Source organism: Haliotis cracherodii, unplaced genomic scaffold (assembly GCF_022045235.1).
Source record: "Haliotis cracherodii isolate W230 unplaced genomic scaffold, xgHalCrac1.p SCAF_1, whole genome shotgun sequence".
In the NCBI taxonomy this organism is placed as follows: domain Eukaryota; kingdom Metazoa; phylum Mollusca; class Gastropoda; order Lepetellida; family Haliotidae; genus Haliotis; species Haliotis cracherodii.
This window is the reverse complement of record NW_027266264.1, coordinates 1,523,493-1,595,581: the sequence shown is the minus strand read 5'-3', so window position 1 is coordinate 1,595,581 and position 72,089 is coordinate 1,523,493. Positions and strand designations below refer to the sequence as shown.

Sequence of the window (72,089 nt, the reverse complement as noted above, 5' to 3'; positions counted from 1 at the left end):
CATATAAACAAGGATTTGAACTAAATTTGATCGTCTTTGACACTGAGGTTTATCCCCACTTTGCCAGCAAACTGCAGAAGATTAACAGTGAGTGAGTGAGCATCGTTTCTATGTTTATACAAGAAAAGATGTCATGCCAAAAACGCTCACAGTAGTTAGTGAGTAAACTCACGACCTGTCATGACCTGGTTGAGTGACTTCCTCCAATCAACATGAAAGGATTACCCACAGAGAAAGAAAGGATTAAAGTCACCCATCTTCTCCTAACGTAGTACTCCAAATTCTAAATGCCTCTCAAAGAAGGATTAAAATCCTAAAGATATCCTATCTACGTGGTATAGGTACTCACAACCTCTAATAATAAACTGTTACGTTTGGTATCCCCAGCAATACTCACCATGGTCATTGGGCAAATGTAAAAATCACAAACCCTAACGAGATTCTGTCAACATGGTCACACCCGGTGATTGTGAAGATCTCAAATTCTATCAACTGTCAGACAGCATGGCTGTTCATATTCATTTACAACATCCTCTTATAATTAGTATAAAAGTGTCCCACACAAAACCTTCTTTTATTTATTCTTTCAAAATACAACACAGAAAGTGGGGTGTGGGGAAATGGGACATATTCCTACGTGAAATAATGAGACATTAGTAGTGGTGACGGCTATATCATAACTGTACTGTCTAAAGCATAAATTTGGCGAACGAAAAATGTTATATTTGCAATCAAATGGAATGACTCGTGTGGGCAAATGAATATGTTCGCAATCCACAAACAATCATTTTATTAATGGCGAACATTTACCAACCCGCGACAATCGTGTCAACACGGGGGTTCCCCTAGCAATAAACTCGCATCTAAATTCACTACTGTTCTACTGTCGGCTAGCCACAATGGCTAGACTGGACCCTAGTGGAATGGTTCATGCCATAAAAAGTCTAGCAACCGAACACTAATTAAGATGGGCCGACCTTGTATTTACGGTCTGGTGGGCACAGCTCAATGGCCGCTCATTAACTCAAATTTCACATCTCACTGTTTTGTTATCTCACTATTCATTTGATAAATTTGTCAACTTCAACTGGAACCCGGTCCCGTGTTACACGCGTGGCACACGCGTGTGCAACGGGTTGCACACGCGACGCACACCCGTTGCACACCCGTGTCCAACGGGTGCTCACCCCGTGTGCAACCCGTTGAGCACCCGTGTCACATGCGTGTTACACGCGTTCTCAACGCGTGTTAGGGGAATGAACTTTTAGGCAGTAGTGTATGTCTGGTGTAAAGTTGTCGTGTATTGCAGTAGATGATGTGTGTCTGGTGGTAGGTGGTCGTGTGTTGCAGTAGATGATGTATGTCTGATAGTAGATGGTCGTGTATTGCAGTAGATGATGTATGTCTGATGGTAGGTGGTCGTGTGTTGCAGTAGATGATGTATGTCTGATGGTAGGTGGTCGTGTATTGCAGTAGATGATGTATGTCTGGTGTAAAGTTGTCGTGTATTGCAGTAGATGATGTGTGTCTGGTGGTAGGTGGTCGTGTATTGCAGTAGATGATGTACGTCTGAATGGTAGGTTGTCGTGTATTGCAGTAGATGATGTATGCCCTATAGGAGGTGGTCGTGTATTATAGAAGATGCTGCATGCCCTTTTGGAGGTGGTCATGTATTGCAGTAGATGATGTATGTCTGATGGTAGGTTGTCTTGTTTTGCAGTAGATGATGTATGTCTGATGGAAGATGGTTGTGTATTGCAGAAGGGGGTACATGTCCACTGGTAGATGGTAGATGACCGTCACTGTGGTCAGCACTCTCACGGACATATCGTAATGCATGCACAAGGCAGGTCGGTGATCTAATCTAACCAATCATTGCTGGAAGAACACTAAATGCTTCATTCAAAAACATACATTGGTTGACAGAGCTCATTCATATTCCGTCGGGTAGCCTAGTGGTTAAAGCGTTCGCTCGTTACGCTGAAGACCCGGGTTCGGTTCCCGTCATGGGTACAATGTGTGAAGCCCATTGCTGGTGTTCCCCGCCGTGATATTGCTGGAATATTGCTAAAAGCGGCGTAAAATTCAAACTCACTCATTCATATTCCATGACACATTCTCTATCTTGGAAAACATACATTCCCGGGGAATGCCTAAGAATAACTTCTCTTGTTAAAATAATGTTGTTTCACACACACAAAATAAAACATTATTCAAATCATTTATATTCACGTTTCATTATTCTACAAAGCAAGATGAACATGGTACAGACACTCAAAATGTCATGGCACATTTGTTCACATAAAGTACACAAGAAATAGTTCCGATATAAGTAGAACGTGGTATTTGTGTTTGTAACTGTTAGGTCGACTGTTGTAAAAATTGTCAGTTATGTTTTTTTAACTCAACGAGAACCATTAGCAACATGAAATAGAAGGAAGACAAAGCGTGCTCGCCATAACGAAAGTCATATTGTTGAATATAATGCATGGAAACGTCACAACTGTGTATTTGGGGGCATTGTTCAAACAGTTGGCAGGGTTCTACAGTGTCCGCACTGGCGCTGAGTTAAAGAGTGCGTGAGTATAGTTATAGTACGCAAGACAGCTTGATGAAACCGAAAGTGGTGCAGATTCTCGACGTTTTCCACTTTGGGGAAACCGACAGCACGGGTATGGTGATATCTGGGATTGAAACCAAAGATCATTGATACAAACTCCGCACAGGGAATATCAGCGCTTTCGGCAAAGGGTGATAAAACACAACCCTAACTGTTGGTAGTGTGAAGAATCATTTTAAAATACATGTTATAAATGAATAAATATCATCAAGTTAATAATCTGTCTCGCGGTTTCAACGACACAGACTCCATTGGGCACAAAAAGCAAAAGAGCGGTGAAATAATATGCATGTACCACAGACAACGAGTGATGTTGGCGGTGTTCGCGAAAAGGGTAGGCATGTCTTGCCCTACCGGTAGAACCCGCCACTCAAACAATTTTGAAAATAGATATGTGTGTTGTCTTACACCGCACGGCAGTATTCCTGCCAAGTAACATACAAGTTACATACAAATATCAATCTGCACGTGAACGTTCTGTGTTATAACGGCGCACAGGGTTGACACACAACAATCCCTGTTGCCGCTTGTATTCCTGCAATACATAATCGATGATATGTACATGCCGATAAACATTATAACGAAGATCTTACAAACACATATTTACATGTGACCATAATAACACCTATATATGTTAACAACAATGGAGATAGCGTTAAGACCGGCTTAACAGTAAGTATGTACAACGTGACGTTTCACGCATCGTATCACGTCCAGAAATGTTCGGTTCACGTCCAGAAATGTTCGGTTAACATTACCGTCTTTATTCTAATATGCGAATTTGTTCTTGGATGTGGCGTTCACCACGTCAAAAGTTTTCCACAATAAATAATCTTTCCACTGCACGACAATTATAACATCTTCCGAAACTGGTTGTGACGTTGCAATGCCAACCATGGACAATGTTCATATGTCCATATGTCTGTGTGTTCATGTGTCCATACGTCCGGATTTAGCATGTGGCCCTCAGTGTACGACGACTCCGAGGTGGGTTATAGCACTTCTTGATGTACTCATTTTGTACAAATGTTCCAGGTTCATCACAATCATGCAAATAAAAACTGAATCGGCAAAGGGGGCGTTCCAGGAGGTCACACACAGCGTAACATTTGTTTATGATTTGTCTAGGTCACGCACAGCGTAACATTTCATAACGACTCGTCAAGGTCACGCAGGTGAAGTACGATATTTGTGGATGGACGTTGTCTTCAAGGCCTGGCTCTCCCTATGTTCAAACACTCGCAGTGGGAGGGTATCTTGATGGGGACGAAGCTGACGGGGGCGCTGGTGAGGGGCTTCGTGTTGTTGTAGACGAGGATCCAGTGGGCGCGGAGGATCTGCACACACTCCCCCTGCTGACACGTCGTGCCACGCCTACAATGCAGAAAGGTGAAGGTCACGCCATAGTAGTAATGAAATAGGTTTGAGTGTTCCATCTCGTACAGATTCCCGCTTAAAATGCTGCCTGATTCATTCTTTTCAAAACTACTCAGGCATAGATACACACTTCAAACCCAGATTGAGTGAGTGAGTTTGTATTTTTAGCAACATTCCCGCAATATCACACCGGGAGACTCCAGAATGGGATTCATTGTGGGATTCATGTGGGTACTCGATCCCGGCCCTTTGTGGTTACGAACAGTAATCACATGCCCTGTTACCTCAATTAAACCACGAAATATGACTTCCATCTTTAGGGTATAGTTATGCTGCCAAACCGTATATCTAGGGCATTGGTGGTAACACAGAAGTATATTTGAGGGCGTTGACACGGTTGGCAGCGGTACAGAAGAAAACTGTTTCATAACGCGTTGCCTGCTGTTTCATATTCTCGGGATGTGTCTATGTCTGCTAGTTTGTTTTTTGTTGTTGTTTTTTTTGTTTGTTTTTGGTGTGTTTTTTTGTTTTTTGCGGGGGTTTTTTACATCATTTATTCATGTTGATTGTCCACGATTTTACATGTCCCTGTACATTGCCACGTGGACTGGCATATCAGGGTTTACATTTTTATATTTGGGTTTGAGTTGCTTAAACCAATAATACTCATCTAAATATTCAGTACACATGTATTTTTTTCTGCAAGATTAACATTGTTATACTGTAGTACTTTGTATTGTATTTCTAGTTCTCTTTTAAATATTCTAAAAAGGCAATCGGTTTCAGTTACTTTACATCTGTACACAATATACTTTGCTTGCAGTAGTAAATAATTCATCAAAGTACACTCCTCTGTGCCTCCTTCTATACCATACAAAACAATATCTTTGTAATTATCATAAATCTGATTATGTACATTAACCTTCGCCCACTTAAAGAATTCTATCCAAAAGGGTAGTACATTTAAACAGTAAAACATATAATGTCTAACAGTATCTATACTACCACAATGTTCACATACATTACTTTCTTTAATGTTAATTCTATTTAAATACTGATTACAAGGAATGATTGAGTGTAGAATTTTGAATTGCAGTTGCTTATACCTGTTTCCAATTCTCATGTCCTTTAAAATTTTCCATTTAAAAACATCTTCATTAGCAACTTGGAACACATTATAGATTGTATTATACCCAAATTTACTTTTACAAGGTGTGTCAGCAAGTCTGATTCCTTTAACTTCAGGATGTGGACCCGCGTTTTGGAAACTAAACATGTTCTGCCCTATTGCCTTCCTAATAGCATTGATATACCTACTATATTTTCTTGGTGTTATGTCAATTCCATATTTCCTAGCAATTGTTTCGCGTTGAAAGAAATCCCCATTCTTTTTAAGTAATTGCCTTATATAAATAATGCCCGCATCTTTCCATTTCGCATCAAATATACTTTTTCGATTGATTAAGATATTTTTGTTATTCCAAATTATTTCATTATAGATGTCATCTTCTCTTTTTGCAAGAAAGGTCTTCCACAAGGATAAAATTTCTTTATAGAATAATGGGATTTTTAATTTTAATTTGGACACTTGGAAGTTACAGTTAAGTAAGAATTCAAGCGAACCAATGCTTTTAAAATAATGTGCAATAGGAACTGTCCAGATCTTTTTAGAGAAATACCTTGGCCAAACTAGTTTTAACGCTGCGTTAAAGGTACCAAAATCTAGAGCGTTAATGCCACCTTCCTCTTGTTTTTGGATTAACCGATTTCTTGATACTTTTTCTGACTTGCTGTTCCAAATAAAGGTAAACAGTTCTCTATTGATTATTTTGATTATTTTTGGTGAAAAGGAAACACAACTTGCTTGATGGACTAACCTAGAAATTCCTTCAGATTTGCTTAAAAGACAACGTCCATATATTGTTAAATTTCTACTTTTCCAGATGTTAAAACGTCTTTTAATATTTTCTAAAGGTCTTTCAATATTTTCCTCGTGACACACCGTATCATTTACATCTATCATTATGCCAAGAAATTTATATCTAGAAATTTTCTTTTTTCCAAAAGGAGGAATAAAATTGTCTTTTCTAAGTGACATTACGACTGAATTATCTAAATTCAGTTTTAAGCCGCTGTAGGCACTTTGAATTAAATAAAATTTCACGGTTTTCTTAACCGATTTTTTATCTCGCAGAATGGGAGATTTGCTTAAATGACAACGTCCATATATTGTTAAATTTCTACTTTTCCAGATGTTAAAACGTCTTTTAATATTTTCTAAAGGTCTTTCAATATTTTCCTCGTGACACACCGTATTATTTACATCTATCATTATGCCAAGAAATTTATATCTAGTAATTTTCTTTTTGCCAAAAGGAGGAATACAATTGTCTTTTCTAAGTGACATTACGACTGATTTATCTAAATTCAGTTTTAAGCCGCTGTAGGCACTTTGAATTAAATAAAATTTCACGGTTTTCTTGACCGATTTTTTATCTCGCAGAATGGGAGCCGAATCATCTGCATAATATATTCCTTTTATTTCTTTTTCTCCAAATTTTAGGCCGTTAATGTTTTGATCTTTTCGAAAATTTGTATTTATTAACTCTGCACAGATAAAAAAAATATAAGGACTTAGGGGACATCCCTGTCTGGTACCCCTGAGGTTTCCAAACCAACCTGTTGTCTGACCACCATTTAATACACATGATGAAATATCAGTATAACACAAATTCACTAAATTAATAAATTCATCTGGAAAACAAAATTTCTTTATCTATGAAATTAAATTCGACCGAATCAAAGGCTTTTTCAATATCCAAAAATAAAATATAACCTTCTTCTTCATAAATTGCGATAATGTCAAGTAATAACCTTATGTTTTCATGAATACTTCGCCCTTTTATAAAACCAGTTTGAGATCTATGAATAATCCCTTCTAGTATAGTCTTAATTCTGTTTGCCAGAACTTTGGCAAAAATCTTGTAGTCAACATTAAGTAATGTAATTGGGCGTCAATTCTTTAATAGCTTTAAATCCTTTCCAGGTTTTTCAATTAATGTAATAATGCCTCTTCTTTGTGATATGCTTAATTTATTTTCATCAATAGAACAATCTAGTGATGCTTTGAATAATGTTTTCAATTCTGGCCAAAAACATTTGAAAAATTAACTTGTTAAACCATCACATCCTGGAGTCTTGTTTGGTTTCATCTGTTTCAAGGCAGTAAACAATTCATCTTCATCAATATCTGCCATAAATCTATTTCTATCCAAATCATCAATCTGAGGAACATTCTGATTATAATATGTCAAAATTTCTTCGCATGTCTTATAAGTCTTGTTTGAATGTAATGTTGAATAATAATTTTTTATTTCTGTAAGTATTTCTTCTTTATTTTCAATCCTTTGACTATTTGAATCAACTAATTGTTTAATATCGTTTTTGTTTTGTCTCTCTCTTTCCAAATTATAAAAATATTTATTGCTTCTTTCTCCCTTTTCTGCCCATTTAGCTCGGGATCTTATAAAGGCACCCGCCGCTTTTCGTTCATAAATACACACTAATTCTAGCTTACAATTTTCATATTCTTGTAGGAGATTGTTATCATTAACATCTAATAACTGATTATCTAGTATTGCTAATTTCTTTATTATCTCTCTTTCTCTTTGGTTTTGACGTTGTTGCTTATTCTTAGCATAATCAATAGTTAGTGTCATAATATTGAACTTGATCCAATCCCACTGCATACTTTGTTCTACAGTTTCTGGTTTGACATTTTGCAAAAAGTCTTTTATTTAATCTACAAATACCTTATCCTCTAGAAGTAAATTATTAAATTTCCAAAAATGTGGTTTCATTATGTCTGCTAGTTCATATTCAGGGGATGTGTCTATGTCTGTTGGTTCATATTCCCGGGATGTGTCTATGTCTGCTAGTTCATATTCACGGGATGTGTCTATGTCTGCTTGTTCATATTCACGGGATGTGTTTATGTCTGTTGGTTCATATTCACGGGATGTGTCTATGTCTGTTGGTTCATATTCCCGGGTTGTGTCTATGTCTGCTGGTTCATATTCCCGGGATGTGTCTATGTCTGCTGGTTCATATTTACGGAATGTGTCTATGTCTGCTAGTTCATATTCCCAGGATGTGTCTGTGTCTGTTGGTTCATATTCCCGGGATGTGTCTATGTCTGCTGGTTCATATTCCCGGGATGTGTCTATGTCTGCTAGTTCATATTCACGGGTTGTGTCTATGTATGCTGGTTCATATTCCCGGGATGTGTATATGTATGCTGGTTCATATTCCCGGGATGTGTCTATGTCTGCTGGTTCATATTCCCGGGATGTGTCTATGTATGCTGGTTCATATTCCCGGAATGTATCTATGTCTGCTGGTTCATATTCCCGGGATGTGTCTATGTTTGCTGGTTCATATTCCCAGGATGTGTCTATGTCTGCTAGTTCGTATTCCCAGGATGTGTCTGTGTCTGCTAGTTCATCTTTACGGGATGTGTCTATGTCTGCTAGTTCATATTCCCGGGATGTGTCTATGTCTGCTAGTTCATATTCACGGGATGTGTCTATGTCTGCTAGTTCATATTCACGTGATGTGTCTATGTCTGCTAGTTCATATTCACGTGATGTGTCTATGTCTGCTAGTTCATATTCCCGGGATGTGTCTATGTTTGCTGGTTCATATTCCCGGGATGTGTCTATGTCTGCTAGTTCGTATTCAAGGGTTGTGTCTATGTCTGCTAGTTGATATTCAGGGTTTGTCTCTATGTCTGCTAGTTCATATTCCATTCATATCATCGGTACAATGACTGTTTATCCATTGTACAACGTTTAATCATGTCAAGCTGTTAACTGTGTCTGTGACAGGTCTAAACTTGTTCATGCATTTATTTATGAACCCCAAAAGTAAACGTTTGTACATGTCTACAACGCAGTATTATTATTCCTTCAAGTGTTTAATTATGGAACATGAGCTGTCGCCACTGGCCACACAGACAATTAGCTTCCAGTATAACAGATGAGACATGGATGAACACACACGGGGTCCACTCCGACCGGCACTGCACACTTTGCACTGGATTATCAAATTCACAACAATTTGAGGATGTTTTGCCAATTCCTAAACTAATTTTGCACTACAAATTGCCTTCAGTACGAGATGTATCTTGATTCATATATGCTATAGATATTGTGTATATCAAACGCTATTATTCCGTTAGATGACCATGGGTGCCAAGGGATGGTGGTATCATTTCGTGTTCGTGTAAGTGTTTTGTAAGTGTAATAGATGAAATCGCTACTCTTTCCGGTATGGTGATTGCTAATGGAGAGATAACATGTCTTGAAATGTACCGTAATTCCTTTATTGTCTGAAGGCATGGCTTTGACAGAAGAGCACACACACATGCAATAAGGGCTGGGCTACTTATAAGAGGCGGAGGTCTCTGGTGTGGCCCGTGTCTAAAGGTAGATGTAAGCCAGCCAGTCCAGTGCGGTAACATATCAAAAGTACAATGAACACTGTGAAAGAAGGTTTGATTCTGGGGATGTTGTGCTCCTACACCATGCTTCCTTGAGGTAGGTCAACATAAGAAATAGGATCAAATGGATCCAGGTGCGGTTGTTTTCGTTAATGGCTAATCCTCTTATCAAATGTCGACTGGTTGACTCTGAGTGTAAAGTGTAAAGTGCCAATCAGACAAGTTGGAAGGCTTTGAGCCAAAAGGGGCTAAAATGCACTTTGGCTCTTTTTGCACATAGTTGCATAAATAACATATATGTGTTCTTGTCTACATGTAGAAATAATATTGTATGTTTTCACTGATAGGTTGCTGTTATATAGCTACTGAATATTCTGCAAAAGGGCCAAAGTCAAGTTCCAAAAGGGCCAAAGTCACTTTGCTAGATTTAGGCTCTTTTAGCTCTCATTTCCGTGTGTGGTTGAGGCTGGTTGTTCAAGAGATTTTGAGGGTTAGAAATTATTAGTTTTTTTCAACTATTTCAACAAAGTTGGCATTTGTTTAAATCATTTAAAATACCTTCAATAGTATGTATTTGTACTTTCAGGAGTAGTTGCTCAATCGCACATGTTAAATCCCATGCAAATGTCTGACATTGGTCCTTTCCGCCCTTCCATAAATTAAAAACGTAAGTTTATTTCCTTTTTTGAATGTTTTTATAACAACATTGATAAGTCGGCTGTCAGAATGTGTTAAGTTTAGGAATTTATCGGTAAATAAGAACTGCTCATTAGCATGCATATGGTTATGGTTTTCATGACTTTTCTCCAAACTGACTCCACCTAACACTGGGCGAATGTCTCGAAGCTCTTCCGTTACGTCATCATATAAACATGTACGTGACCATCGAACTGCTTCATGTAGAGATATGGGAGAAGACACCAACTGTACCAGTGTGTCAGTGTGACATTCAATGTTTATCTTCTAGCTGCCAGAGACCCTAAGCCATCTTAGAAATATCCGTGTACTTATTGTTTAAATCTTTCGTGTTTCTTTGAAATGTCTTTGTCCGTTGCAATTCCCTATCTTGTACTATATGTTCCCGTGGTTTCTAAGCTGAACAATTGACTTGCATTTGATTGTGTTTGTGACGAGTGCACATGGGGGGAAACAATACACTCACCTTTTCGCCAATACCCGGTATCATCACTATTTGATAGTGATTTATCAACACATGCCGTTATAGAGTCGGAATCTTACAATCAACTTTTTCTAATGATTTATGAAATATTTTTATCGGTTTTATTGAAAATGTTATGCAGTACACAAAAATAAATTCAATGTCTTTATTAATGTCTTTTCGTTCCAAAGTACTCTCAAGTATATGCTCTTCAAAAAAAGAAACCCAATACGGATATTTTGTACCAGAAGAGCAAGAGGTGAAAAATGAAAAGGTTTAATGTGTTTATAGTGTCAGTGACAAATTTCCCGGACCAAAATGATCACAACAAGGACATGCAAACCATTAGTCGGGTACGATTCGGAAAGACGCACCCAGTGCATAAACAATTGAGCTGGAGCTTCACGTACTGCACGTGCAGCAGCACTATGAACGGTATTCAAGTGCAAGGTTTTTGATTACCTGGCATCTGCGTCAATCGAACACTGGCAGTTCAACAAGATGCCAGACGTACAAAGAAACAACGTCATAGGCCGCTTGCAGGCAGGGGAATCCCGAGCAACTTTCGAGGGGATGGAAAGTCGGGGAGAACGTTACGCCGGAAACTGCGTACAGGAAGTGAACAGGTCCTACCAGACTACCTCCCAATTTCAGCCAACGGCAACGGTGTATTCCAGCAATACAACGCTCGACCGCATAGAGCACGGGTCACAAGAGCCTGTCTGCACATGAACAACGTTGATGTTCTCCCCTGGAACTCCAGATCCCCGGATTTGAACCCGACAGATGGGATGAATTGGATAGACGGCTACGCCGACGTCAACCACAAACCCAGACGTTGTAGCAGTTGGCTTTTGCGTTGCAGGCCGAGGGGGCTACCATTCCCCAGGATGTGATTTGCATACACGTCTCTTCCATGGGCAGGAGATGTCAGGCCGCTCTCGATTCCAACGGGGAACATACGCGTTACTGATGGTAGCTGACCTTCACCTTGGACTTTTCCTATGTACCGATAACTGAATTGACTCTCCACAACATTTTGTACTGTTCTACGTATTAAATGTATTTTCCTACCTCACACAAATCTGGCTTTGCGTTTCTTTTTTTCAAGAGTATATATTTCGAAAAAGTTATTATCTTGCAGGCCACTAAACGCCCCACAGGTGACAAAATAATAATAAAGACAATGTTCACACCAAATAGACTATCACGTGACTCACTGGCATCTTCCAACGGGGATAAACTGGTACTCTTGCTTCAGATGCACCACCGTGTACTTCCGCCCCCCGAACTCCGTGTTGTTGGGGGCCCAGTGGCCAAACTCACTGAAAACACCATCAGTATTTACCATCAGTATTTACCATCAGTATTTACCATCAGTACACCGGGGAGACTAAAATTTGGGCTTTCTCCCGAACCCTTATAAATCTATTCACATTGATTGCATTTCTTTATCTGTATCATCATCAAGTGACGCTGATATTCTAAGGGACGCAACTCTGAACAATGAGATATCGGAATAGCATTGACAGCACACCCTTGACGGCAGTCTTAGCACGTTAAGCCCCTCGGCGTAGAAATACTCCATCTCTTACACAATAATGAATGTACATATAGATATCAAATATCAACATACAAAATTGACAGCGTTCAGGCATTTAACGTTTGAGACCAGTCCTGCCTGTCTCCTTCTCGTAATAACGATGACGCTCGAGGGTCAGTTGGAAAACATAGGGTACAGATGAAGTCGAGCCATGCGTATTATGTAGGTTAAAGTATTTAGAAGTTGGGAGAACATGATTACATTTTTATGGAGAGCAACTTCTTGTTTTTCTTTGTACGACATTATTCACCCGATGAAGGATCAAGAAGGAGCTCTGGAACGTTGTGCAAAGAATAAATAGAAGTTGCTATCCATAAAAAAAGTGTCATATATTTATGGAAGATATATCTTGTGGAAATCAATGCGAGATATGTGGGGTACAGATGAATCAAATGGAGATAAATACGACATGTGTAGTAATATTTTTAATTCATCAATGAACCCACCAGCACTATTAAATGTTTCGTATAAATATTTGTAGAAAATGGTTCAAATATCTTACGCTCAATGTTTGTTAAAAGCACATGACACGAAGGTAGTAAACATGCATCAAACAGAAACCGTTATGTGAGATTAATCACAATTCAGTCACTACATACAGACACATTAACGAACATGGTATGTTTTAGCAGAGATATCAGCATCACAAATACAGAGATACCAACTTCACGAATACACACAACCGTATACATTACTAAGCATTCATATTCACAGCAGAGAAACCCATTTTAGCAAATTAAAATGATAATTATAATCTTAATTATATTCTATGGTAGGCGATCAGTCATGTCGATGTTATAAAGCGTCCCTTAACCATCAACATATACTGAATGTACACGCATGACGTCATTAACATACACTGAGAGTTCCAACATGACGTCATCAACATATATTGAATGTAATCACATGACGTCATCAACATACACTGAGAGTTCCCATATGACGTCATCACCATAATTAAGTGTACACACATGACGTCATCAATATATACTGAGTAAACCAGCATGACGTCATCAACAGATACTGAGTGTACCCACATGACGTCATCAACATACACTGAATGTACTCACATGACGTCATCAAAATACACTGAAAGTTCCCATATTGACGTCATCAACATATACTGACTGTACCCACATGACGTCATCAACATATACTTAGTGTACACACATGAATAGTGTACACGTCATCAATATATACTGAATATGCATACACACATTGTACAAACTGACATACTTACGTTTCACAGCAACCGTACTGATGTGGATTTGGGTTTCCGGGGTTTCCTGGATTTCCTGGCACGCCGGTGTTACTTGGATTTCCTGGGTTTCCTGGGTTACCGGTATTATTTTGAGATCCTGGGTTATCTGGATTGCCAGGGTCTTTTGTCTTGTTCGGATTTACAGGATTTGCTTGCGTAGAGTCATAGAAGGCTACAGGGGGCTCCCGGCTGAACAGCCCCGAGTAATATTCAGATATCCACTTTTCTAAGGGCGTTGTTCTTCTTATGCATCGTCTGCATTCAGCACTACACGTCCACCATTGGTAATGATTTCCTTCGATTTCCACTGGTATATTAAGAAGGATCAATGTCCAGCTGATAAGGTTAGCTGAAAAGCCCAACAATTCATTTCACAAACGATAAAATAATGAGGAATACGAATCTGACGAACTGTGAATGCAAACATAAAAAAATATCATTTTCAGATCACACGATGTCCATATCCATGGTTCGGGTATTTCAGCTGACATTGTAGCTAACGGTAGGGTAGGGCATGCTTACGAACACCTGGTGTCATCACTGATTTTAAGTGTTTCATTCCTATAATTTTCATCACTAATTTGGCTTTCACGCCCAATGGAATACGTTTCGGTGAGAAATGGAGACTGGTTACTCCCTGCTGTTGACGTTGTATATTAAACAAAGAGAAGCGGAAATTGTTGTCAGAACCAAGGCTTATGGTAGTGTTCTTCTAAGCTTGGGCCATCGTGACTCATGAACGCAGTTAGTTTTATTTAATTTTCATTGTTATACAGATATATTTTTATATGAAGCCTAATAAATCATCTGCAAGTGTTATATATGAAAACAACTTATTAATTTCTTTAAAAAATGGAAAGACGTCATAGCTGGTTTTGATAGACCTATACCCAACCGCACCCGCACCCGCACCCGCACCCGCACCGCACCGCACCCCCACCATAATGTCTAGACAAACCAGAATATGTACATAATGTCTAGACAAACCAGAATATGTACATGTCGTCTAGACAAACCAGAAAATGTACATAGTGTCTAGACAAACCAGAATATGTACCTAGTGTCTAGACAATCCAGAATATGTACATAGTGTCTAGACAAACCAGAAAATATACATAGTCTCTAGACAAACCAGATTATGTATATAGCGTCTAGACAAACCAGAAAATGTACATAATGTCTATAAAACCAGAATATGTACATATCGTCCAGACAAACCAGAATATGTACATAGTGTCTAGACAAACCAAAAAATGTACATAATGTCTCCAAAAGGACATCTATCCATTTTCCATTCTTGCGGTTCGTGCACACGTGTCAATCTAGGAAGGTCGTGGTTCCAACACTACCATCTACTGGGACATGTAACATTGTATCTGTTACGACGAATAACACCCAACACACTAGACATATATCTGTTGATCTGATACAGGTTACTCGATTCCGAGAGTGATCGCTTTGAAGACATTGTTACTGATGTTCATTTCCTCTTTACTTCATAGTTACGACATTTCATCTTAATGTTTATAAGAATTGATTGATTAATTACATAGAAATATACACTAAAAACACTATTGGTTATTTTGTAACATATACAAAGATCATGATTACATGTCCTATTGCATTTCGAATACTCTTCAATCCCAAATGCTCACTTCACTACGCATTGCACTTTTCGGGTTTCAGATGTCCACTATTGCTTGATCGGAAATCGATACACATGTTTATGCTAGTTACAAATACCTCTGTCAGGAGGTTAAACTGTCTGTAAACACTACAATAACGTATCAGTAGTTGTTTGACTCTAACACAAAGTACAGCTGTACACTTCAGCCTGCCAGTGTCTTCCAGTACGCACGTCTCCCTGCAGCTGATATCCTCTGGTGGAGTGTTTATATTCCGACAGTTGTCACGCGAGGGAATGTTTACGTCAATCATAATGCGTATAATACAATTTCATTGGAATAAATTTAACAAACGTACTGTCATGATAAGAATGACATATGTGCGAATAATATTCATATATTCCTTCGGGATTATCGAGAAGTGAGAAGTAATATTAATAAAAATAAATTAAGCTTTGGGTGAGTTTTATACATGACTATGTGGTCTTTTAATTTGATGAAATCCTTGCCATTTTATTACCAATACTAAACATGTATGTCACTGAGAAGCTATTGTAATAACTAACGAACGTTCTTTTCTTTATGTTGATAGCCTGAAGATATGTCAATGTCGTCTTTATCTTCATCATCTATGAAAACACCTTCCTAGCAAGTGATATCTTTTATATGTTAAGAAGGAATATGTAAGAAGGAATTGTATTCCAATACTCCCACCAGATGGCAAACATATGACTAGAAATGCATGTTATAATGATTAGATTCCGTAATTGATAGTTCGATATTATTGTATATCAAAGAGCGATTATTGATACTAATGGATTTGTCTGTCATTGTTGTTAAAACAGAACCCCAGTTTATAAATATTGTGAATGATAAAGGTTTACATAAAATAAACTAACATACTATTATAGTACATCTACCTTCACAGTACATTTACCTTCATAGTGCATGTCCACATTCATAGGAAACGTCTACCTTCATAGTGCATGTCTACCTTCATGGTCCATGTCTACCTTCATAGTACATCTACCTTCATAGTGCATGTCCACATTCATATGAAACGTCTACCTTCATAGTGCATGTCTACCTTTATGGTCCATGTCTACCTTCATAGTACATCTACCTTCATAGTGCATGTCCACATTCATATGAAACGTCTACCTTCATAGTCCATGTCTACCTTCATAGTACATCTACCTTCATAGTACATCTACCTTCATAGTACATCTACCTTCATAGTGCATGTCCACCTTCATAGTGCATGTCTACATTCATAGTACATCTACCTTCATAGTGCATGTCCACATTCATAGGAAACGTCTACCTTCATAGTGCATGTCTACCTTCATGGTCCATGTCTACCTTCATAGTACATCTACCTTCATAGTACATCTACCTTCATAGTGCATGTCCACCTTCATAGTGCATGTCTACATTCATAGTACATCTACCTTCATAGTGCATGTCTACATTCACAGTACATCTACCTTCACAGTACATCTACTTTCATAGTACATCTACCTTCATAGTACATGTCTACCTTCATAGTGCATGTCTACCTTCATAGTACATCTACCTTCACAGTACATCTACCTTCACAGTACATCTACCTTCATAGTGCATGTCCACCTTCATAGTGCATGTCTACCTTCATAGTACATCTACCTTCACAGTACATCTACCTTCACAGTACATCTACCTTCATAGTGCATGTCCACCTTCATAGTGCTGTCTACATCCATAGTAACATGTCTACCCCCACAGTAACATGTCTACATTCATAGTACATGTCTACCTTCATAGTACATGTGTACCTTCATAGTAACATGTCTACCTTCACAGTAACATGTGTACCTTCATAGTACATGTCTACCTTCATATTGTAGGCCACATTATTATTGCGCACTTCAGACAAGCATGTGTCCAGCACGTCAATATGTAAGATGGATACCCCAGTACATCATTTTGAAATGCCAAACTTTAATACCTTCAGATGAATATGTTTTCGTTTTAATACATACTTTTACATTATGTACAACTCTTCAAATGTCTCAGGTGATATTTTCTTTCTGTTGGGACACAATAAACTAATTGTATCAACATATATTCCCTATAGTTTTAATATGATAAGAATACGATATAACGAGAACATACAACAGATTGCAAAGTGTACTGATTAATTGGTTACCTTTACAGTTCATGATGACAGGCCAAACAGAGCCGACATGTCTTACAAAATCACCTTTACATGGGAGCACAAAACATTTAACTTGTAATTAGAATGATCACCTATTTTAATTATATAAAACTGGTGCTCTTAATATCACTCACTTGGTGAAGAAAGGATAGTCATTAACATACTGTAGCACTTAGGGATATTTAATAAAACTAACAGTCTTTTAAATAAATATTATTTAAAGAAAGTTTTGCAACTGCCAAACACAACTATCAATGTTGACTGACATCACTTAACGAAGCACACCTGGAGTACTGCTTTTAATGTTTCACTGCTCTGAATAGGGTAATGCAGGCAATACCCGAGCACATGGCATCACAACCCGCTTCCTCTGTGTTTCAACAAATCTGTACTTACCTCTCAGATTCATGGTCCTACTCCTGTCCCTGCTTTGATACAGATGGTCGACACTACTGTTTTAAATGTCTCTACACACCAGCTTGCTTCCCGGAACCATCGTGGAAACCAATCGGTCGTAACTGGGAGATATAATGAGCAATTACGTAAGTGAGTAAACCAGTCTTAACTCCCACCTTCCGCATGCCACCTAACCTTGTGAGGCAGCAGCACCAATTCGCCAGCTTTATGACAACCACTGAACGTGTAAAAACTAGGGTGTTCTATGATTAGTTAACAGATACCTTTCAATCATTGGAAGCTGTGCTGTCATGCTTGCCTGTCATAGCCGCTGCGCCTGAGCATATAGTGGCGGTAGACAGGGTGCCTCTCTGGGAGCCATCCTTTTAGTTCATTACCATCGCCTGAGGGGTGAGAGGAGACGAGAGTGTCATACACGCCCCGGGACAACTGGCTTCACCTCCACACCACACTATGCCATGTAGGAAACGTAAAAATCAACAAACGTGGACAGTTTTTCTCTCAAACGATGACATAGACCAAGCAGGGTAATCCCCGTTTCCGACGCCCTTCGCAGTGCAACTGTCAGTGTGTGGTTCATTCTCTAGCAGAGATTGTGACAACTTTGTAGTTCTAAACACAATCCTAACTTATGTTTCCAATGTGCACGGATTTCACATGGACCAGTATTCGGGAATGCAAGCTATGCTACTTTTCTCCTGTATTTGTTTACTCATATGACCTTGTACTCTAACGGTATAACAACAATAATGTGTCGGCGTCGGTGTGTGTTCATAACAGGCTGCTTACACAATTAAAGTAATTATCAAACTCAATTATATTTGAATAGTGTTTCCAAGCCACAACACCGCACACAATGTTACATATATACAGGGTGGTCCCTCACACAATGTTACATATATACAGTGTGGCCCCTCACACAATGTTACATATATACGGTGTGGCCCCTCACACAATGTTACAAATATACATTGTTGTCCCTCACACAATGTTACATATATACAGTGTGGCCCCTCACACAATGTTACAAATATACGGTGTGGTCCCTCACACAATGTTACAAATATACGGTCTGGCCCCTCACACAATGTTACATATAGACATTGTTGTCCCTCACACAATGTTACACTTATACAGTGTGGTCCCTCAAACATTGTAACATATATACAGTGTGGTCCCTCACACAATGTTACATATATACAGTGTGGTCCCTCACACAATGTAACATATATACAGTGTGGTCCCTCACACAATGTTACACTTATAAAGTGGTCCCTCACACAATGTTACATATATACAGTGTAGCCCCTCACACAATGTTATATGTATACAGTGTGGCCCCTCACACAATGTTACATATATACGGTGTGGCCCCTCACACAATGTTACAAATATACATTGCTGTCCCTCACACAATGTTACATATATACGGTGTGGTCCCTCACACAATGTTACATATATACAGTGTGGCCCCTCACACAATGTTACATATATACGGTGTGGTCCCTCACACAATGTTACATATATACAGTGTGGCCCCTCACACAATGTTACATATATACAGTGTGGCCCTTCACACAATGTTACAAATATACATTGTTGTCCCTCACACAATGTTACATATATACAGTGTGGCCCCTCACACAATGTTACAAATATACGGTGTGGTCCCTCACACAATGTTACAAATATACGGTGTGGCCCCTCACACAATGTTACATATAGACATTGTTGTCCCTCACACAATGTTACACTTATACAGTGTGGTCCCTCACACAATGTTACATATATACTGTGTGGTCCCTCACACAATGTTACACTTATACAGTGTGGTCCCTCACACAATGTTACATATATACTGTGTGGTCCCTCACACAATGTTACACTTATACAGTGTGGTCCCTCAAACAATGATACATGTATACAGTGTGGTCCCTCAAACAATGATACATATATACAGTGTGGTCCCTCACACAATGTTACACTTATATAGTGTGGTCCCTCACACAATGTTACACTTATACAGTGTATTTTCTCACACAGCGTTACATATATACAATGTAGTTTTTCACACACTGTTACGTATATACAATGTAGTCGCTTAAACAATGTTACACTTATACTGCATTGTCCCTCTCAAACAATGTTTAAATTATACTGCGGAGTCCCTCACACGATGTTACATTTATACCATGTAGTCTCTGACATAATGTTACATATACTGCGTCGTCCCTCACACAATATCACACCTTTACAGTGTATGTTCATCACACAATGCTACACTTATACGCTGTAGTCCCATACAAAATGTAAAATATATACAGTGTAGTCTCTCACACAATGTTACATGTAAACACTGTATACCCTCGCAAAATGTAACATATATACAGTGTATGTCCCTCACACAATGCTACACGTATGCAATGTAGTTTCTCACACAATGTTAAACATGTACAATGTAGTCTTTCACACAATGTTACATATATACAATCTAGTCTCTCACACAATGTTACACTTATATAATGTGGTCCCTCACACAGTGTTACATATATACAATGTGGTCCAACATACAATGTTACACATATACAGTGTAGTCTCTCACACAATGTTACATATATACAGTGTAGTCCCTCACACAATGTTACATATATACAGTGTAGTCTCTCACACAATGTTACATATATACAGTGTAGTCCCTCACACACTGCTACACATATACAGTGTAGTCTCTCACACACTGCTACACATATACAGTGTAGTCTCTCACACACTGCTACACATATACAGTGTAGTCTCTCACACACTGCTACACATATACAGTGTAGTCTCTCACACAATGTTACACATATACAGTGTGGTCTCTCACACAATGTTACATATATACAGTGTAGTCTCTCACACAATGTTACACTTATACAGTGTAGTCTCTCACACAATGTTACATATATACAGTGTGGTCTCTCACACAATGTTACATATATACAGTGTAGTCCCTCACACAATGTTACATATATACAGTGTAGTCCCTCACACAATGTTACATATATACAGTGTGGCCCCTCACACAATGTTACACATATACAGTGTAGTCTCTCACACAATGTTACATATATACAGTGTAGTCTCTCACACAATGTTACATATATACAGTGTAGTCTCTCACACAATGTTACATATATAGAGTGTAGTCCCTCACACAATGTTACATATATACAGTGTAGTCCCTCACACAATGTTACACTTATACAGTGTAGTCTCTCACACAATGTTACACTTATACAGTGTAGTCTCTCACACAATGTTACACATATACAGTGTAGTCCCTCACACAATGTTACACATATACAGTGTAGTCCCTCACACAATGTTACACTTACTCAGTGTATGTAACACTAATTCAGTCTAGTCTCTCACACAATGTTACACTTATATAATGTGGTCCCTCACACAGTGTTACATATATACAATGTGGTCCAACATACAATGTCATACTTATACAGTGTAGTCCCCCACACAATAATACATATATACAGTGCTTGCCCCTCACACAATGCTACACTTATACAATGTAGCCCCTCACACAATTTGTAATCAATAGGTTGCATGTGTCTAGTAGATATACATCAGGTGTGTTTTTTAAATTCCTAATAGAGTAGCAAAGAGACAGTATGATATATTTCCAAGTATCATAATCGTTGTCGTCAGTTTAGGCAGGAACATCTGCACCGAGAAACTATGAAAGCACATCATCTTCTTCAAGCATAGGCACACCTCTGTGAGCTGTAGCTTGTGTAAGTGTCATCAGTCTTACATAAACTTTAACTGATCATGCACGAAATAAAGGATTTAAAGGGTCCACCATGACATCCTATCTCAATATATGAAAAACGTCAAACACACTTATTATCTGCCAATTAATTATCACTGCCTTTTCGTGTATTTTTCATATGCTAAAGGTTGTCGAGTTCGTGTTCTATATGGTAACTGTATATGCTGGTACAAATGTTCATTACATTATTTCTTAACGACGTGTTTCCTTGTTCCGGGATTTCGTGTGTGACAATCCTGAAACATGTTGCTTACTTCAGTTTCTCGCAGCTCCATTTGTCACAGACCAAACAGCGCAAGTAATGAATGAAAAGGCTGTAAAAATTCGTTGTATTTTTTTTTTCACGGCAAAGTTGTATAACACTAATTTTTTCATTAAAATGTCATTTGTGACATTAGTTATATAATAAGGGAGATATTAAAATATTGTTACATTGTTCTGCATTACCTGTGAAACCTCTAACAATAATAACAGGTACATTTGTATTGCTACAAATTACTTTCTCAAGTGGAAGCTCAAAGCGCTACAGAGTTAATGAAACAGGCATGTTATATAGAACACAATACTTGTTGGGCCGTTGTATTTAGGGAACAGGTGTGTCTTCAATCCACTCTTGAAATATGTAAGGGTCATGGCAATAAGATGGAATGGAGAAATGAGACTCGGAGAAATGAGACTTTATCGTGACTTAGCTGAGAAGGTGTGAGTTAGCAAACAGTTTTAGATTAGAAGACGTGAGTTAGCTGGCAGTTTTATATTAGGAGGCGATAGTTTGCAGACAAGTTTAGATTTGAAGGCGTGAGTTAGCAGGCAGTTTTACTTTGAGAGGGTGAGTTAGCAGGCAGTTTTACTTTGAGAGGGTGAGTTAGTAGACAGTTTTACTTTGAGAGGGGGAGTTAGCAGGCAGTTTTACTTTGAGAGGCTGAGTTAACAGACAGTTTTACTTTGAGAGGCTGAGTTAACAGGCAGTTTCAGATTAGAAGAAGAGAGTTAGCACGCATTTTTTAGATGAGGAGGTGATACTTTGCAGATAATTTTAGATAGATGTCATAAGTTTCAAATCAGTTTAAGATTAGAAGTTGTGAGTTGACTGGCAGCTTTAAATTTGCAGACAATTTGCAGACAATATTAGATAGATGTCAGGAGTTTGCGGGTAGTTTCAGATAAGATTTCAGGACTTTGTAGGCAGTTTTAGATAAGAAGGTGTGACTGTGGGAAAAAGTAGGCCGTTTTAGATTAGAAGACGTGAGTTAGCAGGACGTCTTACATTAGAAGGTGTGGGTTAGCTGGCAGTTTTAAATCTGGAGGCGATAGTTTACAGGCGGTTTGAGATTAGATGGCAAAAGTTTGCAGGGAGTTTAAGCGAAGAAGGCGTGTGTTAGCAGGTATTTTTAGATTAGAAGGGTTGAGTTAGCAGACAGTTTTAGCGTAGGAGGCGATAGTTTGCAAACAGTTTTAGATTAGATGCCACGAGTTTGTAGACAGTTTTAGCTGAGAAGGCGATAGTTTGCAAGCAGTTTTAGATTAGATGCCAAGAGTTTGTAGACAGTTTTAGCTGAGTAGGCGATAGTTTGCAAACAGTTTTAGATTAGATGCCATGAGTATGTAGACAGTTTTAGCTGAGAAGGCGATAGTTTACAAAGAGTTTTAGATCAGATGCCAAGAGTTTGTAGACAGTTTTAGCTGAGAAGGCGATAGTTTGCAAGCAGTTTTAGATTAGATGCCAAGAGTTTGTAGACAGTTTTAGCTGAGAAGGCGATAGTTTGCAAACAGTTTTAGATTAGATGCCACGAGTTTGTAGACAGTTTTAGCTGAGAAGGCGATAGTTTGCAAGCAGTTTTAGATTAGATGCCACGAGTTTGTAGACAGTTTTAGCTGAGAAGGCGATAGTTTGCAAGCAGTTTTAGATTAGATGCCATGAGTTTGTAGACAGTTTTAGCTGAGAAGGCGATAGTTTGCAAACAGTTTTAGATTAGATGCCATGAGTTTGTAGACAGTTTTAGCTGAGAAGGCGATAGTTTACAAAGAGTTTTAGATCAGATGCCATGAGTTTGTAGACAGTTTTAGCTGAGAAGACGATAGTTTGCAAGCAGTTTTAGATTAGATGCCAAGAGTTTGTAGACAGTTTTAGCTGAGAAGGCGATAGTTTGCAAACAGTTTTAGATTAGATGCCACGAGTTTGTAGACAGTTTTAGCTGAGAAGGCGATAGTTTGCAAGCAGTTTTAGATTAGATGCCATGAGTTTGTAGACAGTTTTAGCTGAGAAGGCGATAGTTTGCAAGCAGTTTTAGATTAGATGCCATGAGTTTGTAGACAGTTTTAGCTGAGAAGGCGATAGTTTGCAAACAGTTTTAGATTAGATGCCAAGAGTTTGTAGACAGTTTTAGCTGAGAAGGCGATAGTTTGCAAGCAGTTTTAGATTAGATGCCAAGAGTTTGTAGACAGTTTTAGCTGAGAAGGCGATAGTTTGCAAACAGTTTTAGATTAGATGCCATGAGTTTGTAGACAGTTTTAGCTGAGAAGGCGATAGTTTGCAAACAGTTTTAGATTAGATGCCATGAGTTTGTAGACAGTTTTAGCTGAGAAGGCGATAGTTTGCAAACAGTTTTAGATTAGATGCCATGAGTTTGTAGACAGTTTTATCTGAGAAGGCGATAGTTTACAAAGAGTTTTAGATCTGATGCCAAGAGTTTGTAGACAGTTTTAGCTGAGAAGGCGATAGTTTACAAAGAGTTTTAGATCAGATGCCACGAGTTTGTAGACAGTTTTAGCCGAGAGGGCGATAGTTTGCAAGCAGTTACAATGTAGAATCCGTGTGTTAGGAGGCAGTTTTAGATTAGAAAACGTCATGAGTATGCAGTCAGTTGTAGATAAGACAACTTGAGTTTAAAATATAAAGGAGTGAGTTATCAGGCAGGTTTAGATTAGAAAGAATGAGTTATCAGGCAGTTTTAGCTTAGTAGGTGTGATGCAGTCGATAGTTCTATTTGAGCAGGCCATTGGTGATATGCGTAATGTACCAATATCCTTTGAAATAGTTTTCTGTGAAGACAGAATTATTTGTTATACTTCGTCTTTAAGTTTCTACCTGGCTGATAGGAATATTGTTTAGTATATAAATTATTATATTTGTTTTTCTGTAAGTTTAATTGAAGTTCGTCCTTAGAAATATCTCCCTTGGTCAATAAGAAGTAAGTTCGGAAACACGAGCGATTTACCGAAATAAAATGACTAGACAACAAGCGAGTGGCGGACGCTACAGGTAGACAGGACATGTTTACCCTTAAAGCGAAAATCTGGTGGAATCACTGAGTTTCAGTGATCCAATCATATAATTTTCACCGTTATTTTACATAAAGCCCCAAGGAATTTGTCTCTGTGGATAATCGTGACTTCGAATTCTCTGGCGTTGACGCTTTATATATATTGGATACAACTTTACATTAGTCAATTTTCCCTTTATGTCCAGCGATTTCAGCAGCTCCAGCCTCTTGAGTCTATATTTCACAAACTTGATTTCAATGAGCGTCCTACAACTCTTGCTCAAGGATAAAACATACCTGGCCGAAGCTGTCAAAACGTTTGTTTGCCATCTGCATGTCATTGGCAAAGTTAAAGCGTCAGTGACAAAAGTTATGTACAGTGAAATTCCCTATTTTGACTTGTACCATCTGTTCCCGTGACTTGACTTGCCTTTGCATGTGTTTGTGACGGGTGCCATCTGTAGGACAGGATATGATCACCTTTTCGCGAACATAACTATTTGATAGTCATTCATAAACACATGCAGTGGCATAGTCGAAATCGTACAATGAACTCAGTTTTCAGCAGACATTTCTTATGATTATGGGAATGTTTTTATAAGCAACAAGATGGTACTTGTTGTTACCCCGTCTGGCGCTCGGCATCAAGGTGCTAAAACAAGGACTGGTCAGCTCGGTGTCGGTATACTGTGTCTGAGTGGGATATTCGTTTTAAACTGTGGCATGGTATCTCAGTGGGCTAGCACTATAAATCGGCATCAGTCCGGACCAGTGCAAGCACACACACACACACACACACACACACACACACACACACACACACACACACACACACACACACATGCATGTACGTCGCTATATAAGTGCAATAGTCTTGGGCGCGACGTTAAACCCCATTCCATCTCACTTACTGTAACAGGTGAGCAACAAGCCCAAATCAAGTATGCAACATCAAATTAGAATATGCTGACAAGGCAGAAAAAGAGAAAGGCGAAATGTTTTTGCAACAAGAGCGCAGAACGTGCCAAGAAGGCAGCACAATAGACCGACCATCTGCCAGTGCTGACCCCAAAGAACATGCCCCGCCCTACCGGTAGCGTACGTCATGAATGAAGACTTGGCTATGTCAAACAGATGCACAATGAATTGCCTTTGTTGGTGCTATTATTTGCCCGTTTCCTGCATGAAGAAAACTCACGAATGATGTCAAGGAGACCCCCAGTTGTTCATTCATTGGACGTTTTCCAGAATTGCCCGTCGCCATAGGTCACTCTTTCCATTTCTGCAACATTCTGTATTGACGATTCTTAACCTGAGAGCCTCTACTGCAGATGAGAATGTGTTCGACACAGTGACTTAAATCTAATTTAAGTAAAAGCCACAGAATAATTAATCTGTAATACCTGCTAAAACAGAAGCGTAAAATGCAGAACAGAGATGGCATTTATATGTGATGATAACTGAAAAACAGTGATGACACCAGGTGTTAACCGATAGGACAAACCAGTCATGACACCAGGTGTTAACTGATGGGACACACCAGTGATGACACCAGGTGTTAACCGATGGGACAAACCAGTGATGACACCAGGTGTTAACCGATGGGACAAACCAGGTTAGAATTGGTCTTCGGCAACCCGTGCTTGTTGTAAGAAGTTAGTAACGGGTCGCTGACTTGGTTGATGCATGTCAGCGTATACCCATTTGCTCATGGTGTCTGTTACTGGATTGTCTGGCCCAGGCTTGATTATTTACAGACCACCGTTGCGTTAAACAATAAACAAGCAAACAAACAAACACGCGTTCTTCCGGCAGCACACGCCACTCACACACGTGTTATCAAAAACGTCACTGCCAGTGAGTAAGGAGGCCTGGCCGGCACACCAGGCTGTTACATCACAAAGGATTAAGACGTCATGCATTCAGTAGGTAGATGTGTTTATTCCAGTATCTCCCTTGTTCTCTACATTGAATCACCTGAGATTTGTGTCACTGAACACCATAACAGAAGAAGTAACATAATGATATACGTGACAACTCTAACCTTTGTTTTGGCTCAGGCATGTCTCAGTATAGATACATTCATTTCATTTAAATAAAGTAAGCTTATTTACTTACTTACACAGCAAAGGGAACAATTTTGAAGTCACACACTGTTGTTCAGAAACATGAGTATTAGACGAATATACTAATGGAGCATATCTCAATGTAGTGTGTCTCAGTGTAGGATGTCTCAGTGTAGGATGTCTCAGTGTAGGGTGTCTCAGTGTAGCATGTCTCAGTGTAGGATGCCTCAGTGTAGCATGTCTCTGTGTAGGATGTCTCAGTGTAGCATGTCTCAGAGTAGCATGTCTTAGTGTAGCATGTCTCAGAGTAGCATGTCTCAGTGTAGCATGTCTCAGTGTATGATGTTTCAGTATAGGATGCCTCAGTGTAGGATGTCTCAGTGTAGGATGTCTCAGTGTAGGATGTCTCAGTGAAGGGTTTTTCAGTGTAGCATGTCTCATTGTACCATGTCTCATTGTAGCATGTCTCAGTGTAGGATGTCTCAGTGTAGGATGTCTCAGTATACGATGTTTCAGTGTAGCATGTCTCAGTGTAGGATGTCTCAGTGTAGGATGTCTCAGTGTAGGGTATCTCGGTGTAGGATGTCTCAGTATACGATGTCTCAGTGTAGGATGTCTCAGTGTAGGATGTCTCAGTGTAGGGTATCTCAGTGTAGCATGTCTCATTGTACCATGTCTCAGTGTAGCATGTCTCAGTGTAGGATGTCTCAGTGTAGGATGTCTCAGTGTAGCATGTCTCAGTGTAGCATGTCTCAGTGTAGCATGTCTCAGTGTAGCATGTCTCAGTGTATGATGTCTCAGTGTAGGGTATCTCAGTGTAGCATGTCTCATTGTACCATGTCTCAGTGTAGCATGTCTCAGTATAGGATGTCTCAGTGTAGCATGTCTCAGAGTAGCATGTCTCAGTGTAGGATGTCTCAGTGTAGGATGTCTCAGTATAGGATGTCTCAGTGTACCATGTCTCAGTGTAGCATATCTCAGAGTAGGATGTCTCAGTGTAGCATGTCTCAGTGTAGCATGTCTCAGTGTAGGATGTCTCAGTGTAGGATGTCTCAGTATAGGATGTCTCAGTGTAGCATGTCTCAGTGTAGCATGTCTCAGTGTAGGATGTCTCAGTGTAGTATGTCTCAGTATAGGATGTCTCAGTGTAGCATGTCTCAGTGTAGCATGTCTCAGAGTAGGATGTCTCAGTGTAGCATGTCTCAGTGAAGCATGTCTCATTGTCTCATTGTAGCATGTCTCATTGTAGCATGTCTCAGTGTAGGATGTCTCATTGTAGCATGTCTCAGTGTAGCATGTCTCAGAGTAGGATGTCTCAGTGTAGGATGTCTCAGTGTAGCATGTTTTAGTGTAGCATGTCTCAATGTAGCACGTCTCAGAGTAGGATGTCTCAGTGTAGCATGTCTCAGTGTAGCATGTTTCAGTGTAGCATGTCTCAATGTAGCATGTCTCAGTGTAGCATGTCTCAGTGTAGGATGTCTCAGTGTAAGATGTCTCAGTGTAGGATGTCTCAGTGTAGCATGTCTCAGTGTAGCATGTCTCAGTGTAGCATGTCTAAGTGTAGGATGTCTCAGTGTAGGATGTCTCAGTATAGGATGTCTGAGTGTAGCATGTCTCAGTGTAGCATGTCTCAGTGTAGCATGTATCAGTGTACATGTCTCAGTGTAGGATGTCTCAGTGTCTCAGTGTAGCATGTCTCAGTGTAGCATGTCTCAGTATAGGATGTCTTAGTGTAGGATGTCTCAGTGTAGCATGTCTCAGTGTAGCATGTCTCAGTGTAGCATGTCTCAGTGTAGCATGTCGCAGTGTAGGATGTCTCAGAGTAGGATGTCTCAGTGTAGCATGTCTCAGTGTAGCATATCTCAGTGTAGCATGTATCAGTGTACATGTCTCAGTGTAGCATGTCTCAGTGTCTCAGTGTAGCATGTCTCAGTGTAGCATGTCGCAGTGTAGGATGTCTCAGAGTAGGATGTCTCAGTGTAGGGTATCTCAGTGTAGCACGTCTAAGTGTCTCAGTGTAGCATGTCTCAGTGTAGCATGTCTCAGAGTAGGATGTCTCAGAGTAGCATGTCTCAGTGTAGCATGTCTCAGTGTAGGGTATATCAGTGTAGCACGTCTAAGTGTCTCAGTGTAGCATGTCTCAGTGTAGCATATCTCAGTGTAGGGAATCTCAATGTAGCTTGTCTCAGTGTAGCATGTCTCAGTGTAGCATGTCTCATTGTCTCAGTGTAGCATGTCTCAGTGTAGCATGTCTCAGTGTAGGATGTCTCATTGTAGCATGTCTCAGTGTAGCATGTCTCAGAGTAGGATGTCTCAGTGTAGGATGTCTCAGAGTAGCATGTCTCAGTGTAGCATGTCTAAGTGTAGAATGTCTCAGTGTAGGATGTCTCAGTGTAGCATGTCTCAGTGTAGGATGTCCCAGTGTAGCATGTCTCAGTGTAGCATGTCTCAGAGTAGGATGTCTCAGTATAGGGTATCTCAGTGTATGATGTCTCAGTGTAGCATGTCTCAGTGTAGCATGTCTCAGTGTAGGATGTCTCAGTGTATGATGTCTCAGTGTAGCATGTCTCAGTGTAGCATGTCTCAGTGTAGGATTTCTCAGTGTAGGATGTCTCAGTGTAGGATGTCTCATTGTAGCATGTCTCAGTGTAGCATGTCTCAGAGTAGGATGTCTCAGTGTGGGGTATCTCAGTGTAGCACGTCTAAGCGTCTCAGTGTAGCATGTCTCAGTGTAGCATGTCTCAGTGTAGGATGTCTCAGTGTAGCATGTCTCAGTGTAGGATGTCTCAGTGTAGCATGTCTCAGTGTAGCATGTCTCAGAGTAGGATGTCTCAGTGTAGGGTATCTCAGTGTAGCGCGTCTAAGTGTCTCAGTGTAGCATGTCTCCGTGTAGCATGTCTCAGAGTAGGATGTCTTAGAGTAGCATGTCTCAGTGTAGCATGTCTCAGTGTAGGGTATCTCAGTGTAGCACGTCTAAGTGTCTCAGTGTAGCATGTCTCAGTGTAGCATATCTCAGTGTAGGGAATCTCAATGTAGCATGTCTCAGTGTCTCAGTGTAGCATATATCAGTGTAACATATCTCAGTGTAGAGTATCTAATTGTAGCACGTCTCATTGTAGTATGTATCAGTGTAGCATGTCGCATACCTCAGAGTGGCATTTCTCAGGGTAGCATGTCTCAGTGTAGCACGTCTCAGTTGTGTTGCAAGCAGTGGGACACCATTGATGTAACCTGCAATTTCCGGACCGACGAAAGGTTATTATTTCGGTGAACAGTATTGTCTCTAAAAACCATTGTGACTGAAAACCGGCACATGGTCAGCTACTTAATATTTGTACAACGGTCTTTTCAATATAGAAAACACATAGATACCATGCAGGGAGTGGCAAACCAAGTTGGATCTTCCCGTCCCGGCGACCACTTACACGCACACGTGTACTCTGTGTGACACAATAGCTTGATCGAGATTAAGTTTGTTGAAACAAAAGGAAAAGAAACAGAAAATGAGAAATAGAGAGACACCGATAAAGAACCAAGCACCGACCGACCGTCGTATTGAGCATGACAGTCCTAAGTCTCAGCGACAAGCCCTCAGGAAATCTAGTGACTGAAAGACGCATGAGTCACCGTGTCCCAGTCTATCCCTAATCAATTAGCAAGACAATCAAAGCAACGTGACTTTCTATAGATCATCATAAAGTTTTTGTTCTACGTACACATAATCTTTTATAAATCAAAATCGTGTTCAGGAGATATTTATTGGTCTTGGATGTATAAAACATTGACAGCGAATGTCACACATGTATTATCGTTCATTTTCAAATTTGCTAAGTGCGTCAAATGATACAGTTGACCTGTTAGGTTACTCAACATGACAAATTTACCTTTTTTTGCAATTTCACAAAATAAGTCTCACGCTTAACAAACTTAAAAGTCAGAATTCTACTGACAAATATAGTATGTCTAATGATGTGGAAATAAATACAGATTTGTAAATGGCATCAGAGATGTGTTGACATCTCAAACTAAGGAATGCTACCAAGCTGCTCGCCTGCAGACCACGGTGCACTTTACAGCTCATTGGGAGAATGAAAAGAACAGGAATGCCCTTACAGGCGACCTCAGGAAATGGTCGCCATCTTAACATTACAGGAACACAGCTCTCATTTGCAAAAGATGGATATCCGGTAATGGTGAATCGGTGGAGGTTTCTGTTGACTTCATCATTTTCACGAACTGTTCTCGTCCTTCTGATATGTTAGGGTTTGTGATAATTTTAATCATACATCTATCCTCACATTTCAAGTATCGAAAACCTTGATGTCTTTGGGGTTTTTCTGGTGTATTGACATCCATTTGTTCCTTGTCACTCGCTAATGAAAAGATTCTTGTAGAACACGAACACTTTACGTCTATGAACGAATTCAAAATATGAATCTGACACACTGAACTTTAACCCTTCACAAACTGTCAACAAGGCCCAAACGTTCATTTATTAACTTGAACACACGCTCCAGACGACACGACCATTCGTCATGGATTGACGGAACACAGCGATCTATCAACTGGCGCGGCGGAATCTGCCGATGACGCTCTGTGCTACATTCCGAGTTCCTCGTGTCTGTATTTCGACGATCATGCATGAGACTCACTGATCAGGTCAACATTGTCGGGTCTTATGCCTGCACTAAGTTCGGCTTTAGCTACTAACTGGCGCCTCCGTATCCCCGGGCTCTGCCTCAGTTTCAGCAGGTAATACCTGTCCTTCCTCGCGTCCCTGATCTCTTCATAGTATTTATACTTAGGTCGGTAATCTTTGGGTAATTCCGTCGTCCCATCCTCGCCCTGCTCCTCGCCGCCGGTCAGTGGACATTCTGAAAACATCAAAGTAGAGTAAGTGAGGGAGCCGGACGCGCTGCTTCTGTCAATATTGGAGTTATGACAGGTGGTATTCGTTCAACATTCAACACCACCGATAGGGTGTCTATAAAACACGAATAATTATCGATATGAATCTAGGAATCCTACAGTTAGGAAGAGAGTTTATGGATGTCAACTTCCGTTTTTTGAAGAACAAAACTTTTCTGAGTATATGCTTCTTCCTCTTTCATCAAGCGAAGGAGTAGGCATATGTACCGACGCTCGACATTAAGGTTTTAAAACAAGGACTGGTCGGCACGGAGTCAGTATTATGTGTCTGAGTTGGGTATTCATGTTAAACTGCGGCATGGTATCTCAGTGGCCTAGCAAAATAAAACCGGCATTTGTCAGAACTAGCAGTAGTAGAAGTAGCTACACACACGCACGCACAGGCACACGCGTGCTTATATGCATGTTGCTTTTATACGTACAATAACCGTGAGGGAGACATTTCACCTCACGTCACCTCACCCCATGTTATGGTGACGCCTTTTCGTGGACTGCAAAGAGTGACCTATTTTTCTAGCGGACCTGTTCCTCAACCTACGTTTGAGCTGCACGCATTCGGCATGAGTGTCATGTCAAACGAGTCATCTAGCCAGAAATATACACTGGCAAATGTAACAAATAAAACATCATACACAAAACGCCATGTCACCATCAGAGCGTGTCTATTTGATTTATGAAGTATTACAAAAGGAATGAGACAGCAAAATTGTGAAATCAGCCATTCTCCACCTGCATCACGTCTGTCTTTGAGAATTGTACTTGACAAACCGGTGGAGGATAATATGAATATTAATGTTGCGGTTTGTCGCCTCATTCCAATAGAGTCGGATAGTCCAAGATTGGAGTTAGCAGAAATATAACCTGTCACTGCAACAAGAATGTCCGGTTCCACCTTACCCCTGTACATCCACTTTATTGGAATAAGTCCTTTTTCTGGAATGGTAACCACGGTAACTGGGACTGCAGCATATAAAACGGAATCGGAAAAATGCGCTTCAACCTGAAATACAAAAAGAAAGATGACGTGTTTCTCTCTCAACCCTTTTGTAGCGTGTTTGGTCCCACTGCTTAAAACTACTGGCGTGGTGGTCTTAGGTGTAACCTATATTCCGCAAACAGCATTTTAATTCCTTACAATTGTCATGTCATTGTATTCTGCTCGTAATTGCAAGGCATACACATGTAAAGTTGATTGTTACGGTTAAGCTCAATATGTAAATGGCAGCTATTCCCTTCTAGTCAGACCGCCTCCGTGGTCTAGTGGTAGAGCGTCCGCCCGGAGAGCGGAAGGTCCGGGGTTCGATCCCCGACCGCGTCATACCAAAAGACGTTAAAATGGGTACTTGTTGTTACCCTGTCTGGCGCTCGGCATTAAGGGGCTAAAACAAGGACTGGTCGACTCGGAGTCACTATACTGTTTCTGAGTGGGGTATTCATGTTAAACTGCGGCATGGTATCTCAGTGAGCAAGCACTATAAATCGGCATCAGTCCGGACTAGTACAAGCTGCCACACAAACACACACACGTACATGCACGTCTCTATATAAGTGCAATAATCTTGGACGCCACGTTAAACCCATTTCAGCTCACCTCACCCTTCTAGTCGGACACAAGATACAAGACGTTTCATTTATCATCGATTATTGAAGTAGAAAATACAACATTAGCTCTATCATATCTATGACCATAAACGCATTCTTTAATCGTTTACATGAGATGGCTAAACATTCCGTGTATGTGCCTCAATATTAATGTCAAGGTCAAGACGTTTAAGGTGTAATCCGACGGGAGTCTGACACGCTCTGAGCCTAACTGTGATGGACTGCGTTGATATTACTAAATATTTTTTTCACACACTTCTGCCAACGATGCTGGAATGTCAGGATCCCACTGGTGTAGAAGACTTCCTGCTAGTGTTGTAAAATCCTTCACAGCTAAAGTGACATCATCATCAATTGCATAATACTTGCCACACAATTCTCAGTTTTGGGAAGAGGTGGAAATCTGTCGGTGCCAAATGTTGTGAATTTGGAGGATGTTCAATCGGTTCGAAGCCACAGTCATGCATTGCAGACATGCAACATGTTTCCTGGTGAAAGAATTCATCTTCAGTGAATTATCCGTGACGTTTAGCCTTGATATTTTCACACTGTTACCAACACTGACTAGCTTAAGATGACAATCACTAGTATTGCCTTTCTGGAGGTAGCCCAACAGTAGGAGCCATTTGGAGTCCCAGAAAACCGAAGCAATCGACTTGCCCTTGTAGAACAAACTTTAAGTTCTTTGGAAGAGGAGACGTTTCCATTGCTTTGGGAGTTCTTTAGTCTCTGGTTGATAGTGTGAACCCAAAACTCCATCAGCTGGGTCTGCTTCAAAACTACATAAATTCTCACAAGAGATGATGAGCGTTTCTGATCAAGAGTCAGGAGCCTGGGAACCTAACGTGCTGAAACCTTTGTCATGTCCAGTTCATTTCATTGGGTTTGTGACATATGGTGAGTGGCAAAGGAAATAGCATTAATCCCTAAAGTATGACGTCATCGTTTGAGTTGAGAAGGGTTTCGACTAGAGCTTTCTTCATTATTGTCCAGATAGAAGAGCTCGAGCGTTTGCGGATATACCACCTCAGTTGACTCGAGAGTTAGTGGATATACCACCTCAGTTGACACGAGAGTTTAAGGATATTCCACCTGAGTTGACTCGAGAGTTAGCGGATATACCACCTCAGCTGACTCGAGAGTTTGCGGATATACCACCTCAGCTGACACGTGAGTTTGCAGATAAACCACCTCAGTTGACACGAGAGTTAGCGGATATACCACCTCAGTTGACTGGAGAGTTAGCGGATATACCACCTCAGTTGACTGGAGAGTTAGCGGATATACCACCTCAGCTGACACGAGAGTTTGCAGATATACCACCTCAGTTGACACGAGAGTTAGCGAATATACCACCTCATTTGACTGGACAGTTAGCGGATATACCACCTCAGTTGACTGGAGAGTTAGCGGATATACCACCTCAGTTGACTGGAGAGTTAGCGGATATACCACCTCAGTTGACTCGAGAGTTTGCGGATAAACCACCTCAGTTGACTGAAGAGTTTGCGGATATACCACCTCAGTTGACTGGAGAGTTAGCGGATATACCACCTCAGTTGACTGGAGAGTTAGCGGATATACCACCTCAGTTGACTCGAGAGTTTGCGGATATACCACCTCAGTTGACTGGAGAGTTAGCGGATATTCCACCTCAGTTGACTCGAGAGTTTGCAGATATACCACCTCAGTTGACTGGAGAGTTAGCGGATATACCACCTCAGTTGACACGAGAGTTTGCAGATATACCACCTCAGCTGACTGGAGAGTTAGCGGATATTCCACCTCAGTTGACTCGAGAGTTAGTGGATATACCACCTCAGTTGACTCGAGAGTTTGCGGATATACCACCTCAGTTGACTCGAGAGTTTGCGGATATTCCACCTCAGTTGACTCGAGAGTTAGTGGATATACCACCTCAGTTGACTCGAGAGTTTGCGGATATACCCCCTCTATGACGTCATGTTACACACACAACAAAGAGTTCACGACAATGCAGTTCCTTCAATGTGCGGCTCAGAACCTATTAATCAAGCCTCTTACCGTATGATATTTCACTTGTGCCACTTCATTTGTCTGTCCTGTCTTGTCTATGAAGTGAACCATGTCCCTTTAATAGCATTACGCTATTATAGTTTCGCCTTACCTAAAATTGGCACCGCGTCAAGAACAGAAGCACTTACCGCTACGCAATATCTGACGTCGATGACGCGACATTTGCTGAGCCTTGATGGGCACGTTGGGGGCACGAGCAGTGGGAAGTCCTTCCAATGACGACGTTGCCCGGGGCGAATGCCATCGAACAAGCGGGCCTCAGCTAGCACCAGAGACTTACTGTGGACATCTCCGTATATGAGCAACTGGAGAGCAAACACAGCATTACATTACTGTTGGGCTATTTGGATACGAAGAGAAAACAGTCTTTGATAGGCACTTAGAAGTTTGAAGAACATGAATAGATGACATGTTTTTTATGTATCACAACTTCTTTTATTCTTTGTAACGACGTTTCAGCAGTAGTTGATGAAGGGGCAAGATGTAGCTCTGAAACATCGTTACAAAGAATAAACGAAGTTGTTATTTAAAATAACGTGTCATGTATTCGTCAAAAGACTGTAATTGCAGATATCAGTGTCCTTCTGTGTTAGAGTGACTGACGTCAGATATGACGTCATCGGACACGATCTTTTCAGATGCAGCGTCAGTAGGAGAAAATCGGGTTTTTTGGATACGGTAAATGAGCTTGGGTGTCATTCAGTATTGTTTGAGGATTGTTGTCATTGTGTCAGGGTTCTTATAAGCGTGATATATGTATGTATTACAGATCTGGTATTTGTGTGCTATGTCAGAAGTAGTGAGTGTGGTATTTCGTGGTATGGGAGGATTGTGTCAGGTGAATATTCCTGAGTAACACGGAGAAGGGGATACACCTGCACCACCTACACCTGCTCCAATACACCTGCACCACCTACAGCTGCACCACCTACACCTGCATCACCTACACCTGCTCCAATACACCTGCACCACCTACACCTGCACCACTAAACCTGCACCACCTACACCTGCACCACCTACACCTGCATCACCTACACCTGCTCCAATACACCTGCACCACCTACACCTGCACCACCTACACCTGCTTTAATACACCTGCACCACCTACACCTGCACCACCTACACCTGCATCACCTACACCTGCTCCAATACACCTGCACCACTAAACCTGCATCACCTACACCTGCTCCAATACACCTGCACCACCTACACCTGCACCACCTACACCTGCATCACCTACACCTGCTCCAATACACCTGCACCACTACACCTGCACCACTAAACCTGCACCACCTACACCTGCTCCAATACACCTGCACCACCTACACCTGCATCACCTACATCTGCATCACCTACATCTGCACCACCTACACCTTCACCACCTACACCTGCACCACTACACCTGCTCCAATACACCTGCACCACCTACACCTGCATCACCTACACCTGCTCCAATACACCTGCACCACTAAACCTGCATCACCTACACCTGCTCCAATACACCTGCACCACTACACCTGCACCACTAAACCTGCACCACCTACACCTGCTCCAATACACCTGCACCACCTACACCTGCATCACCTACACCTGCATCACCTACATCTGCACCACCTACACCTTCACCACCTACACCTGCTCCAATACACCTGCACCACTAAACCTGCATCACCTACACCTGCTCCAATACACCTGCACCGCTACACATGCATCACCTACACCTGCACCACCTACAGCTGCACCACCTACACCTTCACCAATACACCTGCACCACCTACACCTGCACCAATACACCTGCACCACTACACCTTCACCACCTACACCTGCACCACCTACACCTGCATCACCTACACCTGCACCAATACACATGCATCACCTACACCTGCACCACCTACAGCTGCACCACCTACACCTGCACCAATACATCTGCACCACTACACCTTCACCACCTACACCTGCACCACTAAACCTGCATCACCTACACCTGCTCCAATACACCTGCACAACCTACATCTGCATCACCTACATCTGCACCACCTACATCTGCACCACCTACACCTGCTCCAATATACCTGCACCACTAAACATGCACCACCTACACATGCGCAACCTACACCTGCACCACCTACCCCTGCACCAATACACCTGCACCACTACACATGCATCACCTACACCTGCACAACCTACATCTGCACCACCTACACCTGCACCACTACACATGCACCACCTACACATGCACCACTACACCTTCACCACCTACCTCTGCACCAATACACCTGCACCACTACACCTTCACCACCTACACCTGCACCACTACACCTGCACCACTACACCTGCACCACCTACACCTGCATCACCTACACCTGCACCACTACACCTGCACCACTACACCTGCACCACTACACCTGCACCACTACACCTGCACCACTACACCTGCACAACTACACCTGCACCACTACACCTGCACCAATACACCTGCACCACCTACACCTGCACCGCTACACCTGCATCACTACACCTGCACCACCTACAGCTGCATCACCTACACCTGCACCACCTACACCTGCACCACCTACACCTGCATCACCTACACCTGCATCACCTACACCTGCACCAATACACCTGCACCACTACACCTGCACCACCTACAGCTGCATCACTACACCTGCATCACCTACACCTGCACCACCTACCCCTGCACCACCTACAGCTGCACCACCTACACCTGCATCACCTACACCTGCACCACCTACCCCTGCATCACCTACACCTGCATCACCTACACCTGCATCACCTACACCTGCACCACCTACACCTGCATCACCTACACCTGCATCACTACACCTGCACCACTACACCTGCACAACTACACCTGCACCACTACACCTGCATCACCTACACCTGCATCACCTACACCTGCACAACCTACAGCTGCACCACCTACACCTGCACCACTACACCTGCACAACTACACCTGCACCACTACACCTGCGCCACCTACACCTTTTGCGTATTATTTCCTGTTTCCCTTTAGGTATTCTTCCCGAGCCGCGACTTGTCACATTCCAGAGGAATCAATGCGTGAGTGATAACACATCCATGTGAACCAGTCTGCCCATGTTTCACCCGTGTCCCTGTAGGTATCATCACATCGTTACAAAATTACCGCCGGTAAAAAAACAGATAATGACTGTCGTCATAAATATCTCATTAAACATGTAACGCTTCACCTTATGTACATGCCGAGGACAATAAAACAGAGACAGATAGCAGTTATGTCAAACCACACCGTTCAGTGACGTCATAACCATAATGTACGCTGCACGCAAGCCGCTTACGTAATAACCCTGCAAGCATGCTGGGAAACCTTGAGAAGTGAAATAAAAATCATCTCTAGCTCATCCATGACTTCAATGTTTTTTTCAAGATATGACGAAACTCAGAAATAAGACAACTGCGTCCATGGCGTGATGTCCAAAACATTGCCAGGTTTCTCCAAGGGGGGACTTATTTATTTTCAAACATGAAAAGAATAAATCAATGCCAACGGTGACAACTGCAGATCTTATCTAAATATGTGTCCCCCTCCAGCGAACTTTGTCTAATAATACTTTAATCACCAGCACTATGTCAGTTTCAAGACTTTCATCTGACGTTGATGCCGTATTGGTCCCTCACACGGCGTGCTGCACCCCACGACCGACGTCCTACACCGTGTCTTTCACTCAACCGTATTCACAAGAACAAACACACCCCGAAGCTGGTTCCTATCATTGATGAATGACAATCGAACAGGTAGGATAGGTCTATATTAGCTGCACCTTCCTTATACATTTCAATTTTTAGTTGCACTCTTATATATCTAAATTAGTTTCATTCGCGTGTCCTCCCTCGCTCTGCTTGCACCCAGTGACCCAGGGTTGGCCTGATGTGGGCATGCAAGTGCATGGCATTTGTTTTAAGCCATATACAAAGCAGTCCGAGCCTTGAATGTATCTGATTCTTGTTATCAAAAACGTGAGGATCTGGGTGAGAATTGGTCTCCAGCAACCCATGATTGTCGTAAAGGCTACTAACGGGGTCGGCTGGTTAGTATCGCTGACGTGGTCGGTGCATGTCACGGTATCCCATTTGCGTGGATCGATGCTCATTATATCAATCACAGAAGTATCCAGACTCGATTATTTACAGACCGCCGTTATGTAGCTGGAATATTGCGGCGTTAAACAACAAAATATATTATATAAAACAAAACATTACAATCGAAGTAAACAGAAGGAAAAATTTTAAAGTAGTTGTTACATGTTGATTTAAGATAAAGTCTGTGATACAATGAGCTCATAATTCCTTTAACCCTTTGCTCCCTTTTGATATCAAAAGACACGAGGGTGTGATTTTATTTATCATCCAACATCATTCTTCCAGCTTTTTCAGTTTGTAGACAATAATAAGCAGTGTCTTTCAGCACAGACGCTATTGGTCACTTGGCAACGTGCTGCAAACAGTTTCAGTAGCAGAGTCATTAGCGATGTCATTTGATTGTGACGTCATGGTAACAATGACGTCACAATGGCCTGTAAAGCATTGTGATGCAATTTCATTGCAGCAATATCTACAATGTAGATATCGCTTGTTATCATATAATGGGTAGGTTTCTCGGCAGGATAAAGCCAACTGATAAAAACGATATCCGTGGAGGTCATATGCGGATAGAGATGCAAATATCAGAGGTCAAGTAGGGACTACTTTCACTGTTTATAAACAAACATGGCGTCGCCCTCGTCGTTCGGCGATCGAGTCTGAATGAACCATCGGGAATCTGGATAAACTACAGAGATAATTGCTTTCATTATTAAAAGAACAGTCTAATATACTGAAAATCAGTGTCTAACTGTGACGTAGCTAAGCCATTTTATAAGTTTTGGAAACTTTGGAGATATAATTTTCGACACAATTTTGCGAGGGCACGAGGCCTAGCCAAGCGGGAACAGTAGCCATATCTGTGCTTGTAGACCTCTGCGGCTTGAACCTTTCTCCACAAAATAAATTAGTTGGATTTGGCCGAAATATGTTTGAATTGTTACCTTGTTTCGTTTTGTCGCTGTGTGTACATCTGAGTACACTTCTTAACGTTATGACAGGACAGACCGACTGTCAACAACGCCTGACCGTGGCCGTGACGTCTCATAGACTAGGATTAGAGTAGCTTCCCTTTGACAAAGGTCAGTTACTCTAGCAGACAGACCGATGGATTGCCGCGAAAGGCAATTAAAAACAACTGTAGTTTTGCGTATATGTTGCTTCGCCTCTGTATAAGAAAGAGATTTCAGTTGGATCTATATTGGCTACTGTCACTGTCCGACTGACAGATCACTTACCCTGTGACGTAATAAACATTGTCAAAGTTTTTGACGGCATTTTACACTATCAAAAACTTGGTCAAAATGGACTTTGACCAAGTTTTTGATCCAAGTTTTTATACTGTAACGGGTTTTTCACCCAAGCAATATGATAATGTGACTTATGTTACAAGTTCTGTTACCATTGAAACATGGTCCCAGTACCTAACTTTATCGGTGTAAAATCGACATCACAATAAAAATGTATACAAGATAAAAGAACTTCAAAACTTGAAAGCTGCATGAAGATTATTGTGTAATACGGCCATGGCATAATCATAAGAACACTCTTCTCATCAAAGACACCGACGTATAGTCATCTATATATATAAAGCCACACTTAATGTATTGGCGGGGCGGTTGGGTAGCCTAGTGGTGAAAGCGTTCGCTCGTCACGCAGAAGACCCGGGTTCGATTCCCGACATGGGTACAATGTGTGAACCCCATTAGCGGTGTCCCCCCACTGTGATATTGCTGGAATATTGCTAATAGCGGCGTAAAACCATACTCACTAACTCACTGACTGTATTGGCAGTGGTGAGACTCTAACAGTAACCCATACATTGCCGTCATTCAGACGTCTGCTGTGGATGATTCATCACTGAATCCTACATGAGGCTGTGTTAAGCTACATGAAATCATGCGGCAGATCAACGATTTGGATATCAATAAGAAGGCAATGTGAGAGTGGGTTGTTCTCGTGTCTGTGTGTCGGTGTGCTGTCATGAGTGGAGCCTGGGAGCTCCTCCAGCTGATTGATGTGGATAGCCCTTCTGGCTTCTTGTACCCCCGTCACATCGCAACAATCTCACTACCGTATCAAAGACAAACCTATACATGGTCGGACATTCATATCGACATCTAAAGGATGTGCGGCGATTTGAACTGGGTTTTAACGTCGCGTTCAAGATTATTCCACTTATATAGCGATGAGCATGCACGTGTGTGTGTGTGTGTGTGTGTGTGTGTGTGTGTGTGTCTGTCTGTCTGTCTGTGTGTGTTTGTCTGTCTGTCTGTCTGTTTGATCTGGTCTGGACTGATGCCGATTCTATAGTGCCAGCCCACTGAGATACCATGCCGCAGTTTAACATGAATTCCCCAATCAGACACAGAATACTGACTCAGTTCTTGTTTGAGCCCCTTAATGCCAAGCGCCAGGCAGAGTAACGCATTTTGGTATGACGCGACCGTGGATCGAACCCGGACCTTCCGCTCTCAGGGCGGATGCTCTACCGCTAGACCACGGAGGCGGTCTGTAGAGGATGGAGTTTGCTCTGCAGAATGAACATATTGACATTACAAACTGACGGGTTGAAGAACCCGTCCCTTCTGCGTGTAGCATTCCCTTCCTTCATGTTCCATCGAACACGCGTAGAATGAACTAATGTTTTTCACGAACCTTGATGACGAAGAAAACATTCATAGAATATATGACTAGGAAGATCCCCGAATCAATACAATTGGAGAAGAAAATGAAAATTCGATTTCGTGTTTTTGAAACTTCCTTAGAACTAATCTTGATGTGTATTGTCCGACTCAGTATCGTGTCTCTAATCACTGTTTGTATTATATAACTAATCGGTCATTATTTCTTTTACTTGTTATATCTGTTAATTATTGTATTATTCACGACATCATGTAGCACGACTTTTAAACGTATGTTAGATATCTTTTTAGGTGTATGAATAACCGCAGACATCTTCAAACTGACAGTTAGTATATAGATACCACAAATGACGTCAGCCAAGAAGTGTCTTCCTGTAAAGGTCGAGGTGCAGGTATCTTGTTACCGCATATATCCTCATGGTTGTTATTGATTAATATACAGACGCGATGTGCCGGATTCTGCTGACTCCGACACCGACTTACGTCAAAGACGAACTATTGTCAAACCTTGGGAGCAAGCAAATCGGAGTGGGCTCATTTGTTAGCTTATACAGGTGGCTGTGACGAGGCAACATATGCTGACGCACGCCACGATACATAGGTCCTGGATTCAATAAAAAAAACTTGCTTTTGAAAAAGATATTTAATTCTGGTCTCACTGCGAGGCACGTATTCGTTGTTGTATATATACTGCTCAAAATAAGTTAAAATCGTAACTATTACTTTAACTAATCTGTCATATCATGGCACATTAATTTAAGTAAAATGAAAGAACGGGGTGGCTCTTCAACTTTTTTAGTAGAATATAGTGTGAGTGTGGAGTTTTGTCATTAAGGACTATTCACGTCCGTTACAGGTGAGTGTGTAGTTTTGTCATTAAGGACTATTCACGTTCGTTACAGGTGAGTGTGGAGTTTTGTCATTAAGGACTATTCACGTTCGTTACAGGTGAGTGTGGAGTTTTGTCATTAAGGACTATTCATGTTCGCTACAGGTGAGTGTGGAGTTTTGTCATTAAGGACTATTCACGTTCGTTACAGGTGAGTGTGGAGTTTTGTCATTAAGGACTATTCACGTTCGTTACAGGTGAGAGTGGAGTTTTGTCATTAAGGACTATTCACGTTCGTTACAGGTGAGTGTGGAGTTTTGTCATTAAGGACTATTCACGTTCGTTACAGGTGAGAGCGGAGTTTTGTCATTAAGGACTATTCACGTTCGTTACAGGTGAGTGTGGAGTTTTGTCATTAAGGTGGTGTGTTTCAGGCATATAGGTGATGTGTTTCAGGCATATAGGTGATGTGTTTGATACATATAAGTCATGATTCATTTCCATGTAACATCATGTGGATGTTTTGAAGCCAATCTCCCACAGACATTTAAGGTAGGTTGATGCGTGTGATGTGAACCAGATTGATTGCGTTGTCATTCCGAGAGACGAAGTGTGGCCTGGGGAAGGTTTTACATCAAGAAATCACAGATTTAAAATTGTTGATATAATAAATGACAACGCACTAAGGCGTTGCATGATTTATCTTCAGCACTTCAAACACCCGGGTCTCGCGCTGAAGAGTGATTTATTGATATAGTTATCAATAACAGTGCGTTCGTGCAGGACTGTGTTTATGGAAGATTGTGAAGCAAACGACTATCAGTCTCCGTATCTGATGAAGTAATGTTTAGGATGTGATAGGATAGCAAAGTCTGTTTTTCTGTATTCTGTTTGTTAAATTATGAAAGACGTGCCATCATGTGTTTCACTGATCCCAATGAATACAGTACCCCCTACACCTTTGGAAGACGGGTGCTGTGTGGATTGTGTTAAGGATAAAGCCTCCCCCACCCCTCGGGTTTTCTATGGATGGTCGGCCCTACCCGGAGGGAATACCCGAGGGGGCGGAACTAGGGCCTTTATCCATAGAGCACCCGGGAGAGGAGGTTTTATCCAACTTATATACCGACCGTTTTTAAAAAGTAAAAATCCGACGTATTTTTATTTTAACGCGAACTTATCGCTACCGCCGCTGTGTGTCCCCGAGATTTGTGTGGTTCGGATGCAATGTCTTGTTCGGTTTTAATCGTCAATCATCGTCCCGTTAGCGATGATTGATTCATGGGAAGAACATTTTGCACGTGCAGCACGCGCTAGCTAACTGCGTGGCCTTCAGTGTAACCGCGATGTCATGAAGAGCTGTTTCTGACTCTGTGACCTGACCATATGGCATATTTCACTAACGCTCCTTGACAATATTGCATATATCACTATATCGCTTGCCTTTTCATAGCCACTACCACGAGTAACGAATGCCATAACTTGCACGTGCATTTCAGACAGTGCAAATCGACAATGGCTGCGTTTTGACGCACCGTCTGTCGAATATCAGGCCATTTACATTTTCTGATAACATATCCAATTTATATACCGGATTGTTTGTGTAGTCAGGTTCAATGAACTACATACTACATGTGCGTTTCCTTTTTTGAAGAGTGTATATAGCATGATGCCAATGTGGCGTATATGTCAATTTAGCTCCCAGACTATATTACATATGTCACTTTAGCTCCCTGACTATATGACATATGTCACTTTAGCTCCCTGACGATATGACATCTATCAATTTAGCTCCCTGACTATGTGACATATGTCATCTTGGTTCTATGACTATATGACATATATCAATTTAGCTCCCTAACTATTTGGCATATGTCACTTTAGCTCCATCGCTATATGACATATATCAATTTAGCTCCCTGGCTATTTGACATATGTCACTTTAGCTCCATCGCTATATGACATATATCAATTTAGCTCCCTGGTTATTTGACATATGTCACTTTAGCTCCATCGCTATATGACATATATCAATTTAGCTCCCTAACTATTTGACATATATCACTTTAGCTCCATCGCTATATGACATACATCAGTTTAGCTCCCTAACTATTTGACATATATCACTTTAGCTCCATCGCTATATGACATATATCAATTTAGCTCCCTGGCTATTTGACATATGTCACTTTAGCTCCATCGCTATATGTCATATATCAATTTAGCTCCCTAACTATTTGACATATATCACTTTAGCTCCATCGCTATATGACATACATCAATTTAGCTCCCTGGTTATTTGACATAGGTCACTTTAGCTCCATCGCTATATGACATCTATCAATTTAGCTCCCTAACTATTTGACATATATCACTTTAGCTCCATCGCTATATGACATACATCAATTTAGCTCCCTGGCTATTTGACATATATCACTTTAGCTCTATCACTATATGACATACATCAATTTAGCTCCCTAACTATTTGACATATATCACTTTAGCTCCATCGCTATATGACATACATCAATTTAGCTCCCTGGCTATTTGACATATATCACTTTAGCTCCATCGATATATGACATATATCAATTTAGCTCCCTAACTATTTGACATATATCACTTTAGCCTCCTAACTATATGGCATTACTTCAACATGACGACTAACAGAGGGATCAAAGTGACAATGATTATAACACGAGTGTTTGTAAGGTATCAACACGAATACTGATATCGATTTTGTATGTTTTGGAGAAATTGTATCGATTTTGACAGCCTGTGTTTTACAGAACGTGGATAAGTTTGACTCGGAGGTATTCTCGGCGACATGGCAGCCTGTGTTTTTACAGACCGTGGATAAGTTTGACTCGGAGGTATTCTCGGCGACATGACTATAGGAATATTTAAACATATAGCCCGATTACAAAGTAATTAAAACAAATCCAAACGGTCTAAATGTGACACCAATCGTGACACACGTGTCGGACGAGGACACAATCATCAGTTTCACTGCACAGTAAACATCTCAGTACTGTTATGAGGTGACAATCAAAATGCAAATCATTAAATTGGACAAATATGTCTGGGGGACGGTGCCCTGTGCGAGCAGTGTCTCCACAACACACGCTGGTAGCAGCTCTCACGTTGTACTTCACTCAGCTTAATGATAACCTGATCTACAGAACAGCGATGGTGGGAAGTGAGTGAGTATGGTTATACGCCGCGTTTAGCAATATGACGGCGGGGGACACCGGAAAATGGGCTTCACACATTGTTCTCGAGTGTCAAACCCGGGTCATAGGCTTGTCGAGCCGATGGGCGGGGAATACTACCCCGGTATTAAAGTTAAAGTGCCGTTGCCAGTTGTGTTGGGTGTAGTTTTATGTCGGGGGGGGATCACCGCGAATTAGCTTCACATGTTGTACTCTTGCCTGGAATCGAACCAGGACTTTTGACGTAATAAGCGAACACTATCATCATTACATAGGTCCATTTCTCCACGAAACTGTAATAATTGTCTTCTGTGGCAATGCGGTATATTCTCGAATGAAACGAGCACGTATTTACAAAGGAGCGTCACTCTGGAAGTGTAAAAAGCCACTCACTGACAAGACTAAAATCGTCAAGGGTCACCACACCAAGGTATTCATCAACCGAGGCATTTTTGTCAACAAACAAACTTCTCTGTAATTCTCACCTGTTTTAACTGGACTTTACACACGCCGGACTTGCGCATTGAAAGATTCTGGAGTTGCACGTCCGCCCGGATTACCTCCCCTGGGACGTACGCCCGTTTTATGACGGAGAGAGAGCAGGATACTCGGCCCGGGCGGCAACACACGGTACTGAATGATCGCTCCGCGTGGTCCTCCAGGGGATGTCGGGGCTGAGAAGGGAAAGATACAAATATAAATATGTGTACGGTAGTTGAAATCGAAACAACGATCTTAATATTTTCGGCGTGCCTAAAGGACGCATCTCTGCACAGCGAATTGCGGCGCCTTGAACGATCGGGCCAGCCACAACCCCGGTATAAGGAGTATATTTCGTGTTGGTGACCTGCATGGTTTGAAAGAGAATGAAAGGGTTGGCTATAATATGATATGTTTATCAGAAGGCAGTATACATTTTTGTACTTCTCAGGTCATATGCACCAGGATGTTACACACTTAATATTACACATGGGTCAAGGTCACAGCTTCGTAGCGCTACAAAGAAATGTGACCTTGGATTACCATTCTCGCCGAATTGTTCCTGAAATTCAGAGTTACGTTAATGCCATTACTGTTTAGTTGATGGTGATAAAATGTTATTCTAGTCCCACCCAGCGTTGTCTGATACTCACTGAGGGGGTTCGTTTTTCAGAATCACGCTTGGAGTCGAGATCTCTGAGGACGGTAAACGTTTTTTGTGTGGTAAGGTTCTCGCCGCTCTGCCGGACAGCGATGCCCTGGACTGTATAGTTGACCGACGCATCAGGGCCTTGGAAAGAACAGGGTATTCCTTCAGGAAGTTTATACTGGAACGGAAACAGGTGGCGCCCTCTCTTGAGTACTTCCCGACTCTCCCAGTGACCCTCATCTGGAACTAAAATGCGTGACAATATTGCTCAACACGAGACGGGGCATGGTGTCTACTGTTGGTCTACATGGGTGAGTGAGTGGGTTTGACGCCGCTTTGACCAGGGGTAAGTCATCTCGCGACTTGTCAGCTTCATGTGAGATGACAACCCAGGTCAGTTATGGCGCTGACAGAAATAGAGCGGGTCCTGCATTTTTAAAAGGGAGGGGTCCAATATCAAAATCCTCTCTCAGTTCTGGTGGTGGCGGGGTGTGGGGGAGGTGTCTACAACATACTACATTTGGTTTTCAAAAGGTTTTGATGTTTTTCAGGCCCCCAGGACCCCCACGCAGGATCCGCTAATGAAGGGTGATGAATTGGGATTCGAACACACGATGTCTGGTTGTGTCTCTGCCTAACGTTATGTCGCCCCCTGGACCACTCGACCACCCTGCTTCACGCAGGCGAGATGGTGTTGGTGGTCTGGATGGAGAGATATTATACCCGTGAATCTGTGGTTTCCGTGACAGCACACTCCACATAATGGCGGAAGACCTCCTTTCACTCGATGACTGTGCAGCACACGTTTTAAACGTGTATCGCTATCAACATGTCACATCTACACCAGGCAAGGTTCATTTCTTTAGCAGATCCTGATACTGAGTAGAAACCTGGAGTTTATAGGTTCAGAGCTTGCGGACAGATGGCTGAAGGCATGGACGACTGAGGAAGACAAAGTAAATAAACTTACTTTGCCGATGTCAAGGTCAACTTTGATATAATGAAGCAAGTAACTAGTCCCGGATAGTCTCATCGAAGAAATATAAAAAAAACTAAACTAAATAAAAAGATTAAATGTCCAACGTATATAAAATGTCACCAAACACATACTGACCTAACATATAATGTAACCCGAAGATAAACTGACCCTATACATAAACTGCACTGTCTATTGGATAGAACGTCTGCTCGGAGAGCGGAAGGACGGTGGTTCGATCCCCGGCCGCGTCATGTGAAACGACGTGAAAAGATGGTACTTGTTGTTACTCTGCCTGGCACTCTGCATTAAAGGGATAAAACAAGGACCGGTCGGCTCGGAATCAGTATACTGTGTCTGAGTGGGGTAACTGCGGCATGGAATCGCTATGGGCTGGCACTTTAAAAGCGGGATTAGTTCGGATTAGTACACGCACACGCACGCACACACACACACACACACACACGCACGCACACACACGCACACACACGCACACCTCACGTTCAGGAATAGCTCGCAACATCCACGTTTGGTTGTTGCTCTTGACGTCGTGCTCTGCGTTCTCCCGTCGTCTGTGTCGTGATCTCAGTGCGGGATTACCGCCCTTCTGCTCAATTAACGATTATTAGCGTCGGAGGCAACGGATGGAAGAACTAGTAATTTGATTTGTGTGAATCAATAAGTCCTGATTTGGCTTTCTTTCTTTCTCGCAGAGTCGGAAGGGTGAGGAAAGAGGGCGAGGGAAGGGGAAGAGAAGGAGGGGGGAGGGGAAGAGGATGGGAGGGGGAGAGGAAGGGGGCGGAGGGGAGGGGGAGCGAGGGAGGGAGGGGAGGAATGGAGGGGAGAGGACGGGGGGAGGGGCGAGGGAGGGGCGAGGGAGGGGGAGGTAGGGGAGGAATGGAGGGGAGATGAATGGAGGAGAAGCGATGGAGGGGAGAAGGGAGGAGGAGAGAAAGGAGGGACGGGGACGAAATCGATGAGCAATTACAGTTAAAAAACTGCGCCTCTGTTGTACATCCTCCCTACTAAGTAACGGCTCTGCTCAAGTAACAGCGGACACTGATTTTTTTTCACAAATAGACACACATCAAGTCAATGGGGTCAGAGCCCGATTGTACATCGTCATGTTAACCTTGGAAAGGTGGTACTATATCTGCTTGTCCTTTTGCAACATGCCCTGATGTCAGATACAGGTGTGCCCCGATGTATCAGATACAGGTGTGCCCTGATGTCAGATACAGGTGTGCCACGATGTCAGATACGGGTGTGCCCTGATGTCAGATACAGGTGTACCCTGATGTCAGATACAGGTGTGCCCCGATGTCAGATACAGGTGTGCCCCGATGTCAGATACAGGTGTGCCCTGATGTCAGATACAGGTGTGCCCCGATATCAGATACAGGTGTGCCCTAATGTAAGATACAGGTGTGCCCTAATGTAAGACACAGGTGTCCCCTGATGTATCAGCTACAGGTGTGCCCTGATGTCAGCTACAGGTGTCCCCTGATGTATCAGCTACAGGTGCGCCCTGTTACAGGTATGTCCCATGGTCTCCATCCTTGTATTCAGGACATCATGTGCCCAGGACGGCACCCTACAGGAGTTCTTCTTTTACACAGCCTAGCGATGCGAGTGTTTGTCGCCACGGTTGTAGTGAGTATTGTTCTACGCCGCTTCTAGCAATATTTCAGCAATATTACGGCGGGGGACACCAGAAATGGGCTTCGCACATTGTACCCATGTGGGAATCGAACCCGGATCTTCGGCGTGACGAGCGAACACTTTAACCACTTGACTACCCCACCGCCCCTCGCCACTTTAAAGATAAGGGCATTTCCAATACGCTGACACTGAACTCCATCATATTCTGAAACAAAAGTTTTAGTAATGATCACGAGAATCCTTTCTATCTCACCAAAGCTCACAAAGCATTCGCCGAACTAAGATAGCAGCTTTTGAACACGAATAGAACGCCACCACACAAACAGTCACTCGCGCAACAGGGTTTGCATTTGGATGGTTACGGGGACGAATTTAGACTGATTGGCGCACGAATACAAAGCCGTGATAAGGTCAAAGCCTGTTTGCCTGAAGACAGGGGTTACATGCGTCAGACCAACAGTGGTTCCCCCGAGAAACGCTGCTACCGATAGTATTGGAAATATGGTTCCATAGCATGACAAACTGTGGTGGAAACCTCCACGCGGGAATCCACAGATGTACAGTTGGATATCGATCAGGGTGGCCTTCGTGAACACTATCATCTGGTGTGTGGAGGCAATAATTATGGTTTTCGGTAAAGTTCAAGACAGATTTCAAAGATGAAGGAATATCAATATCAAGAACGTTTGAAATCATTTCAATTTTAACAACCTGACATCAGAGACAAACTGCTTAGCGTGAAATAAAAACTGTTCTATTTCCAACAAATTCATAGCGACTATAATGCATTCTTTGATTACATTATTTTAACCTCATTGAGAATCTGGTTTAGGAAATCGTCCATATTGTTACAGTGCATATATTTCAATACACTTTTTATATTTTTAACAAAATAAACTTAAACTAGGAAATTCTAAAATTCGAAAGTCGCTAGATCAGTATTTCTTGTTTTTATCGCCACTGGTCGACCATGACGGCTGCTCCTCGGCAAGCTCATTCACGCGAACAGTAAATTACGTAATCATAGATAAAGTCGGCGCGTTCGTCCGCCCCGGCCCTTGTTCTGTTGATAATGTTTTGTTACCAGCTGGCGCAGGTTTTGACCATCACCCTAAACTGTAATTAAAATAAACTCTTCTTAGGCAATACTGATACCATTCTATTACCACCTGCTTTTGTGTAGTAAACTTTGACAGCCCAGGGCAGATAACAGAGACCGAAATTACAACTTCAAAGTAATTGTTAATGTGATAAGAGTAGAGCTGTGGGGGTATATAACTCCTTGGGTGTGGGTCCTCAGCACACTTGCTTGAATAAACCCTAAGGACCTCACAGCTCTCTTCTCTCTTGTTTCAAGGCTCGCTCCCAATAGCTAATTCCCCAAACCGAGGCCTGACAGTTATTGGGATCACCCAACAAGGCTGTCTTAATACCTACGGAGATTCTATGATGACTAAAAGTAATACACTGTGTCCACAACATGGAAGCTGTGAATTCTCTAACCTGTTGATTGAGAAATGTTACACCTATATAACCGCGTCAACACTTCCACTGAAGAAATACGGCAGGCATGGATCGTGCAGGGACACTTACTACCGCAGACGACAGATCGATGCGTTGTTGGACGGAACAATTGCGTGCCCACACCTAGACACATTGCCGTCTGTCCCATCGAAGCTGAGCTGGTTGTTGGCATAAGTAGGGGGTGTACCGGAAATGAACGAGATTCATTCTGCCAACGTTCGACATAACATCACAGACATCGTCGCGGAATGGATGACTATAAGCAAAGATTGGAAAGAATTTCCATTACGACTCCTGTGCTGTCTGTTTGCAGACAGTCGCCTGTGCAGTGACTGAGAGCAGGACAGCGAATATAGCCCGCAGATGTCGCTCTCGCGTCAGAAACATTCACAGCCTGCACCCGACATTTAATAACAAAGACCAGATATATTCACGTCTCCCCTCGCCGCACTATGTATCCACTTCACAGACAGTGCGTCAATCACGACTAAATGAGAGCTGTGAGTGAGCGTTGCAACTACGACAGCACCGGCGTATACATTAGCATGAGGCGCGAGGTTAGGCACCACCGTATAGAGCGTCATCAACAACTTCTTTTTACAGGACCGTGGTAACGAATTATCGTTAACGGCATTTCTAGCCTTGTGTCCGTGATATACCTTTAATATTGATGATGCGGCGTAAAACAAGAAACAATTTATATTTTTGTTTTTCTATTGTTCTATCTAGGTCAATGAGCTCCTACCGAGGCTCCCGTCAAGTAGATGTTGACTTGGTGGTTCCAACACAAGAGAAAAACCTGTTTGACTTTAGTATGTCTGCTTGTTTGTTGTTTAACTCCGCACTCAGCAATATTCTATCTATATGTCGGTGGCGACTGCATAATCTGAGGACACACTACCCATCTTAACACACGCACACACAGTGCTAGGTACTGCAGACACACTCTGGAAGGCACTTATCAAAATAAAACATTCAATACTAAAATATTAAACCCCACAACCTGATTGTGTGTTAAAACAGTGGTTGTTGCCATGAAGGAAGATCACTCTCCAATCCCCGCTTCTCGAATCAACGCCTACGACTCTGTGTTGAGACAGAAGGTCGATATACTGTCAGGAAAACAAACATGTCAGTAATTCCAGATAAACTGATCAAAGAGCACGTGCGGGATTTTGATGGTGTCTACTTTGTCATTACAAACATTGAAAAAACAAAGTTGAGCTGTTTCCTGTTTTCTACATCCAAAGTGCGCGACTAATGGGATCGGGTGGTCAGACTCGCTGACTTGGTTGAAGCATGTCATCGATCCCAATTGCGTGGATCGATGCTCATGATATCAATCACTGGATTGTCTGTTCCAGGCTCGATTATTTACAGACCGCCGTCATATACTATGAATATTGCTGAGTGCGGCGTTAAACAACAAACAAACAAAACATCCTGCAAGTATCATACACATATCCTGCATGCTGCCTACATGGTGCTGCCAAACATTTGCCATGCGACGAGATTAAAACGCTCCATTTGTTTGTGTACATGTTTGGTATTTATCATCAAAGACGCTGGAGCATACCACATTCAGTTCAGGGCCACACCATCATTAAACAAAACTTGAAATAACCGATTTCCTGGTCGGAAAATATATCAGTCGTACACGGAAGTAAAGCTAATATCAGCATAATCTTTATACTAGGTCGCTTCCATACAAGGGCCCTACTCAAAGCGCGTGGCATTATGACCCTGGCCTCAACTCCCTGGGGAGTGCAGAGTCAAAGCTTCAGTTAATAATCATTAATGTCCTCGCATCCTCGCCCCAGTCTCCCGGGTCCTACCCACGCTGGTTGACCAAGGATAAGTTGAAATCCTAAGGCGACTTTGAGGGGTATTAAAACAGCCCAAGAAAAATTTCAAGGAATCAATGAAACATGATCCCTTCTCTCCGCTGCCATCGTCGCTTCTCGTCACCTGACTTGTTACCTGTTCACGCCCTGCCCAGGTTAATAGTGACCTAAACATTGATCAGCCTCAATCTCGGTGTTGGCAATACAATGATTCAGGCATTGGGGCCACACAGTTGGGCGTGTCTCCTATTTGTAACTGCACGGAGAAGGGTACACGCGGCCTTGTTGGTTGAGTTCTGTCTGTTATACGACCCTGCCTATGATGGCACCCCCTCTTCATTTAACGCCTGACATAACAAACGGCCAGATAAATCAATACGCCATCATTAACATCATGCCACTGTGAAAGGACCAGGATGGCATTTTCCGTGATGATTTCCGTGTTACCTCTCTGTAATGTCGCAGTTAATGTATCGTATGTATCCATGTATTTTTAATCTCATTTGTAAAACACCCTTATTGCCAGCACCCGTACTGCTGTTGTCTCAGCTGTTACCTCCAGGCTGGCAGATGATGGCTCTAACCCCTGGTCATATTTTCATGTACACTGTACATTGTCGTCACAGGCCCACAGGGAGTAGGTTTAATATAGCCGCATGGTTTCTATGTGAACGAGAGCCAGATATGAGTGGCGAGAATAGGTCCTCCTACTTAAATCGCCAGTGACGTCCGACATGGAAATGGCGACCCAAAGCTGTCTGTAACTCCTGGTTAATGCAGCTGGAGATATGACAAGCATGTCAATATGTTTCCAAGACTGCTAGATTCTGAGAAGCACCTTTCTGGAAATGAAGGCTGGCATTGAGATGGTGTCCAAACCGTCGGAGCTGACAGGCTGTTCCGGTCATCGTGCACTGCATCACATACCTCGCGGGCAGCCCTATCCCCGCCCGAGGAAGCTCGCAACGTGATGAATATTTTTCATTAACGAATGCATTTAGTGACTCATCATCACAGCTCTTGATGCCCCCTGTCAAAACAGTAATGCAAATTGGGCTGCAAGGATGAATGGTTGTTCAGATCGACAGGCGCATACCAGTGAGTTATGGAATGATATTATACACCAATCCTTAGCAATGAAACATATATCACTGGACGCCATATAGAACATTGTGAGGATTCGAACCCAGGCATACCCATGGTGCTACCTCCCAGTGCCAGAATGTGTAGAACTGCAGTAAATATTGTTTTAATGGTTTGACGACGCTCCCCAAGTTTTCGGTCCTCTGATCCATGCATACAACGCATGTCAAGTGTCCCGCTACGCTATTCACACTGTAGTCTATTGAGATTGAGACCGCTTCTGTGGTATAGTGGTAGAGCGTCCGCCCGCATAGCTGAAGGTCCGGGGTTCGATCCCCGGCCGCGTATAACCAAAAGACGTTAAAAGATGCATGGTTCTTGTTGTTACCCTGTCTGGCGCTCGGCATTAAGGGGCTAAAACAAGGACTGGTCGGCTCGGAGTCAGTATACTGTGTCTGAGTGGGGTATTCATGTTAAACTGCGGCATGGTGTCTCATTGAGCCAGCACTATAAATCGGCATCAGTCCGGGCTAGTACAAGCAGCCACACAAACACCCACACGTACATGCACGTCACTATATAAGTGCAATAATCTTGGACGCGACGTTAAACCCCATTTCACCTCACCTCACCTCACCTCACCTCACCTCACCTCACCTCACCTCACCTAGTGAGATTGACTCAGCCTTTGTACACTGAACAAGATATACAGGCCTACGACCTAGGTGTCATTTATGTCGGGAGTGTTGCATCATGGTATTGTGACGTCACATCACGTGACTAACACCACACTGGTGGGCTGCTGGACAGGACTTGGGTTCGATTCCCAAATTCAATTCGACTCTGGTGCGTGCTTTCACGAGCTACATCTGTCAATATTCTGCTCGATAAAAGAAATAGGAGAGACAATATCACAGCAAACTAACTAGAAAAGTTCGACGCTGGTGCAGACAAATCATCATTTTCATTGACACCTGGATATGCACATCGACAAAATCAGACAGCGAGTTATGGGTAAAGTCAGTGTTGCTGTTTAATTACATCCCTTAACATCACGTCAACATGATATCTCGTAAAGCGGATACAAAAGGTATATTGAACCATTATATGATATCCTCCAAAGTGTTCATTACGAAGTTATCGTGTCATTCTGACCTGGAAATGGTGTAAACGTTGGCAGACATGTTGGACACCGGAAGCTAATGCTTGTGTACACAGCGCATGCGGAGAACACAACGACGATCTCATTCGAATCGTGACAATCCGCTTCATTCACTATTTTGGGCTCTGTTCCTTTCAACTTTGCTTTTAACTATTCCAGTGACAGAGTGAAGAATATAAATCCTTTATGATATTGGCGTTTTTATTTATCTATATATAGTATGACGGTAACTCAATTTGGCTAAAGTTAAGAATTGAACAAACCGTTTGTCGTGGAACTAGTGAGTATGAAACTGACATATGTGTCCTGGGATGTTGATGGATTTCTGGTTCAACCAAAGTAACACATACTTCAACAGATGAATCAGTAGGTGTACGTCACAGAGTAACAGTCAGTCTTTAATAACACTTCCGTGCTCCATATTAAACCAGCCATCACGACAGGTCAATATCCCACACACCATGCATTGAAGCTCGGAGAATGAGCTAGTATAACCTGCGTCAAACGTTTTGTGGGCGTATAAAATGTTTAAACATTGTTCAATACCAATGTTGCTATGACCTTATATTTGGCAAACTCAAGAAATATCGATTGCGTCTTAGTTCATTAAGACAGCGCAGTGAATAGCCTCCGGAGACTGCTGTATAACGCCCTCATGGAGAACATCCATGCGATACATCGATACGTTAGACTGAGCCGAGTCAGAGTCATCGTCACGCGCACGGAATCCCTTAAAGGCGGACTACACTGCAATACTCCCCCTCATCGCACCCCCGCATGCCCCGTACTTATTGCCACAGAAAAAGCGCGTCATAGATACTTATATCTTTCAGGTTCTACCTTTCCAGTTGACCGCCTACATGGTCTAGTGGAAGAGCGTCCGGGGTTCCATCCTCGGCCGCGTCATAACAAAAGACGTTAAATATGTTGTTACCCTGTCTGGCGCTCGGCATTATGGGGCTAGAACAAGGACTCGTCAACTCGGAGTCAGTACGCTGTGTCTGAGTGGTGTAAGAGTGTCATGTTAAACTGCGACATGGTATCCCAGAGGGCTAGCGCTATAAAACCGGCATTAGTACAAACAGCCACAACCACACACACACACGCATACACAAACACGCGAGCGCGAGCAAATATCTCGCTATATAAGTGCAATAACCTTTGACGCGACGTTAAGCCCCATTTCACCTCACCTTACCTTTCTAGTTCGTATTTTCAACAATCTCATTAAAATCAGATCTAAGTTCTCGCTGCCGCTAAACAAAGATCTGAGGACATCCCATGACGGGTCACTACAGAACGAACATTCGCGAACTTTGACAGACCACTGGAATGACATCAGCCAATTAGAAAGCAGCTTTCTCGAGCTTTACAGCATTCGTTTCAACCTGGCGATTTCCATTTCAGACTATGCTTAAAATTATGTTGACACAGTTCTCGAAAACTGAACAAACAAACATTCCAGAATGTCTAATTTATGGTTGCGATTGCATTGCAGTGCTTCCCTCATACTGTGCAACGCCTCCTCCGTTCAAATGTTTATCCCACGGAAGCGAGAGACAGACGATAATTTTGACGGAATCAGTCTTACGGGCCGTAACTGTCGTTCGGAATATCCCGTGTTAACGCTTTCGAGGTTGCATGATTTGAAAACACATTCCGACTGTCACTTTTGTGTATTGTGTGGGTGTGTTTGGCCGCACAGTGCCGTTTTCGTGGAGAACACGTTCAGAAGACTTCAGTAAGACATATAACAGTCTCTGCTCTGTGTGTCCGTGTTCCTTTTATTGATAGCCTGTATATGTAAAGCTTAAATGAGATATGTAAATAAATGTTATGCCTTAATTACCAGATGGTCTTTAGTAGTTGGTTTCAGGAACTCAGGGAGTCTGAAACTATCATTTCAAATTTACGAGCACACAAACGCCAGTAAACGACCAACAATCCATCATGTCGGGAGCACCCAGGACAACTAAGTGACTCGGTGTAAATAGTCAACAACAATCAGTAGGTAAACTGTATTTAAAGAAAATGTAAAATAATCTCCATCTCTCCAAGTGCCATCACAACTGGTCCCAGCAACAAAGGACACACCATTATAGAAAGTGGAGAGACAATGACAGTCCAATTCCATATAACTTTAGTCTGTTTGATTTCCTTATTGCGTTAGTCTTTTAATTCAGGAAGATAAGGACAACTGACAGCGAGGAAGGTCAGGACAACTAACAGCCAGAACGATAAGGACAACTCAGCGCCAAAAGGGAGGGACAAGTGACAACCGGAAAGTAAGGACAACTGACAGCGAGGAAGGTCAGGGCAACTAACAACGAGGAAGGTCAGGACAACTGACAACCGGAAAGTAAGGACAACTGACAGCCAGGGAGGTCAGGACAACTAATAGCCAGAACGATAAGGACAACTGACAGCCAAAAAGGAGGAACAACTGACAACCGGAAAGTAAGGACAAGTGACAGCGAGGAAAGTAAGGACAACCGACAGCCAGGTAGGTAAGGACAACTGACAGCGAGGAAGGTAAGGACAGCTGACAGCCAGGAAGGTAAGGACAGCTGACAGCCAGGAAGGTAAGGACAACTGACAGCCAGAAAGGTAAGGACAACTGACAGTCAGGAAGGTAAGGACAACCGACAGCCAGGAAGGTATGGACAACTGACAGCGAGGTAGGTAAGGACAACTGACTGCAAGGGAGGTATGGACAACTGACAGCCAGGTAGGTAAGGACAACTGACAACCAGGAAGGTAAGGACAACTGACAGACAGGAAGGTAAGGACAACTGACAGCGAGGTAGGTAAGGACAACTGACAGCCAGGTAGGTAAGGACAACTGACAGACAGGAAGGTAAGGACAACTGACAGCGAGGAAGGTAAGGGCAACTGACAGCCATGAAGGTAAGGACAACTGACAGCCAGGAAGGCCAGGACAACTGACAGCCAGGAAGGTAAGGACAACTGACAGCCATGAAGGTAAGGACAACTGACAGCCAGGAAGGCCAGGACAACTGACAGCCAGGAAGGTAAGGACAACTGACAGCCATGAAGGTAAGGACAACTGACAGCCAGGAAGGCCAGGACAACTGACAGCCAGGAAGGTAAGGACAACTGACAGCCAGGAAGGTAAGGACAACTGACAGCCATGAAGGTAAGGACAACTGACAGCTATGAAGGTAAGGATAACTGACAGCCAGGAAGGTAAGGACAACTGACAGCCAGGAAGGTAAGGACAACTGACAGCGAGGAAGGTATGGACAACTGACAGCAAGGAAGGCCAGGACAACTGACAGCCATGAAGGTAAGGACAACTGACAGCCAGGAAGGTAAGGACAACTGACTGCCAGGAAGGTAAGGACAACTGACAGCCAGGCCACCCTCAACCGAGCCTGAAGCTCGTCGTGACCAGGCTCCGTGTGGCAACCATTGATTAAGCTAAATCTGGTCTCCAGTGCATCAATTCCACTGGGATCAGATCTTGACGCTTCGAGTAAAGTGTTGTCCGCCTACCTTTTCCCCAGAGGCAGAACCGATCATCAAAGTAAATCTCCTCCTTCTCATGTTCAACCTCAGTTCGTCGGAGGCCTTCGTGAACATGCTCGCGCCATTTCGCACGTGCAGATCCGCGGAATCGAAGTTCAACACCTGCAAGAAAAGTGAATATACAGTGATTTATCCTTCCTCATAAATACCGAAAAATGAAAATAAATTATTTTGAAAAACAACAATGATAAAGCAACGTGCGAATTGTATAATGATATTCCAACATGAGTGAATTTTGTGACACCTTACAATTATAATAATTCTCCAAATAATTGGGAGTGGTGTTCAACTTTAGATGTAATAAGGATGTACGTATTGTAAGGATGAACTTGCAGTCAGTGTGTTTCATCTTCGTCACTATACGGGTCATAATACAATCGTAAGATTTGTCAATTACGAGTATAATATATCAATCTTTATATAACTGATATGAAACTTGTGGCCAAGACACAATCATGAGACACATTCACAACGCCAGTCAGTCTAATCATGCCGCCAGTCCTCCAAGTCTAACCAACCAGTCCCCCCCCCCCCCCCTCCCTCCCCTAGCGCGCCTTATTGATGTCAGTGAGCGCCACTACACATCCCTCCTGACTGTCACACCACTGCTGATTAGGCGCTCCACGCTGTGTTCAACATTTTAAGAGAGAGAGACTGGCTCCAAGCCATACACTTCAACATCGATATCATTGTCTTGTTACAGCACAGCTGATCGTTAAGTTGTACCAGTGATTTGACCGCAGTGACGTTACGTTGTACCAGTGTTATGAATGCAGTGACATTCAATTGTACCATTCTTATTGTCGCAGTGACATTAAATTTTACCAGTGTTAAGACCGCAGTGACATTAACTTGTACGAGTGTTATGACCACAATGACATTAAGTTGCACTAGTGATATGACCGCAGTAACATTCCGCTGCACTAGTGCTATGACCGCAGTGACATTCCGCTGCACTAGTGCTATGACCGCAGTGACATTCCGCTGCACTAGTGCTATGACCGCAGTGACATGCTGTGGTGTATGGATAACAGCGAAGCCGGACATTGATTCGTCAGTCCAGCCAACATCGTCCTCATCCTGCTCCAGAGCACAGGAAGGTCTACTGCGTTCTCTAACACGCTGCACTTGTGGTAGAGAATCCTTGTTGGCAATAACCGAGCCCTGACCTCCGGTAGCATAAACGGTGTCATTGTACGGCATGGAGTATTCATACGACTTGAGTAAAAACGGATCCGACAATATTTATTGTTCTCGGATTCTCATTGTTCAAATCTCATTATCCGGCGATACAGTGTCATCTGGCGCGTGTGGTGCAGTGTTAACAAATACATTTTACAAAGAGGATATTGTCAAATATGTTAAAACACATACGTCTTTCGTAGCCGTACAGTATGGTCACATTTCCAAACACTGGTCAACAAATATTAATTTCGGTAATGTCGCTGTTGGAAATAAACTGATTGCAGCCATTCCGGCATAGCGCTTACAGTGGCTGGTGGCACTTTCAAGCACTGTATATATATTTGCACAGAAGGTATTGTCCTGCCGGTGACAGACACTGGCATCTATTAAAGATTAAATTTAAAGAGAAATTTGCGACATAGCAACAATTCCATTGTTTGGGAAAACGTACAAAGCCCAAACACAAACTTTCGGGTAAACTCCATCAGAAAACACTGACCATATACAAAATGATATTCTCGGAAGTTGAGAAATCAAACGATATGAAAATAACTATATGCACTCGCGGTGTGCCACGGTGCATTAGTACATGATTAATATGGTCATGGCGATACGTAGCGGAGCCTATCTGAATAAATACGCTGTCTAACATAACAGGATGTTCTGTACAGCGATCCTGGCGAGATGGACGAGAGAGTTATATTTCCTGGTATTGTTTCCTCCACGTCGGTAGTGTATTCCGCGCTTCCGCCCCTTTATAGCTACACACAGGTAGCGAGACAAACGGATAGGGCTCACACTGTCATACGTCAGTCTACTAATAACGGTTCACTGGTAGTTGTGGAGACTATTTGGGAATGACAAAGATGCAGTAACGGCCCCAGTGTCCTTCCTTGTACTGGCTGTGGGGGAGGACGACGTGGGGGCGACGTGAGGGCTAGTTTATCTCATGAGCTGGTGAGGCTCAGCGCTGGACAGGATTATGACGGTGCCATAAACCACTCCTGTGAGGACACGGAGATCGACAGCTTGGAGGAAGACATATCGTTGATTGTTTGAAAAAATACAGAAGTGTGTTGACGTCCCATTGGTGTTGTTCACTGTAAATCAGGGATAAGTTGAAAGCTAATTGTTATTTTACTGGTTTCATATTCTGTTTTCAAGGAAAAGGGTTAAACGTACACTTTTCGTTTCACTCGCGTATTCAGATCCGTCTATATCGTCTCTCTCCTGCAGTACAAACACAGACACCGTTGTATTCATATCTGTCTATATCCTCTCACTGCAGTACAAACACAGACACCGTTGTATTCATATATGTCTATATCCTCTCACTGTAGTACAAAGACATTCAACATTGTATTCATATCGGCCTATATCCTCTCACACCTGTAGTACAAAGACTGAAAACATTGTATTCATATCTGTCGATATCCTCTCACACCTGTAGTACAAAGACTGAAAACATTGTATTCATATCTGTCTATATCCTCTCACAGCTGCAGTACAAACACAGACAACATTGTATTCATATCGGCCTATATCCTCTCTCTCCTGCAGTACAAAGACTGACAACATTGTATTCATATCTGTCTATATCCTCTCACTCCTGCAGTACAAAGACTGACAACATTGTATTCATATCTGTCTATATCCTCTCACCCCTGCAGTACAAAGACTGACAACATTGTATTCATATCTGTCTATATCCTCTCACTCCTGCAGTACAAAGACTGACAACATTGTATTCATATCTGTCTATATCCTCTCACACCTGTAGTACAAAGACTGAAAACATTGTATTCATATCTGTCTATATCCTCTCACTCCTGAATACAAACACAGACAACATTGTATTCACATCGGCCTATATCCTCTCACGTCACCTTCAGTACAAACACAGACACAATTGTATACACATCTGTCTATATCCTCTCCCTTCTGCAGTACAAACACAGACAGCATTGTATTCATATCGGCCAAATCCCCTCACACCTGTATTACAAAGACTGACAACATTGTATTCATATCGGCCTATATCCTCTCACAGCTGCAGTATAAACACAGACAACATTGTATTCATATCGGCCTATATCCTCTCACTCCTGCAGTACAAAGACTGACACAATTGTATTCATATCGGCCTATATCCTCTCACTCCTGCAGTACAAAGACTGACAACATTGTATTCATATCGGCCTATATCCTCTCGCTGCAGTACAAACACAGACACAATTGTATTCATATCGGCCTATATCCTCTCACTCCTGCAGTACAAAGACTGACAACATTGTATTCATATCGGCCAATATCCTCCCGCTGCAGTACAAACACAGACACAATTGTATTCATATCGGCCTATATCCTCTCACAGCTGCAGTATAAAAACAGACAACATTGTATTCATATCGGCCTATATCCTCTCACTCCTGCAGTACAAAGACTGACAACATTGTATTCATATCGGCCTATATACCGTCACACCTGTAGTACAAAGACTGACAACATTGTATTCATATCGGCCTATATCCTCTCGCTGCAGTACAAACACAGACACAATTGTATTCATATCGGCCTTTATCCTCTCGCTGCAGTACAAACACGCACATCATTGTATTCCTATCTGTCTATATCCTCTCACATCGCCTTCAGTACAAACACAGACACAATTGTATACACATCTGTCTATATCCTCTCACGCCTGCAGTACAAACGCAGACGCAGTTGTATTCATTTCTGCCTATATCCTCTCACAATATTTGTATTGACATCTCGATTGATCGCGTCGACTGTACGATTTCGTCTACATCAAGGGCATGTGTTAATGAAACACTATCAAAGAGTGATGAAACCAGGTGTTCCCGAAAGTTGAGCGTAACCTGCCCCACGCTGTGTTGATCCGGCCAGTTGTTGGCGACCTGCGTGCACACACTCCTACACACACGCGTTGGATGTCAAAAGTCTTAAACTCAGAAATCCATTGAGAGGACAGCCGCCTTAGCCAGCGTAATTTTAAGCCTTCTACACCCTGGAAAGAAACGGTTTCATAAATCCAAATAATGTCCAAAACGTCTAAGCAAAAGGCGCAGCTCCGACGTATGGAATCCAAGCTGCTGGTGGATGAGCAACTCCGACACAATACGTATAGAATCCAAGCTGCTGGTGGATGAGCAGCTCCGACAAAATACGTATAGAATCCAAGCTGCTGGTGGATGAGCAACTCCGACACAATACGTATGGAATCCAAGCTGCTGGTGGATGAGCAACTCCTACACAATACGTATGGAATCCAAGCTGCTAGCGGATGAGCAGCTCCGACACAGGACATATGGAATCCAAGCTGCTGGTGGATGAGCAACTCCGACACAGGACGTATGGAATCCAAGCTGCTAGCGGATGAGCAGCTCCGACACAGGACGTATGGAATCCAAGCTGCGGGTGGATGAGCAACTCCGACACAATACGTATGGAATCCAAGCTGCTAGCGGATGAGCAGCTCCGACACAGGACGTATGGAATCCAAGCTGCGGGTGGATGAGCAACTCCGACAAAATACGTATGGAATCCAAGCTGCTAGCGGATGAGCAGCTCCGACAAAATACGTATGGAATCCAAGCTGCTGGTGGATGAGCAGCTCCGACACAGGACGTATGGAATCCAAGCTGCTGGTGGATGAGCAGCTCCGACAAAATACGTATGGAATCCAAGCTGCTAGCGGATGAGCAACTCCGACACAGGACATTTAAAAGCCGTGAATGTGGACGAAGGTGACTGGTGCGTGAGTGGGTATTATAAGCTTATTACATTTTTACTATTCCCACTCACGGTCATGTTTTAAAACAATAAGAAAATATGGAATCTGTGAACAAATTCATGGGCATTCTAGATTCATTCGGTCAACATAGTGACACCAGGTGTTCGCTGTGCGCATGCCCTGTTGTACCCCTAGCAACCGTTCTGTTGAGGGTCAATGTCACCATGGATTTAGTTCACAACCATTCTACAATCGTTCAGTTCCAGGCAGTTGCTTTCTCTCAATAATATGAGATGAAGTATATTGGTAAATTGGTTTGTATGAATTACAGATCGTTTTTTGAAGACGTTTGCACTGTCATAACCGTCACCCACCAGCCAGGAAGACGTTCCCGGGAGGCTCCAGGAATCCGAAAGGGTGTGGGTGGGTTTGTTGATGACCACTCGCCACATCGAGGAGGATTTATTCAGACACACATGTAACAAAGCGGGAGTAATGTCTGAAGGAATACTACAACACCAAATGACAACAACACCCTCCGTGACACCATGGTTCTACGACTTCTACGTTCTTCTACTGGTCTCAATGATACCAGTAGCCTTTGGGTTCTTAGAACAACAAATATCATATTAGAGACTGAAGAACAAACACCAATAATTGTGTCGTGTGAACAGAAACGAATATAAGTTGAAATATGTGTCAACATCGTCATACGTAACAATGATACATTTAACTAAATCAATAAGCAAATAGTTGTCAACTGTTTCACACGTGTGGTTAACCCTGTTGGAAATATCCACAATTGCTGGCAGAAGCACATCGATATCTTATGTTAGCAGTGTAGTCTCTGGGCTGAGTCTCTATCACGCCCATATTGATTCGAGGGCCGCGCAGCATCGCACGCTCATACAACCCACACCAGCAATCTCTCTAAATATTTCATAGCGGTTTTGTTATTGTGACAAAGCTAACATATATCCTGCGGTTGACCACGTTTGACCTTCCATTGTTCTGAGCACGTTTATATCGCACAGTACACGATCTCATCGATCACATTATAGGGAGTACCCGTGCTGCAGGCCGCGACCTCACGACCAAGCACAACGCTATGTCCTGCACTGGCTCATGATGCTGTTTCAGTTTGCAATAGTCTTTGCTTGAGACAAGAGGATGAAAACTTTACAAGACAGAACATTTGCTATATAAAGATTACTGAGTGCGGCCATATTGGGCACGCCCTTTATGACTGACCTGCAATTGTGAGCGGTGTCGCTAGCTGCATTACGAGAGCCCCTCTCATCCGATCCCCGGAATAAAACACAAGTTCCGAGTGTTCCAGGTTAAGATCCACGGACGCCGAGCCAGCCGACGCCATCGCTGTGGCAGCAGCAGTACTACCAGCGGCTTGTCAGTGGGGCACTTTTCCCGCCATCTTACTTGTGATCATCTCGACTATTCCACGTACATCTCGTGCCACTCGCCTCCACGTGCCGAGATTTGTCACAATCACCATGGAAACGTGCCATGTCATTGTCATCAGATTTCACTGGCACATGTTGATCAATGAGCGAAATCACGTTAATCACAGGGACAGCGACCACATCGTTTGCTGACAGCGGCGGCCACGGACACAAGGCATCATGATGGAGACGAAGTCGCTGTATCACAGACCACGCTGCCTGCCCGGCTTCACCAGCCTCCACTCCCGATCGATGGGTTGGTTCTACGGGGGACACGCGCTCGGCAATTAGAACCCAGCTTTTGAATAACAAGTTTGAACGTTGCAGTTTTAGCACATACCGTAACCAATTATATGTCTTCTCGAAGTTTCTATAAAAAGCTAGTCATGTTTCGTGTCGGGAGGAACTCTGCTGGTCAAAAGTCTGTTTGGGTTATCCGTAGAATGAGGAGTATATTTTCTTTCACTACCTCGTGTTTGTCTGATAAGGCGCTTTAGCTGAAATAGAAGGCTACAGGTTACGTTCAGATTGCCACAAAAAGTCACAATAACTATCTGCCAACGACATTGCATTCAATAGCATGTTCTGCTTTAAATACAGTCAGAGATATTGCCAGGTTTTCTGAACACAAGCTGATATGTGGAAACTGTGTTATCATACAAGGGTTGAATGATAGGTTCTGAGCCTCACAAAGAGGGACTTGTACTAGTGAATGCTTTGTTGAGGACATTACATGATGTCACAGAGCCAATTGAGCCAATTAGTCATGTCAATTTGGCCATGTCAGTAAAATAAGCAGGGTTTGTGACCTTTGGGACATGGACAAAGTTGAGGAACGCGCAGTGATCAAGTACTTTCAGAAAAAGCGTTTAACACCAAAAGCCACTATCGCTATCACGAGAGAAGGATGACCATACCATGCCCCTGTAAAGAGCTAGAGACGGACAGGGGGACCCTGGGAGACGGCCTGAGACGTCAGCAACACCAGAACTGCTCCAGAGAATCCACGATAAGGAGATGACCGACCGGCGAATGACTGAACTTCATATTGCTGATTCAGTAGATTTTTCCCCACGAGAGAATTCTTTCCATTATCCCAGAAACTTTGTCAATGAAGAAGGTATCAGCATGTTGGGTCGCAGAGCTTCTTACATCTGATCAAAAAACGCAACAGACAGAACATGGTTTGCGATAAACTAGTTCTGTTGGAAGCTGATACTTAATGGTTCTTGCAACGATGTGTGACTATTGTTGAACCTGAGTTCAAACAACAATCAAAACGGCGAAAACACTTGCCATCACCAACGCCAAAGATGGCACAGACTGTCCCATCAGCGGGTAAGGTTATTACCGCCGTGTTCCGAGGCTGTCATCCTGGCGGACTGTCATCCAAAAGGCCAGACAATAAATGGAGCATTTTATGCTGCACTTTTGCACTAATTAAGACAAGGAGACGGGGGAAGCTGAGAAAAGATGTGCTCGTCCATCAGGACAATGCGTCAATGCACAAATCAAACATTGTCATGGCAAAAATCCACGGATGTGGCTTTAAACTCCGACAGCATACATCTGTACCCAAACATGAAGTAGGCTCGATGACGATCCCGTTTTGGTCTTACTACAAGTATATTGTATGAGGTCATATGGAAGCTCCAAGTGATGTTGACCAGCGATCTTTACTGCGGGGCTGGCTGGTGGGTCCGGTCCGGTCCGTTTCCCAACCACATTAATGAGCTGTGTGGAATTCAGATCATCAAACACAACATTGTGTAACGGAGTGGAAAGGATAACGTACCCGATATGATGACGTTAGTTGGAACCTGCGTAATTTAGTTGCAACACCTGTCACCCAGCCTGGCCACCTGCTCAAACTAGGCTGACTGTAACATATTACCTGGGACCAGATACCTGCTCCATCTAGGCTGATTGTAACATATTACCTGGGACCAGATACCTGCTCCATCTAGGCTGACTGTAACATATTACCTGGGACAAGATACCTGCTCCATCCAGGCTGACTGTAACATATTACCTGGGACCAGACACCTGCTCCATCTAGGCTGACTGTAACATATTACCTGGGACCAGATACCTGCTCCATCTAGGCTGACTGTAACATATTACCTGGGACCAGATACCTGCTCCATCTAGGCTGACTGTAACATATTACCTGGGACCAGATACCTGCTCCATCTAGGCTGACTGTAACATATTACCTGGGACCAGACACCTGCTCCATCTAGGCTGACTGTAACATATTACCTGGGACCAGACACCTGCTCCATCTAGGCTGACTGTAACATATTACCTGGGACCAGATACCTGCTCCATCTAGGCTGACTGTAACATATTACCTGGGACCAGATACCTGCTCAAACTAGGCTGACTGTAACATATTACCTGGGACCAGACACCTGCTCCATCTAGGCTGACTGTAACATATTACCTGGGACTAGACACCTGCTCCATCTAGGCTGACTGTAACATATTACCTGGGACCAGCTACCAGGCATCCCCACACGCGAATCACAGCCACAGCGTTTGCTATATTACTCCGCCGGTCCACAGATCGGTGTGCAGTTATGTTACGTCCTCAACTCCCTGAGAAGGATAAAAGCGAAGTTGCCTGTCAGATGCTAGAGGGTCTGCATCCCCGGGCTCTTGTTATTGTGGAATACCGACGCCCTGTCCGTTTGCCTTCTACAGTAATAATTATTGTAATGAAGTTCTCTGATGGTGGATGAGTAAAAAACTCCTATATATCTATAGGCATGCACCGTTGTCAAACAATTTCGTTTTCTTAAGGCGGTATTTGTTTGTGTATCAACCTACACGTGTTTGTAATGGTTTTACATATTACAGTGTCGGTACCGAGTGAGTGTATTAATGCTGGTATCATCGTCATGTAAAAGTCCAGTTTCCACCCTTGCCGAACTAGGCTGGAATCTCTTGGCTCGATCGTAGCGCCAACAGTGGCTATTAAGAGTAATGTGCTATTCTATGTCCCTCCTATTGACCAATCAGATATTACTTGCATTTGCTTCAGACAAGATTCTGGCGACCAGTCAAGATGATCTGATTGATAATCAAGATCATTATTGTAATGATGGTTAATGGTCTTAACTCGCGAAGTGCATCAGAACACTTGAGCACCTTGAAAAACATGAAAAGATTTGAAAAATATCTGTAGACGCCCAGTTGACGGTACACATGCTCTGCGAATCCTGCAATCGAGCGATATCTGCCCGGTAATTGCCATGTTGTGTTTATTACCCGTCACACGATTTTGATTGGACTATGCATAGACTCGTTAGTCCGGCCAAAATAAAACTCCATAAATCCAATCTAGTTCGGCAAGGGTAAAAACTGGATTTTTACAGTTAACTCCCTTGCCTCGGGAAGATGTGCAGGTATACAACCCATTCCTCACACAGCCAGCCCATTTACTAGCTTTGTTGGAATCTTCATCGAAACGTTGCTACAATCGTATAAAGAAGCTGATCTCGCCTACAATCTTGTCATGTATTATATATACAACTTCTATGTGCCACTCAAACAGCTCATAAGGAAGTCTTCGAGTTCCCAATATGGTGAGACAATGCTGACGGTTACTGCAAGTGTACTTTACTTAAGATGAAGCGTCAACGCCAGATAATATTCAGCCTCAACCACCCGCCGAAACTGACTGTACCGAGCACAATAGGTGATGAAAACCAAACGATTGGATCACAGAAACTACATCGTCACGCTGTGTCATCTTTTCAAAAAGAGTTACCACCAGGCACGAGCTGATTCCAACACGGTATGACCTGATTGACACCAGGTATGACCTGACTACAACCAGGTATGGACTGATCACCACCAGGTATGACCTGATTGCCACCAGGTATAACCTGACTACCACCAGGTATGGACTGATTACCACCAGGTATGAACTGATTACCACCAGGTATGACCTGATTACCACCAGGTATGGACTGATTACCACCAGTAATGAGCTGATTACCACCAGGTATGAGCTGATTTCCACTAGGTATGGACTGATTACCACCAGGTATGGACTGATTACCACCAGGTATGGACTGATTACCACCAGGTATGACGTGTTTACCCCCTGGACCTAAGTGTTAGTATTACCATAGTCGACCCCTTGTTAGTACATCCAGCCCAATCAGTACTACACCTTCATTGTAGAAATGAAATATTACCAAGTCTCAATCATACGAAATTTTCGGATAGTCAACAAGAATTTCAAAAGTATGTACTCATTCTTAAAGTTATTCAAAATGTTCTTACCTCACCTTGCATAAAGAAAGAATGAAAACATTATTAATAAAACGTAATAAAGGGAGATGGTTTAAAGTAAATATGTTCACTAACTTAATTTTGAAGTCTGTGATAAGTATTTAGAAGTTGGAAGAACGTGAATACCTGACACTTTATTAATGATGACAACTTCTTTAATTCTTTATAACGACGTTTCCGGGCTACTTCTTGTCCCTCCATCCCTGTACACACTCAGTACTCATCTGATTAAAGGACAAGGAGTAGCTGTACACACTCAGTACTCATCTGATTAAAGGACAAAGAGTAGCTCCAAAAGATTGGTGTTTCGTATTACATTTGTATTGGTATCTTGTAATATATTCATATTGGTTTCTTGTAATATATTCATATTGGTATCTTGTAATATATTCATATTGGTATCTTGTGTTACATTTGTATTAGTTTATAGTATTACATTTGTATTAGTATCTTTTATTACATACGTACTGGTATCTGGTATTACATTAATTGTAGTGGAATCTATCTGTGTAGAGTTGTGTCCCATCATCCTTTGCCCTGTTATCTCACTATAACAAAACTGTTTATCAACTTGCTTCATAGCTACAAACACATGTAGAATCCCGCGGTTACCCGGGTTGGAGCTGGTGCCTGCAGCCTGTGCTCGTTGTCAGGGGAAGACTAATGGATCGGGTGGCCAGGCCCGGTGACTTGGTAGATAGCGGAGTAGCGCGCATCGATGCTCATAATGTCAATCACTGCATTGTTTGGCCCAGACTAGTTACAGACCGCTGTCATATTTTTATGGATTTTTCTCTCTTCATCCTACAGTCTTGTACTGTATTGGGAATTTATCGACAAAAGGAAATTGTAACAGTAAATGCTCGAACAAAATATTTATGCTTCAAACTGTCAACTAACTGTCTGGAATAAATAAAACACGTTGTTGCGAGTGGCTTTTTTTAAACAATACATATGCTTCTATGTTCAATTTAAAAAGTATCTGCTTTTTCAGCTGAAACTAACAAAATATCTTCATACAAAATCCCATTCACATATACCCTCCCCAACCCCCCTCTCAGAATATCAAAGGGTCGGTTCCATGCTTGTTCAACGAAAAATCTACAAAGTTGCTTTATCTGTTAAAGCATTAAATTAAATAGATTCTAAATTGGCAAAATTGAATATTATTGATAAGCAATTCTAGCATATATGGCCGATGTTAATAATGTCACACAAGTTTATTCATTTCGAAATGGCAGATAATATATTAAAGAAATAGTACAGCGGTCTTCTTGTGTAACTGTGCACGTGACACGGGCGACGCATCAGTGAGTGAGTTACTGACTGGCTGACGGAAGGAGGAAGTGACTTGGCTTGAAAGCCGCGGTTTGATATGTACTCACGGGCAGAAGGAACTATACCAAATTTTAAATTTTGTCGTAATTACAATCGAAATATTGTTAACAAAGAGCTGTTTCATTGGAGTTCTTGAAGTTAGCGAGTACATAAAAAACATACAACTTTATGAGTAACAACTCCTGGTTTGTTGTATTCAGCGACGTTTCGATGTAGATTATCAAGCTGGAGTGACTACAGCAACGAGAGGTATATATACATCATATGTTGTGAGACGCAGCAGATACATATTAACAACAACAGGTAATATATCACAAGTAGCTCACAGGTAATAGGATGAGACCAGCTGCAGAGTAAGGATAACAAACAGCCCAAAGGTAATGAAGCAAGATACACAGTCAGGATTAAACGGTTGAACAAGCTGATTGGCTTATAAATAAAAAAGAGTCTATTGCTTGATTAGCTCTTCATAGGCAGACACGATGTAATATCCTTGATATTTGTTGATCAAAGGTTTGTGACGGCGGATGCCTCTAGAGAGATCTGAGAGTGTTCTATGAGGACGGGTGTTGCTGGTACGCCAGGAGATACCTACTCTTTTCGCGAACACCTAATGTCATTACTATTTTCACTGATCTATTCATCTAATAATTAGGCCAAATGGAATCTGCTTCGACAGATGATATGGACTGTTTTTGTATCTTGCATTGACAATTTATATTTTGTGAAGTCCTGATGTTTGGTAGAGAGGAGTTAATAATGATAATAGGCCATTTGTATTGCGGATGT

General features: G+C 42.3%; 2 protein-coding genes across 3 annotated transcripts; both read right to left on the bottom strand.

Moving 5' to 3' along the window:
- Window positions 1-3,828: 3,828 nt before the first annotated feature.
- On the bottom strand, window positions 3,829-17,751 carry LOC139458742 (uncharacterized). Its single transcript, XM_071240155.1, has 4 exons — window positions 17,739-17,751; window positions 13,500-13,869; window positions 11,877-11,981; window positions 3,829-3,994 (listed from the first exon to the last, which is right to left on the bottom strand). Exons 1-4 carry the CDS (start codon window positions 17,749-17,751, stop codon window positions 3,829-3,831), a joined length of 654 nt encoding a protein of 217 aa, XP_071096256.1.
- An 11,765-nt stretch (window positions 17,752-29,516) lies between these two features.
- On the bottom strand, window positions 29,517-65,831 carry LOC139458727 (arrestin domain-containing protein 2-like). 2 transcript variants are annotated; one of them, XM_071240137.1, is made up of 7 exons: window positions 65,449-65,831; window positions 59,226-59,360; window positions 47,463-47,704; window positions 46,815-47,003; window positions 35,632-35,808; window positions 32,744-32,846; window positions 29,517-31,791 (listed from the first exon to the last, which is right to left on the bottom strand). In XM_071240137.1, exons 1-7 carry the CDS (start codon window positions 65,570-65,572, stop codon window positions 31,553-31,555), a joined length of 1,209 nt encoding a protein of 402 aa, XP_071096238.1. In that variant the 5' UTR covers window positions 65,573-65,831; the 3' UTR covers window positions 29,517-31,552. The 2 variants fall into 2 exon arrangements, with proteins under 2 accessions (XP_071096238.1, XP_071096243.1); XM_071240142.1 differs by having other exon boundaries at window positions 47,463-47,698.
- Window positions 65,832-72,089: the final 6,258 nt, after the last annotated feature.

Bases quoted from the DNA above. Each gene is read 5' to 3' on its own strand.
- LOC139458742 (XM_071240155.1), bottom strand. The intron at 11,982-13,499 runs GTAAGTATGTCA...TGGTGTTTTCAG, and splicing joins CAGTACGGTTGCTGTGAAAC to TGAGTTTGGCCACTGGGCCC. The intron at 3,995-11,876 runs GTGAGTCACGTG...TCTGCATTGTAG, and splicing joins ATCCCCGTTGGAAGATGCCA to GCGTGGCACGACGTGTCAGC.
- LOC139458727 (XM_071240137.1), bottom strand. From the start codon at position 65,572: ATGGCGTCGGCTGGCTCGGCGTCCGTGGATCTTAACCTGGAACACTCG. The intron at 47,705-59,225 runs GTAGGCGGACAA...CACGCATTTTAG, and splicing joins GTTCTGCCTCTGGGGAAAAG to TTCCAGATGAGGGTCACTGG. The intron at 32,847-35,631 runs GTAAGTGCTTCT...TTTGTATTTCAG, and splicing joins ACGTCAGATATTGCGTAGCG to GTTGAAGCGCATTTTTCCGA.